General features: G+C 44.1%; 1 protein-coding gene and 1 non-coding gene across 2 annotated transcripts; both read right to left on the bottom strand.

Moving 5' to 3' along the window:
* Positions 1 to 37720: 37720 nt before the first annotated feature.
* LOC141074157 (uncharacterized) lies at positions 37721 to 65459 on the bottom strand. Its single transcript, XM_073561686.1, has 4 exons — positions 63980 to 65459; positions 62667 to 63307; positions 39714 to 39803; positions 37721 to 37849 (listed from the first exon to the last, which is right to left on the bottom strand). The coding sequence occupies exons 1-4, from the start codon at positions 65457 to 65459 to the stop codon at positions 37721 to 37723; spliced, it is 2340 nt and encodes a 779-aa protein (XP_073417787.1).
* Positions 65460 to 71864: 6405 nt separating this feature from the next.
* TRNAF-GAA (transfer RNA phenylalanine (anticodon GAA)) lies at positions 71865 to 71937 on the bottom strand. The gene has a single exon. It is a non-coding gene; the product is annotated as a tRNA-Phe (tRNA).
* Between the last annotated feature and the right edge of the window lie 152 nt (positions 71938 to 72089).

Genomic DNA, 72089 nt, shown 5'->3' with positions numbered 1-72089 from the left:
GGAAGAAGTCATCATCGCTGCGTCTGACAGGTGAGTATCGACTGCCGACCGCTGCTGCATCGCTGGTGATATCTGCCTGTTTGGCAGCTCACTAGTGACCATTTAGCAATGCACCAGCGATCCTGACCGGGTCGTATCGTGGTCGGGATCGCTGGTGCATCGCTAAATGTAATGGGGCCTTTACTCTACAGTACCCTCTAGTGTCCTAACTACATATCTATGCTGTCCCTACCTTACTTTAGCATTGCAATGGCACATCTTATATATACAGTCATGGCCAAAAGTATTGACACCCCTGCAATTCTGTCAGATAATACTCTGTTTCTTCCTGAAAATGATTGCAAACACAAATTCTTTGGTATTATTATCTTCATTTAACTTGTCTTAAATGAAAAAACACAAAAAGAATTGTCCTAAGCCAAATTGGATATAATTCCACACCAAACATAACAAAGAGGGTGGACAAAAGTATTGGCACTGTTTGAAAAATCATGTGATGCTTCTCTAATTTGTGTAATTAACAGCACCTGTAACTTACCTGTGGCACCTAACAGGTGTTGGCAATAACTAAATCACACTTGCAGCCAGTTGACATGGATTAAAGTTGACTCAACCTCTGTCCTGTGTCCTTGTGTGTACCACATTGAGCATGGAGAAAAGAAAGAAGACCAAAGAACTGTCTGAGGACTTGAGAAACCAAATTGTGAGGAAGCATGAGCAATTTTAAGGCTACAAGTCCATCTCCAAAGACCTGAATGTTCCTGTGTCTACCGTGCACAGTGTCATCAAGAAGTTTAAAGCCCATGGCACTGTGGCTAACCTCCCTAGATGTGGCCGGAAAAGAAAAATTGACAAGAGATTTCAACGCAAGATTGTGCGGATGTTGGATAAAGAACCTCCACTAACATCCAAACAAGTTCAAGCTGCCCTGCAGTCCGAGGGTACAACGGTGTCAACCCGTACAATCCGTCGGCGTCTGAATGAAAAGGGACTGTATGGTAGGAGACCCAGGAAGACTCCACTTCTTACCCCGAGACATAAAAAAGCCAGGCTGGAGTTTGCCAAAACTTACCTGAAAAAGCCTAAAACATTTTGGAAGAATGTTCTCTGGTCAGATGAAACAAAAGTAGAGCTTTTAGGGCAAAAGCATCAACATAGAGTTTACAGGAGAAAAAAGAGGCATTCAAAGAAATGTACACGGTCCCTACAGTCAAACATGGCGGAGGTTCCCTGATGTTTTGGGGTTGCTTTGCTGCCTCTGGCACTGGACTGCTTGACCGTGTGCATGGCATTATGAAGTCTGAAGACTACCAACAAATTTTGCAGCATAATGTAGGGCCCAGTGTGAGAAAGCTGGGTCTCCCTCAGAGGTCATGGGTCTTCCAGCAGGACAATGACCCAAAACACACTTCAAAAAGCACTAGAAAATGGTTTGAGAGAAAGCACTGGAGACATCTAAGCTGGCCAGCAATGAGTCCAGACCTGAATCCCATAGAACACCTGTGGAGAGATCTAAAAATGGCAGTTTGGAGAAGGCACCCTTCAAATATCAGGGACCTGGAGCAGTTTGCCAAAGAAGAATGGTCTAAAATTCCAGCAGAGCATTGTAAGAAACTCATTGATGGTTACCGGAAGCGGTTGGTCGCAGTTATTTTGGCTAAAGGTTGTGCAACCAAGTATTAGGCTGAGGGTGCCAATACTTTTGTCTGGCCCATTTTTTGGAGTTTTGTGTGAAATGATCAATGTTTTGCTTTTTGCGTCATTCTCTTTTGTGTTTTTTCATTTAAGACAAGTTAAATGAAGATAATAATACCAAAGAATTTGTGTTTGCAATCATTTTCAGGAAGAAACTGAATATTATCTGACAGAATTGCAGGGGTGTCAATACTTTTGGCCATGACTGTATATATATATATATATATATATATATATATATATATATATATTTATACATACACACACAGTAATTAAAGGGGAAGGCACAAAGCACATACAACACCTCCTTTACACAAGCATTGAAGCAAAACCTCCAACCGATTTGCCTACCACTACAGGAAGAAGACGACCCTGCTGTTCGTACCAGCAACTACGTGCAGAAACAGATTGCTAGAGGAGGGGGTTTTATCAATTACAGGCAAAAGAAAACCAAAAAAGAAAAATCCAAAAGAATTTTTTTCCAAAAAAACATGAAAAACTTTGCCAAAAAAAACTGGACATAGGTATGGTTCAGTACAATATATGAAGAATCAAAAGAAGAAAAAGTGTACACAAGAACCATAAATCATTAAAAATACAAAGTTTTATTAACAAAATTATCAAAGAAAAAACAAGGTACTTAAAAAATGAGAAACCAAAAAAATGGCAGTGGAAACACACCACATGTTATACAGAGGCAATGCATAGACTAGTATACTACACATGAATTTTCGTCAAAAGACAATACTTAAAGTGCTTGGTATAAAACCATTTCTAAACACTAGCGCAATACAAAACAGACTCTAGAATCACAATAGTGCTAAGATTACCTCTGGTGGGTGCCAGTGTCTGTCCCTATATACGTTTCAGCTATTGCCTTCTTCTGTGGGTGGCATCACACCCGTAAGAGCAAGGTTATATAGTCCAACCTAGCCAATAGCACACAATGTTGCAAACATTAACTAACAACACCTCTCTATGGTCAGAAATCTGCTGCATGGACCGGAACTTGATTATAGCTCCTAATGCAATAACATATCAAGGGGCACGGGGAATGACACATAGCACACAACCAATAAGATCTAAATACATCATCAATGCTTAAAAGATCTGCCTCCTTAAATTAAATAAGATGCTGGATATAATATGAAGTGGTAGGTTGTCCATAATATCACGAACCAATTAAGTACTCAGGAGGAGGCGTGCCCAAACTTCTCTCTCTTTGTACATACAAACAGGAACACCCCCCTATTTATATGTATATTTCTTCATTATACATATATTTTTTGTACGCACTGTCACTTTATCTATATCCCCTTAATCTGAATGTGGCATGTTTGCCTGTGTGTAAGTGGCAGTATGGAATCTATACTTGTGTTGCCAGTCCGCAATTTTCTAGCTATGTCCCTGATGCACAGCTGTGCGTACGAGCGCCGTCGGTGCAATTCTGGGGTATTAGGGGGTGCATCTTTGAACTAGGCACTCCAATCATGTGACCTGATTCTCGTCCATGCTGTAGGCGGGGCTGGGCTCGCGGTCGTACTGCTGACTCTGACGTACTCCTGGATGCCTCCGTCACCCATCAGGCGGCGCGGTGTGCGCCGCTAGAGTCTGCGGCATCAAAGGATATTGTTTTTCCATCATTGGGACTATTTAGCAAGCTGTTTGGGAACTATATTCTTCTAGGGGGGTGTTCCTGTTTCTATGTACAAAGAGAGATATGTTTGGGCACACCTCCTGAGTACTTAATTGATTGGTGATACTATGGCGAACCTACCACTTCATATTATATCCAGCGACTTATTTAAATTAAGGGGGCAGATCTTTTAAGCATTGATGATGTACTTAGATCTTATTGGTTGTGTGCTATGTGTCGTTCCCCACATCCCTTGATATGTTATTGCATTAGGAGCTATAATCAAGTTCCGGGTCATGCAGAAGATTTCTGACCATAAAGAGGTGTTGTTAGTTAATGTTTGTTTGCAAAGTTGTGTGTGATTGGCTAGGATAGACTATATGGACTATATAACCTTGCTCTTACTAGTGTGAAGCCACCCCCAGAACCCCAGAAGAAGGCAATAGCCGAAATGAAAGGGGCAGGCACTGGCACCCATCAGAAGTAATCTTTGCACTATTGTGATTCTATAGTCTGTTTTGTTTGGCGTTAGTGTTTAGAAATGGTTTTATACCAAGCACTTTAACTATTGTCTTTTGATTAGTGTTGAGCGATACCATCCGATATCCAGAAATATCGGATTGGATTGGATCGGCCCGATACACAAAAAGTATCGGGTATCGCCGATTCCGATACCGGAAGTCCCATTCAAGTCAATGGGACAGAAATATCGGATTTAAAAAACCCCTTTCTTTCCTTGTACATCAAGTTCGGGAGGGGGGGGGGAAGAGTGTGGGCAGTGCATGGGCGGACACTGTGCGTGTCTGTGTGTGGGCTCTGTGCGGGCCTCTCGGGGGTCTGTACGGGCCTAACGGGTGTCTGTGCCGGCTGCCGGCGGTCTGTAATGGCCTGCCGGGCGTCTGTACGGGCCTGCCGGGGTCTGTGCCGGCTGCCAGGGGGTCTGTGTGGGCCTGCCGGGGGTCTGTGCGGGCTGCCGGGGGTCTGTACGGGCCTGCCGGGGGTCTGTGTCGGCTGCCAGGGGGTCTGTGTGGGCCTGCCGGGGGTCTGTGCGGGCTGCCGGCAGTCTGTACGGGCCTGCCGGGGGTCTGTACGGGCCTGCCGGGGGTCTGTACGGGCCTGCCGGGGGTCTGTACGGGCCTGCCGGGGGTCTGTACGGGCCTGCCGGGGGTCTGTACGGGCCTGCCGGGGGTCTGTGTGTGTGTGTGTGTGCAGGCATCGTCCGATGGGACTACAAGTCCCATCTGGCGATGCCTGATACAATGACAGTGATTGACACATTAGTCAATGATGGGACAGTAGTAGTCCCATCATCCGGCTAATGTGTTGAATGTAACAAAAAAAAAAAAAAAAAAAAATACATACTAAATTCATATAACATACTACATACATACTACATTCATATAGCATACATACTACATATATACAACATACATACTACATATATTCTACATTCATACAACATGCATAAAGTACTACATACATACTACATATATACAACATTCATACAACATACATACTACATACAAACTACATTCATACAACAACATTCATACATACATACTACATATATACAACATACATGCTACGTTCATACAGCATACATACATACTACATATATACTACATTCATACATAAAACATGCTACAGATATACTACATACAATACATTCGTACATTCATACAATACATATATATAGACATACAGTACATACAACATAGAGTACATACTCTCCATTACTTGTCACATTGTTCCCCGAAGCCAGTGTCATCTGTGAAAAAAATATGAAAACAACAAACCACCAAATACTCCCTGTTCCGCAGAAATCCATGAGTGTCCCATGCCGATCTCCCGTGGAGAACAGCAGCATCAGCTGATGCGACCGTTCTCTAGGGGCTCCAGGAATCCAATGACGGGAGGTAGGTATCCTTCCGCACTGTATTCCTCCGCCACTGTAAAAAAATAGTCCCTAGTCTAGCTTTATGGCAAAAGCTGCATGGGAACTTTCTCACACAGCAATGCCAAAAGTGAGACTAGGGACTATTTTTTTACAGTGGCGGAGGAATACAGTGTGGAAGGATACCTACCTCCCGTCATTGGATTCCTGGAGCCCCTAGAGAATGGTCGCATCAGCTGATGATACTGTTCTCCACGGGAGATCGGCGTGGGACACTTGTGGATTTCTGTGGAACAGGGAGTATTTGGTGGTTTGATTTTTCATATTTTTTTCACAGATGACACTGGCTTCGGGGAACAATGTGACAAGTAATGGTGAGTATGTACTCTATGTTCTATGTACTGTATGTCTATATGTATGTATTGTATGTAGTATATCTGTATCATTTTTTACGTATGTATGTATGTATGTATGTATGAATGATGTATGAATGTAGTATATACAGTTGTGGCCAAAAGTATTGACACCCCTGCAATTCTGTCAGATAATACTCTGTTTCTTCCTGAAAATGATTGCAAACACAAATTCTTTGGTATTATTATCTTCATTTAATTTGTCTTAAATGAAAAAAAACAAAAAGAATTGTCCTAAAGCCAAGTTGGATATAATTCCACACCAAACAAAAAAAAAAAAAAAAAAAAGAGTGTGGACAAAAGTATTGGCACTGTTCGAAAAATCATGTGATGCTTCTCTCATTTGTGTAATTAACAGCAGCTGTAACTTACCTGTGGCACCTAACAGGTGTTGGCAATAACTAAATCACACTTGCAGCCAGTTGACGTGGATTAAAGTTGACTCAACCTCTGTCCTGTGTCCTTGTGTGTACCACATTGAGCATGGAGAAAAGAAAGAAGACCAAAGAACTGTCTGAGGACTTGAGAAACCAAATTGTGAGGAAGCATGAGCAATCTCAAGGCTACAAGTCCATCCCCAAAGACCTGAATGTTCCTGTGTCTACCGTGCGCAGTGTCATCAAGAAGTTTAAAGCCCATGGCACTGTGGCTAACCTCCCTACATGTGGACGGAAAAGAAAAATGGACAAGAGATTTCAACGCAAGATTGTGCGGATGTTGGATAAAGAACCTCCACTAACATCCAAACAAGTTCAAGCTGCCCTGCAGTCCGAGGGTACAACAGTGTCAACCCATACTATCCATCGGCGTCTGAATGAAAAGGGACTGTATGGTAGGAGACCCAGGAAGACCCCACTTCTTACCCCGAGACATAAAAAAGCCAGGCTGGAGTTTGCCAAAACTTACCTGAAAAAGCCTAAAACGTTTTGGAAGAATGTTCTCTGGTCAGATGAGACAAAAGTAGAGCTTTTTGGGCAAAGGCATCAACATAGAGTTTACAGGAGAAAAAAAGAGGCATTCAAAGAAAAGAACACGGTCCCTACAGTCAAACATGGAGGAGGTTCCCTGATGTTTTGGTGTTGCTTTGCTGCCTTTGGCACTGGACTGCTTGACCGTGTGCATGGCATTATGAAGTCAGAAGACTACCAACAAATTTTGCAACATAATGTAGGGCCCAGTGTGAGAAAGCTGGGTCTCTCTCAGAGGTCATGGGTCTTCCAGCAGGACAATGACCCAAAACACACTTCAAAAAGCACTAGAAAATGGTTTGAGAGAAAGCACTGGAGACTTCTAAGGTGGCCAGCAATGAGTCCAGACCTGAATCCCATAGAATATCTGTGGAGAGATCTAAAAATGGCAGTTTGGAGAAGGCACCCTTCTAATATCAGGGACCTGGAGCAGTTTGCCAAAGAAGAATGGTCTAAAATTCCAGCAGAGCATTGTAAGAAACTCACTGATGGTTACCGGAAGCGGTTGGTCGCAGTTATTTTGGCTAAAGGTTGTGCAACCAAGTATTAGGCTGAGGGTGCCAATACTTTTGTCTGGCCCATTTTTTGGAGTTTTGTGTGATTCTCTTTTGTGTTTTTTAATTTAAGACAAGTTAAATGAAGATAATAATACCAAAGAATTTGTGTTTGCAATCATTTTCAGGAAGAAACTGAGTATTATCTGACTAAATTGCAGGGGTGTCAATACTTTTGGCCACAACTGTATGTAGTATGTATGCTGTATGAATGTAGCATATATAGTATATATGTAGTATGTATGTAGTATGTATGCTGTATGAATGTAGTATGTATGTAGCATGTTTTATGTATGTAGTATGTATGTATGCTGTATGAATGTAGTATGCATGTATGAATGTTGTATACATGTAGTATGTATGTAGTATGTATGTTGTATGAATGTAGTATGTATGTTGTATGAATGTTCTATATATGTTGTGAGCGCTGTCATTTAAGTAGGGGATACTCGCTCAGCAGCCACAAAACAGATCCAGCATGGGTCTTCATAAGCCATAACATAGTCCATGAGGTTTATTATGCAGCATAAATCACATCAATATAAACAGCATTACAGCATAGCGTCCATTATACAGGCTGTTCAGCCTCATCCTTATCTCACCCACGTCATGGTTCCCACATGGCTGTTTCTCCAGGCTGCAGAAATCCACTCTCTCCTCTGGGACTCTCAGACACTGGCCGCCATTACACACACAGCCGCTCCACAGGCTGTGTGTGAGGAGATCCTTCTCCTCACGGGACCTTCCAAGCTAGACCAATCAGGTCCCAGCATTCAACTACATATGACCTACCCTAGCCACATTATATGGTCTATAGCCATGCCCACCGGGTTACGTGACTATGACCTCATCACAGGTCCTTCACACACTCACATAGCCTTTTAATACAGGCATTTTCAGACACACCCCTGGGTGGGTTTGTAGGTAACCAGAACCCGCCCATCTCTCTAGTTACCTGAAGACTTCTCCCTTATACTTAGAATCAACACCTCAGCAATGATATTGCTGATCACACATACACAAGTCTCCATCTCAAAGCCACCCACTTTGAGATGCATAACTATCTTTCAGGATTCTGCCACTCATCCATTCTCTTGGGACATCCACACAGCGCCCCCTTGTGGACACATTGGTCACTGCATCACATACCCCGCCCCTCTGTTCAAACTTGTGGGGTTGAACACACAATCTTACACCAGGATCTCGAGACCGGGCACTCATTACACCTTGCCCCATTGGTCGAGAGAACCATCTCCCTCTGTCAACCAGCCTCATTTCTATGTTAGGCCTCCCCCGCCCCCAGCTGTCAAAATATCGGTCATTGTCTTTGACCCTCCAGTTGCAGTCTGTCTGCGTCATCAGACACTGTTTAGTCACCACCCTCCTAGAGTGCGCTTCCTCACGTGACCGCTCTCCCACTGACCGGCTCTCCCGGTTGGTACGGTCATCAGTCTTAATCGGTCCTACTGTCTGTCCTGCGTCTGACCCATTCAGTGTCTCACAGGAACTGCGGTCTCTCAGCCACACACGGCCCGCCGAACTGCCATTTGCTGACATTCTTCAGCCATCTGCCATGTCACTACTTGGAGGAACCCTTCGGGTCCTTACATCTTGGGTTGGAGGCGGCCGCCACCTGGTATTCTGTACTTCTTTATTAATTCGCTGATGGTCCAGCCTCAACTGCTCAATTTCTTGCAGGTACCCCACTCGATACTCCACGAGCATCCGAAAATCTCTCAGGCTCTCTATGGAGCCAACCACGATGATGGGAATTCTACCCACTTCACTGGATACCGGGTCTTCATTATCAGGAGGGATCCTCACCCTCACCACACCAGAGATATTCACGAGGTCTTGCATCACCTTCCCGGATCTTCCAATGACTCTCCCAATCAGAGCTTTGGGTACCGTAACCACATCTTTCCGCAAACCTCGCCAATCCATAGCCTCCCTGGCTAACTCCAGGTGTCGAGCAGCTTTCACATTACTCTGCCTGACCAACTGTTTGACGTGGAGACACTGAAAATGCATCTCTTTCAGGACAGCTACTCCGTTTGATGCATCTTCTCTGGCAGATATTAATCACTAACTGCCAAGTCTAAGCTGCCCATTGCACCTCACACGCCTTGACCGCCTCATGTACACCTTCCTCCGCACAGGCATCTTGCATGTCTTCTGGAACGTCAATCACAGTCTTAAAGGACGTGGTCTTGCTCTATTCCAGGCCAGGAGGCTCTGGCCTTACCATGGACACTTCCCTCACTACAGTTGACCCGACCGGGTGACTGTCTTCTTCAGTTCTTAACTCATCAACTTCACCTGGTTGGATCACTTCATGACCCTTGGCCACTATGGCTACTGGCAGTTCTGTCTTATTATCACTCACGTTTACCCGCGGTAAGTCTTCGTCCAACTTCTCTCGCAGAAGACTTTTTACTACTCCTCTGAGTTCCTCCATCTCTTCCTTGAGGTTCTTGTTCACACTTTGCCAGGTGGACAGGTGTCCTCTGAGCTCCAAGATCTCTTTCTTGAGCTCCTCGACCCTGTGCTCAGCCGTTTGTCTCAGAACTCTTTCTCGTTTGACACACTCATCCACCTCCTCTCTGAGGGCCTTATTCAGTCCTTGCCACGTTACCATGTGGCCTTTGAGCTCAGAGACTTTTTTCTCTAGCCCTGCTATTTTGTGTTCCCTTTCTTTCTCAGAGCCACAGTCACCCCCAGAGATTAAGTCATCCCTCCAGTTACTGACTAACCGTGTGACTACTTCCGCCGTCTTATCCACAAGGTCAGCGTCAGTTTTGTCACGAGTTTCAGTCAGCACAGCACTAGATTCTGTCCTAGTGGTGGCTACTGGCATCAACACGTCACAGTCACACCACATCGTACGGTGAACCCCCAAGACACTCTCAATCTGTGTGTCAGCTCCACTCTTTTTGCTTACCACACCATTCTCATTCACACTGTGGTACCCTTCAGGTGACGTCAGGTCAGTAATTTCATCTGACGCAATACTTTCTCTGGTCGCCCTCACGTCTGGCCTGTACACGTTAGGAGGCATCAGCGTCTTCGTATTGGCTAGTCCAACAGTAGGAACGTCTCCACCCTCGTGGCATATATCATCAAACCTGACAAAGTCCCGGCCCCACTCCAAGGCATACACTAAGTCTGATGGTATACTGCCCCCTTGGCACTCACTGCCTTCGAGCGCCTCAAACATTATTCTGTCTACCGCAAAGTTCACTGTGACCCCATGTGCACAGCGAACCTGGACCATTTTCTCGGTCAGACAGAAAGTGAGAGGAGTTCCTACCAGCGTCACCTGACTCTTTGAGTCCAACCGTCCCGAGATCCCTTCCCGGTGTAGCATCATGGAACACACTTGCGGCCAGTCATCACTCGGAAAGAATATCCCACATTCTGGAAATGACATACATGAACACTGCAGTTTCCCAGACATACCCACTGAGCCAACCAGTGCTGCCATTTCTTCAAACTCGGCCCCTTCCTGGACCACCACCCCAATTTGGGTTACCTCCTCCTTCTGGGACTCCACCCCCTTTTGGGCTACCACCCCGATTTGGGTCACCGCCCCCTTTTGGGACTCCACCCCTTTTCGGGATCTCCCCATGTCGGTTATACCGGTCTTCTCAGACCACAGTTCACACCACACAGTTTATGTCTCTCACGATACCAGACAAGTCCTTGCTGGCACCACCACAGCTCCTGCTGTCACCGATCACCGGCACCACCGGCTGCTGTTCACACACACAGCGGCTGGAGTCACTGCAGCTCCTGCTGTGCCATCTTCGTGGACCCGCCGATCCACCGTAAGCCGCTTGTCACCTTCGTGACCCCACTGAGCCACATCAAGCCGCTTGTCACCTTCGTGACTCCCACTGAGCCACCGCAGGCTGAGTTGAGAAAAAAGAAGAAAAAACACACCACAAAAAAACTTGCGTGTCCTGACTGTGTGCTATTCCAGACGCTCCTGTCTCCACCTGAGACCGTCCAACACACAGGGCGCATCGGGTGCGATTCAGGGAGCGACCCTCCTCCCAGGGTCTCCCCACACACCGGCCTCACCAGGTCCAGGGGTTCGGTGGGTGCTCTTCAGGACATCTGTCTCCGCCTGAGACTGCCCAACACTCGCGCATCACCAGGTCGAAGGTCACACCACGTGCTCCTGGGATCCGACTCTTCTCCCAGGACTGACCCTCCAGGACCTTTCCTCACTGAACCCTCCAGGTGCACTGTCTTCCTCACTGACCCAGGTCAGTACCACACGAACACCTGTCCGATACCTGTGTCGGCCACACGGGTCACCGTTTTACTCATTGACCCAGGTCAGTACCACACGAACACCAGTCCATTTCTCCTGTGTTGCCCACACAGGTCCTCGGGTACCTCTTCTCCGCAGACGCACACTAGCAATTACCAGTCTCTTTCTCTTGGGGAAGCAGCCGCACTGGGCTCACCGATCCGGACAGTGCCTTACTCACTAGGCCGCCCCACAGTTTCCAGAACCACAGGCGGACAGTGGCTTCCCCACTTGCAGGTCGTCACAGGCTCTGCTCACAAGTGGCCAGTCAGCAGCACATCACATGGCTTCCACAACTGTCAGCCCTCCTGGCTCAGCGTTGCTCTTTGCCACCGAATTTTGCAGTCCTTATCCGTTGATCCCAGCAACAAGGCTACACCACTGCCCATAGCTTCTCCACCAATTGTGAGGTAGTGCTGTCATTTAAGTAGGGGATACTCGCTCAGCAGCCACAAAACAGATCCAGCACGGGTCTTCATAAGCCATAACATAGTCCATGAGGTTTATTATGCAGCATAAACCACATCAATATAAACAGCATTACAGCATAGCATCCATTATACAGGCTATTCAGCCTCATCCTTATCTCACCCACGTCATGGTTCCCACATGGCTGCTTCTCCAGGCTGCAGAAATCCACTCACTCCTCAGGGACTCTCAGACATTGGCTGCTATTACACACACAGCCGCTCCACAGGCTGTGTGTGAGGAGATCCTTCTCCTCACGGGACCTTCCAAACTGGACCAATCAGGTCCCAGCATTCAACTACATGTGACCTACCCTTGCCACATTATATGGTCTATAGCCATGCCCACCTGGTCACGTGAGTATGACCTCATCACAGGTCCTTCACACACTCACATAGCCTTTTAATACAGGCATTTTCAGACACATCCCTGGGTGGGTTTGTAGGTAACCAGAACCCGCCCATCTCTCTAGTTACCTGAAGACTTCTCCCTTATACTTAGAACCAACACCTCAGCAATGATATTGCTGATCACACATGCACAAGTCTCCATCTCAAAGCCACCCACTTTGAGATGCATAACTATGCTTCAAGATTATGCCACTCATCCGTTCTCTTGGACTTCCACACAGCGCCCCCTTGTGGACACAGTGGTCATTACACCACAATGTAGTATGTATGTATGCTGTAGTATGTATGTAGTAAGTATGTATGTTGTATGAATGTTGTATATATGTAGTATTTATGTATGCTGTATGAATGTAGTATATATGTAGTATGCATGTATGTAGTATGTATGTATGTTGTATGTATATAGTAAGTATGTAGTATGTATGTTGTATGAATGTTGTATATATGTTGCATGTATGTATGCTGTATGAATGTAGTATATATGTATGTATGAATGAATGTTGTATATATGTAGTATGTATGGAGTATGAATGTATGCTGTATGTTTGTAGTATATGTAGTATGTATGTAGCATGTATGTATGTTGTATGAATGTTGTATATATGTAGTTTGTATGTATGCTGTATGACTGTAGTATATACACTCACTGGCCACTTTATTAGGTACACCTGTCCAACTGTGTGTTAAGACTTAATTTCTAATCAGCCAATCACATGGCGGCAACTCAGTGCATTTAGGCATGTAGACATGGTCAAGACAATCTCCTGCAGTTCAAACCGAGCATCAGTATGGGGAAGAAAGGTGATTTGAGTGCCTTTGAACGTGGCATGATTGTTGGTGCCAGAAGGGCTGGTCTGAGTATTTCAGAAACTGCTGATCTACTGGGATTTTCACGCACAACCATCTCTAGGGTTTACAGAGAATGGTCCGAAAAAGAAAAAAATCCAGTGAACGGCAGTTCTGTGGCCGGAAATGCCATGTTGATGCCAGAGGTCAGAGGAGAATGGGCAGACTGGTTCGAGCTGAAAGAAAGGCAACAGTGACTCAAATTGCCACCCGTTACAACCAAGGTAGGCAGAAGAGCATCTCTGAACGCACAGTGCGTCGAACTTTGAGGCAGATGGGCTACAGCAGCAGAAGACCACACTGGGTACCACTCCTCTCAGCTAAGAACAGGAAACTGAGGCTACAATTTGCACAAGCTCATCGAAATTGGACAGTAGAAGATTGGAAAAACGTTGCCTGGTCTGATGAGTCTCGATTTCTGCTGCGACATTCGGATGGAAGGGTCAGAATTTGGCGTAAACAACATGAAAGCATGGATCCATCCAGCCTTGTATCAACGGTTCAGGCTGGTGGTGGTGGTGTCATGGTGTGGGGAATTTTTTCTTGGCACTCTTTGGGCCCCTTGGTACCAATTGAGCATCGTTGCAACGCCACAGCCTACCTGAGTATTGTTGCTGACCATGTCCATCCCTTTATGACCACAATGTACCCAACATCTGATGGCTACTTTCAGCTGGATAATGCGCCATGTCATAAAGCTCGAATCATCTCAGATTGGTTTCTTGAACATGACAATGAGTTCACTGTACTCAAATGGCCTCCTCAGTCACCAGATCTCAATCCAATAGAGCATCTTTGGGATGTGGTGGAACGGGAGATTCGCATCAGGGATGTGCAGCCGACAAATCTGCGCCAACTGTGTGATGCCATCATGTCAATATGGTCCAAAATCTCTGAGGAATGCTTCCAGCACCTTGTTGAATCTCTGCCACGAAGAATTGAGGCAGTTCTGAAGGCAAAAGGGGGTCCAACCCCTTACTAGCATGGTGTACCTAATAAAGTGGCCAGTGAGTGTATGTAGTATATATATTGTATGTATGTATGTATGTATGTATGTATGCGGAATGGATGTAGTATATATGTAGTTTGTATGTGGTATGTATATATGCCGTATGAATGTAGTATATATGAAGTATGTATGTAGTATGTATGTATGCTGTATGAATGTAGTATATATGTAGTATGTATGTAGTATGTATGTATGTTGTATGAATGTAGTATATATGAAGTATGTATGTATGTTGTATGTTGTATGTATGTTGTATGTATGTTTTTTTTTTTTTTTTTTTACATTCAACATATTAGCCGGATGATGGGACTACTACTGTCCCATCATTGGCTAATGTGTCAATCGCTGTCATTGACACACACACAGACTCCCGGCAGGCCCGTACAGATCGCCGGCAGCCGGCACAGACCCCCCGGCAGCCGGCACAGACCCCCGGCAGGCCCGTAAAGACCGCCGGCAGCTGGCACAGACCCCCGGCAGGCCCGTACAGACCACCAGCAGCCGGCACAGACCCCCCGGAAGCCGACACAGACCCCCGGCAGGCCCGTACAGACCGCCGGCAGCCAGAACGGACCCCCGGCAGCCGGCACAGACCCCCGGCAGGCCCGTACAGACCGCCGGCAGCCCGCACAGACCCCCGGCAGGCCCGCACAGACCGCGCATCATGATGCGCACAGACCGCGCATCATGATGACATCATTTCAGCAGCCAATCACAGCCACAACAGTGGCTCATTGCATTATGGGAACTTCCGATTCCGGTATCCGATATTGAAAAAATATTGGTACTCGGTATCGGAATTCCGATACAGCGAATATCGGCCGATACCCGATATTTGCAGTATCGGAATGCTCAACACTACTTTTGACGCAAATTCACGTGTACTATAATAGTCTATGCATTGCCTCTGTATAACATGTGGTGGGTTTCCACTGCCATTTTTTTGGTTTCCCACTTTTTAAATACCTTGTTTTTGCTTTGATAATTTTGTTAGTAAAATGTTGTATTTTTAATGATTTATGGTTCTTGCATACATTTTTGCTTCTTTTGAGAAACAGATTTCTGCAGCGCACACCTTCTCCAAAGACGTTCAACCCAACAATGCGGACGCGTCCAAGTTAGCCCAACTTACAGTGCCAGTGTTACCCACAGCATTCGCAGAAACCCAAGACCAATGACATGATGTGTCCCCTCAAGAGCAGTCATCACCGCAAGATGACCACAAGGCGCACTCCAGCCTGCCCCCACAGTTCAAGCAGCTGTCACCAGAATCTCCAGAGGTTAAGCCACAGCTCCACCCTGCAGCGACATCATTTTACCCTGGAACAATTCAGGCCTCCATGCTACACAGCTTATCTAACAAGGAGTGAAGGATTAGACATGTCCAAGTTTGCCAGGTTCATGGTGAGCAGAGAGCTAATCAGCACCAGCCTCTCTAAATTCGATGACCACGTAGAGAACTACAGAGCCCGGAAAGCAACCTTTAAGGGCGCCACTGCTGACCTCAACCTATCCGCAGAGCAGAAGCTCGACCTCATGGTCAAATGGTTGGGTCCATATTCCACAAACCATATTAAGAGTCTTAAGACCATCTATGTGGGACAAGCTGAAGCAGGTCTCGATGCCACCTGGCAAAGACTAGAAGGAACCTTTTGCCGCACAAAAGCAATATAGAAAGCCCTATTCAAGAGATTTCAGATGTCCCAAAGAAGTCCACAAGCTTCAAGACCTAAGTGATTTGCTCATGGAGCTGGAGCTCGCCAAAAGAGACCCTCATCTGTCTTGCCTGTGTTACCTGAATACAACACATGGAGTAAACCCAATTGTGGTGAAGCTACCATAGAGTCTGCAGGAGAAGTGAGCAGTGTCAGTCACAAAAAGGAAGTGCATGATGCCACCTTCTCCCCATTTATTCACTTCTGCAGGTTAAATGACAAGCAGTCCCAGATGAGGAATGACCCAAGCCTCGACTTCCTAGAGATCAACCCTGCAACTTCAACTACAACATCATCAAAGTATGAAGGCGTCATACAGAATCGTAGAGACTTTAAGAACACTGTGAGTGTTAGGAAGACTAACCACACATCACCTGCAGGACCCACAGGTAAACACAGTTACACCACCTCATCGGGAGGCAAGTCCTTCAATCGGGAATGTACCATTCATAAGAAACCTCACCCACTGATCGAGTGCTGAGGGTTTAGATCCAAAACCATACAGCAGCGCAAGGAAGTCCTCACCGAGCTTGCGGTATGTTTCAGATGCTGCGCTTCACTGGTCAAGGACTGTAAAACTGTCATCAAGTGTGAGGAGTGTCATAGTGAAAAACTCGCCTCAGCTATGCATCCAACCCCACTCGCTGGAGATTCATCGGCTGCAATCGCTACCGCCTTTCCCACTCCAAGTCATGGTGGGGAACCCCAGAATCAGACTAACACTGCCACAGCCATCTCATGCTCATGCTCTGATGTTTGTGGTGATGGCCAAAGTGAGAAATGTTATGCCCGAATATGTCTAATCAAGGTCTATCCAGAGGGACTTCCAGAAAAGGCAGTGAAGATGAATGCCATGTAAGATAGCGCTCTCTGAGTGTGTTGGGGGGTACTCGCTTGACAACAGGATTAAAGCACACAGAAATGTTTTCTTACAAAAAAAAATCTATTTGTTTTATTAACTCTGTATAAACCGCATAAGGTAAAGTGCATTTCATTACATCCATGAACATATCATGACCACCAGTCTGCTCATATAGCACATACAGTAAGTCTCTCTGCCATATATTACAACCTCCTTGTCTGGAGTTACCTTCCAGGAGTTCCGCTCCACACGCTGACTCCTTGTCAGTCCTGGCTTCCAGAGAAGCTGCCTTACTAGGATCACTGTCCCGTGACTTGCTCCACAACATCCCACCCAACAGTCTAGACCCTTAGAAGAACAGTAGCTTCCCCAACACAGTAGCCATCCCAGGCACTGCAGGTACACGGTCTCACCACGTGCTATTCACGTATAGACAACTTGGGAAGATCAGTCTTCCAAACAACTAGTGACAATGATAAGGTAGCCCTATCAGTGAAGGTCAAGGAATTTGTCAATATAATGGACCGTGAGCTCTCTAAAGACGAAACCAACCACTGGTTTCTCCATTACCCTTCTGAGCTACCATGGTAAGACTCCCAAATAATTGAGAACAAGCTCTGTCTAGATTTAATTATTTTCAGCGTACCATGAACAACAAAACTGTTCAGATCACCACCCCATTGTGTTTACTGAGGATGTGTCCAAGAATAAAAGTGCATAAGTGAAGGTCAAAGATGACAAACTCAAGATTGGCCTCTACCAAGGAACTGAGAACAATCCTGCTAACCTGAGTCTTTCTGAGCCAAAGCCACCTGTGCCAGCAAGCCCTGAGGAGAGGCCCAAGGTTGGGGCATGGTATGGTGCCAAAGATGAGAAGGAGGATCAACAAAAACTAAGATGGTACAAGCTCCATTCAAAGCCAGGGAAAAGAGAGGAGCACGGGGAGCTCCAAGTGTCCATCCAGTTCACCAGGAACAGTCTAACAGCCAGCATGTTTGACCTGTCTATCAAAGACAAACCCAAAACTCCATTCGGGAAACTGAAGGACAAGCTGAAGTTCAAGAAGCTCTCACAGAAGGAGTTGTCCTCTGCCATTGTGCCGAGCAGCAGCATTATTTAAGGGACATCTACGGAAAAGCTCCTTAACCAGGTCCAATACTTCTTTGGGCTCAGACAATACCATTTCCTCCACAGGCGGCACCATTCCTACCAATGCTGGAATCTCCATAGTTCTTCCCGATGTTGTTAAGAAGCCTGCCAGCAGAAACTGCAGCTTTTCCACCAAGCCCACGGTTAAGGACCGTGAAGTTTCACCCAGGTAGATGCACAAGAGGGCATTCAGCAACGAGGTTGGCCAACTCAAGCTCTTCCCAGAACCAAAGGCCGTACTGAACCTAAAGCCAAGGGGCAACCTTATCTTCAAGTCCTCTGTTTGCATCAACAGAAACTATGTCTACACAGAAGTTCCTGTTCCAAAGCCAATCCCTCTGGAGAAATCTTCCCCCATGTCCAAGTCTTTTCACAATATTGTAAGGAAAGCTGAGGACATAACGGACATGATAAGAGGATCGAGCCAACCTTCCAAGAAACTGGAGACTAAGCCACCGGGTCCTGCTGTAGAGGGGAAAGATGCACCCTTAAAACAAACTCCACAACCATCTGTGTTGTGAATTTGCTTTCTGGCCTACCTCTGGTTACTGCTGAGGGTAGTGGAGCTGGTCAAGTTGACAGAGGGGTAGCGTAGGAGGCTTGCCACCTGATAATGAGGATGACGATTGCAGATCTGGAGTTTCAGATTGGGATTTAACTATTGCAAAAAAAAGGGGGGGAGACAAAAGCGCAATAGGGTCTTATCCACGTTACAAAGGACAGCATATCTTGAAATATGCTCACCTGGTTAGGATGAGATAAGAGCGTGTAGGTAGCGGCTGCTGCAGATCCACAGGTCTTCAGTGACCAGAAGAAATGATAAATCCAAAGGGAGTTCGTAGTTATATTCCGCGCTGCCGCTTTAGACAAATTCCAGGAGAATGCTGTATGATTGCAGTGGTTTTATTCTACGCATTTCAGGGGTCTCATGCCCCCTTCATCAGGAATGATGGGGGCATGAGACCCCTGAAATGCGTAGAATAAAACCACTGCAATCATACAGCATTCTCCTGGAATTTGTCTAAAGCGGCAGCGCGGAATATAACTATGAACTCCCTTTGGATTTATCAGATTGGGATTTAAGACAGCTGCCTCCCTCTATCCCTGCTGGTGATTTTCTTCCTGCCTCCTGAGGTCTTAGTTTCCAGCTCAGTCCCTGCATGTTCAATTGCTAGTCAGTTTACATTTGATCTAGTTTTGTCTATCTCAGTTTTGTGTGATCAGCCAGCTCCGACTGGGGCTGTGCTGAATCACCATCCATATGTTACTGCTTGTGCCAGTTTGTTTTTGTCCCTTATTAGATTGGCCTCTTTTTGCTCTGCTTTCAGAATATACCAGAGTGCTGATATAGTGGGCGAAGTCGTGCAACTTCAGTAATTTTTGCATCAGACGTGTTGGACTTTTTGCCGGGTTTTTTGCGTGATAGCAGACAGTGTCTTTCCTTTCCTGTCCTGTCTAGTCAGTGTGGGCCCCATCATTTGCTCTGTCTATTTTCCTGCCTGTGTTTGTGTTTTCATCTTGTTTCACGGACAATATATGTTTGGGGGCTATCTATTCCTTTGGGGTCTGCTCTGGGGTAGTTTAGATTTCCCCTTTCTTGCTTTAGGCTTAGTTAGCTCTCTAGCTGTGCCGAGGTGTCTAGGATCATCGTAGGCATGCTCCACGGCTACTGCTAGTTGTGTGGATAGGATCAGAGGTCTGCAATCCGCTTAGTTACCAAGCTCTCTGGTTTCTGTGGCTTAGCTTGGGCTTGCTCTCCTCCTCGGTGACCCAATCATAACACATCTGCATCGTTTTACCTCATGTCTTTGGGTTATGGTTCAAATAAACCACCGCTGATTCATTTCTCTGTGTCCACATTTGAATCCATCCACCCAGGAGTGACCCCTGGTCCTGTCTGCCCCGCTGCAAGGACACAAAGGTAGGATTTCTCACACCATTACCATACTACACACCATCAATTGCCTTAAGTGGGGACAGAATAATTTCCATTATTAACTGTGCCTTTTACAGAATAAATACAGTGGTGCATGACAACAGAGGCAGCCACTCTCTATGGCTCTCTCTCTTTGCCTATTTCCATTACATCGATGACATCTTAATAATCTGGACTGAGCCTGAACAAGAACTTCTAAATTTCCATGACAAATTCAACAAATTTCATCCAACCATAAACTTGACATTGGACCACTCAAAAACAAAAATCAACTTCCTAGACACCACCATAAAAATCCAAAATGGTTCATTCCAAACATCAGCATATCGGAAACCAATTGACCGTCCCACATACCTCAAATGAGACAGCTTCCATCCTAAACACATTAAAAAGTCCATTGTCTACAGCCAGGCTCTCAGATATAACCGTATCTGTTCCAGTCCTAAGGACAGGGATGAACACCTAACCCAGCTTAAAATGTCATTTTTAAATCAAGGTTACCATCCCACCTCCATTGATGATCAGATCGATAGGGCCACAAGGACCCCTAGAAGTCAAGTACTTCAATACAGAAAAAAAGAGGAAAATCATTGTGTACCTCTGGTAGTGACCTACAACCCACAGCTTGAAATACTGAGCAAAATGGCTAAGAAACTTTACCATATCCTACACAATGATGACCGGTGAAAAATACTATTCAAAGACCCCCCTTGCTATGTTACAATCTCCCAATCTAAGAATCATCACTATCCGAAGTTCAATGCCCTCAGATTCACCAAGAGGAACATATCCTTGCAAAGGGAGAAGATGCAAAACCTACATTCATATAGAGACCAAAGGCAAATTCCATATCCCCAACACACAGTTGGACTATAAGATCCCTGGGACATTCACATATTCTTCTTCCAATGTGGTATATTTAATTCTATGCAATATATGTCCTGTGGGTGGCCTCTATGGTGGAGAAACAGGACAGAGACTAAGAGCAAGGATGAGGTCTCATTGTCATACAATTGCAGACATAAAAAAAACATTTACCTGTGGCCAAACATTTCTGTGGTCCAGGACACAACATAGACAATATGAAAGTTGTCATTTTAAAAGGCAATTTTAAATCACAGAAACATCGCAGGGTGTGGGAATACAAATTCATTACAATGTTTGATTCTATTCACACAGGACTCAATTTTTCAGGAGGATTTATGACTAGAGTTGAGCGATACCGTCCGATACTTCAAAGTATCGTATCGGATGGTATCGGCCGATCTTTAAAAAAAGTATCGGTATCGCCGATTCCGATACCGGAAGTCCCATTCAAGTCTATGGGACTTCCGGTATCGGAATAAGAAAAACCCTTTCCTGCCCTTGTACAGCCTCTCTGGGGTCTGTACGGGCCTTTCGGGGGGCTGTGCCGGCCTGCCAGGGGGTCTGTGCAGGCTCCGGTGGTCTGTGCCGGCCTGCCGGTGGTCTGTGCAGGCTCCGGGGGGCTGTGCCGGCCTGCCGGGGGGCTGTGCCGGCCTGCCGGGGGGCTGTGCAGGCTCCGGGGGGCTGTGCCGGCCTGCCGGGGGGCTGTGCCGGCCTGCCGGGGGGCTGTGCAGGCTCCGGGGGGCTGTGCCGGCCTGCCGGGGGGCTGTGCCGGCCTGCCGGGGGGCTGTGCAGGCTCAGGGGGTCTGTGCAGGCATCGTCCGATGGGACTACAAGTCCCATCGGGCGATGCCTGCTACCATGACAGTGATTGACACATTAGCCAATGATGGGACAGTAGTAGTCCCATCATCCGGCTAATTTGTTAAATGTAAAAAAAAAAAAAAAAAAAAAAAAATTACATGCTACATACATACAACATGCATACTACATACATGCTACATTCATACTACATAAATACTACATGCAACATACATACTACATATATACTACATGCATGCTACATACATACTGCATGCTACATACATACCACATATATACTACATACATACTACATGCATGCTACATGCTACATACATAACACATATATACTACATGCATGCTACATACATACTACATGCTACATACATACCACATATATACTACATACATACAATACATTCATACAATACATACATAGACATACAGTACATATAACATAGAGTAACATACTTACCAATACTTGTCACATTGTTCCCCGAAGCCATTGTCGTCTACGGAATAAATATTAACATAACAAACCACAAAAATACTCACCCACGATCCGAAGCAGTCCACGAGTGTGTCCCACGACGATCTTGGGTAGAGAACTGCAGCATCAGATGATGCTGCCGTTCTCTACGGGCTGCAGGAATCCAATGACGGAAGGTAGGTATCCTTCCGCACTGTATTCCTCCGCCACTTAAAAAAAAAAAAAAGTCCCTAGTCTCACTTTATGCCATTGCTGTGTGGGAAATTCCCACACAGCAATGGCATAAAGTGAGACTAGGGACTTTTTTTTTTTAAGTGGCGGAGGAATACAGTGCGGAAGGATACCTACCTTCCGTCATTGGATTCCTGCAGCCCGTAGAGAACGGCAGCATCATCTGATGCTGCAGTTCTCTACCCAAGATCGTCGTGGGACACACTCGTGGACTGCTTCGGATCGTGGGTGAGTATTTTTGTGGTTTGTTATGTTAATATTTATCCCGGAAAAGACAATGGCTTCGGGGAACAATGTGACAAGTATTGGTAAGTATGTTACTCTATGTTATATGTACTGTATGTCTATGTATGTATTGTATGTATGTAGTATATATGTGGTATGTATGTAGCATGTAGTATGTATGTAGCATGCATGTAGCATGCATGTAGTATGTAGCATGCATGTAGTATGTATGTAGCATGCATGTAGCATGCATGTAGTATGTAGCATGCATGTAGTATGTATGTAGCATGCATGTAGTATGTATGTAGCATGCATGTAGTATGTATGTAGCATGCATGTAGTATGTATGTAGCATGCATGTAGTATGTATGTAGCATGCATGTAGTATGTATGTAGTATATATGTAGTATGTATGTAGCATGTAGTATGTATGTAGCATGCATGTAGTATGTATGTAGCATGTAGTATGTAGTATGTATGTAGTATGTATGTAGCATGCAGTATGTATGTAGCATGCATGTAGTATATATGTAGTATGTATGTTGCATGTAGTATTTATGTAGTATGCATGTTGTATGTATGTAGCATGTAATTTTTTTTTTTTTTTTTTTTTTTTTTTTACATTTAACACATTAGCCGGATGATGGGACTACTACTGTCCCATCATTGGCTAATGTGTCAATCACTGTCATGGTAGCAGGCATCGCCCGATGGGACTTGTAGTCCCATCGGACGATGCTTGCACAGACCCCCGGACATCAGCACAGCCCCCCGGCAGGCCGGCACAGCCCCCCGGCAGGCCGGTACAGACCCCCACAGGGTGCACAGACCACCGGCAGGCCGGCACAGCCCCCCGGCAGGCCGGTACAGACCCCGGGCAGTCCACACAGCCCCCCGGCAGGCCGGCACAGCCCCCCGGCAGGCCGGCAGAGACCCCCGGAAGGCCCGAAATGACGGCGCATCATGATGCGCACACACCGCGCATCATGATGACGTCAGGCCGTCAATCAACTGAACTTCCGATTCCGATGCCGAATTCCGATATTGAAAAAATATCGGAAGTCGGTATCGGAATTCCGATACAGCAAGTATCGGCCGATACCCGATACTTGCGGTATCGGAATGCTCAACACTATTTATGACCCATTACCATATCTGAGCTATTTCCTCCAAATAGCCTTTTGATCTCACAGAACTTTCATGCCACTTATCTAATCTTACCTAATTAAGGATTCTCTCTTCAAGCTCAGTGCTTGTTTATTGAAATGTCCATGTATCACACCAAGCCTGTGCTTTCTACTGTATATAAATAAGGTTTCTTCAAATATTTTGTTATATCAGCCTGATGAAGCGACATAAGTTGTCTCGAAAGCTTGCTTTGTAACATCATTCACTATAATTTGTTAGCCATTAAAAAGTATCACACCCACAAGATTCCTATTTTGTTTCTCTCACTGAGAGCACTTTATATATTTTTTTTCTTCTGGCCAACACGGTACCAAACCACGTTTCTCTTGTAGATTACACAGACATTATGATTGTATGAGTCAATCTGTGACTGACTAATAATCTTGCAGCCTTCAATGTAAATAGTTAAAATAGATATCCACTACATTGTATTAATATAAAAATGGGTCCATAAGAATGGTAACACAAAAAAATATACTTACCTACCGTACTGGTGCTGCTCCTGATGGTACATATTAAGAATAATACTAGAGATGAGAGAGCACCAAAATGCTCAGATGCTCGTTACTCAAACCGAGCAATTCCTAATGCTCAGGTTCTTGTTTTGAGTAATGAATATAAAGAGAGTCCATTGGAAATCTGAACATTTTTCTGGCATACCCTACAAGGAGGTCTGGAGGGGAAGTGAAAATGTTGAAATGGATGGAAGAAGTGCTGAATGGAAGAAAAGCAGCATGGGGAATATCTCTGCAAGCATCTCTGACTCCCAGATGGCTAATGAGAACAATGGTGTCACACCTTTCCTCCACTTTAACCCCTTTCTGACATCTGACATACTATCCCGTCCACAGTACCTAGACTCGTATGACCGGGGATGGGATAGTACCTCATAGCGATCAGCAGCGCACCTGGCACTATGTGTCAGAGGTGGTCAAGGACCGCCCCTGGCACATTACCCCTGGCACACTGCGATCAAACATGATCGCAGTGTACCGGGGGATTAGGGAAGAATCACACAGGGAAGGGGCTCCCTGCATGCTTCCCTGAGACACTCGGAGCAGCGCGATGTGCCTCCATGATCTGAATTCCAGCCAATTTTGCGTTGAAAGTGTCAAATGGAGCTCCTTCCTTTCTGAGCTCTGCCATGCACCGAAACAGTGGTTCCCCCCCACATATCAGGTATCAGCGTACTCAGGACAAATTGCACAATAACTTTTGCAGTCCAATTTATCCTATTACCCTTGGTAAAATAAAAAAAAATTGACCTGAAGTAATTTTTTTGTGAAAAAAAGTTAAATGTTCATTTTTAATAAACTTCTTGAATGTGGCTTTGAGCACCTTGAGGGGTGCAGTTTTCAGAATGGTGTCACTTTTGGGTGTTTTCTATCATGTAGACCCCTCAAAGTGACTTCAAATGTGACGTGGTCCCTAAAAGAAAATAGTGTTGTAAAAATGAGAAATCGCTGGTCAACTTTTAACCCTTATAACTTCCTTAAAAAAAAACTTTTGGTTCCAAAATTGTGCTGATGTAAAGTAAACATGTGGGAAATGTTACTCATTAAGTATTTTGCATGCCATATATCTGTGATTTAAGGGCATAAAAATTCAAAGTTGGAAAATTGCAAAATTTTCACCAAATTTCTGGTTTTTTTACAAATTAAAAGTTATATGAATTAAATTTTACCACTAACATGAAGTACAATATGTCGCAAGAAAACAATGTCAGGATCACAAGGATCCATGGAAGCGTTCCAGAGTTATTACCTCATAAAGGGACAGTGGTCAGAATTGTAAAAATTGGCCCTGTCATGAATGTGCAAACCACCCTTGGGGGTAAAGGGGTTAAGGACTAACAATAAAACATTCCAAAATGGAGAAAAGTTATTGTTTACAGAAAAAACATTAAGAAACATTTTTTCCTTTATTATGGTTTGTATATAAGGCAAAATTTAAAAAGGATTTAAAAAATAATTATTTAACTATACCAAAATTGAATTTTTGATAGAAAATTGGAAAGTTCAGTGTAATTTATGAAGGAAGGAAAAAGTGCCAAAAATTAAAGACTCAGGTACACCCTGTATTACACACAAAGGAAGTCCTCATACACAGGGGATGGGAGGAAAAACAGCAGACAAGAACATGCAGCAGAAGGACAAACTAATCAAGGATACTAGATGTGGTAAAGAGGACAAAAGACAGGGTACTCAGAAGGAAGCAAAGAAAAAGGAAGCAAAACTTTTTTCCTGCATGCTGACCAACGCAAGAAGCCTGACCAATAAGATTGAAGATCTGGAGTTGGTAATGTATGAGGAAAAATACGACATAGTAGGAATAACTGAGGCATGGTTAGACGACAGTTATAATTGGGCAGCTAACTTGCAAGGATATGATTTGTGTAGGAGGGATCGTAAAAAAAAGGAAAGGGGGTGGAGTCTGTCTATATATAAAGTCCACTTTAAAGCCCACACTAAGAGAAGATATACAAGAGGGAAATGAAGAGGTGGAGTCTCTATGGGTGGAGATACAAGGAGGGAAAAGTAATAAAATCCTCATAGGGTTTTGTTATAAGCCACCAAATATAACAGAAACCACTGAAAATGTATTATTGAAACAAATAGACAAAGCAGCAAATCACAATGAGGTGATTATTATGGGGGACTTCATCTACCCCGACATAGACTGGGAAACTGAAACCTGCGTATCTCAGAAAGGAAACCAATTTCTGTCAGTAACCAAGGATAATTATCTGTCACAACTTGTGCAGGGCCCAACTAGAGGGACAGCCCTTCTGGACTTAATTTTAAGCAACAGGCCAGATAGAATAACAGAAGTACGAGTCGATGGGCACCTAGGGAACAGTGACCACAATATTATACAATTCCACTTGTCCTTCAGTAAGGTGTCCTGGAAGGGGGTTACAAAAGCGCTGAATTTCAGGAAAGCAAAGTTTGATCAGCTTAGAGAGGACCTTCGCTGAATTGATTGGGACAATGTCCTCAAAAATAGGAGCACAGAAAATAAATGGGAAATATTTAAATAAATTTTCCACACCCACTGCAAGCTAGACATACCGTACAGAAATAAAAGGGCTAGGAACAGGAGAACACCAATGTGGCTAAATAAGGATGTAAAAAGGGCAATAAATAACAAGAACAAGGCATTTAAGAAGCTAAAACAGGAAGGCAATGAAGAAGCATTAAAAAGTTATAGAGAAAAAAATAAAATGTGTAAAAAACAAATATTTAGCAAAAGTGGAAACTGAGAGACTCATTGCTAAGGAAAGAAAAACAAGCCCCAAACTATTCTTTAATTATATAAACAGTAAAATGATTAAAATTGATGGTGTTGGCCCTTTAAAGAACAATGAGGGTGAAATCATAGAGATGTGGGAAAAGCAAATGTTTTAAATACTTTTTTCTCAACAGTGTTCACACAGGAAAAGGATTTTCCCAGGGGAAATGCAGAGTGATAATGTAAACTCCCCAATAAGTATTACCTGTCTAACCCAGGAAGAAGTGCAGAACCGCCTTAGCAAAATTAAAATTGACAAATCACCAGGCCCTGATGGCATTCATCCTCGGGTATTAAGGGAGTTAAGTAATGTGATAGACAGGCCTCTATTCCTTATATTTAAAGACTCTATAGAAACAGGGTCTGTTCCTTTTGATTGGCGGCAAGCAATTGTGGTACTAATATTCAAAAAGAGGTGTAAAAGGGAACCTGGAAACTATAGGCCGGTAAGCTTAACATCTGTTGTGGGTAAAATTTTTGAAGGGTTTCTAAGGGATACCATTATGGAATATCTCAATGTTAATAAATGTTTAACTCCATATCAACATGGATTTATGAAGTATCGCTCCTGTCAAACTAACCTGATCAGCTTCTATGAGGATGTAAGCTCTCAAATGGACCAAAGAGAATCATTGGATGTCATTTATCTCAACTTCTCTAAAGCATTTGACACTGTCCCACATAAAAGATTGGTAAGTAAGATGAGAAAGCTTGGGCTAGGGGAAAATGTGTGTAGATGGGTAGGTAGCTGGCTTAGTGATAAAAAAACAAAGAGTGGTTATTAATGGGGCATACTCAGATTGGGCCAGGATTACTAGTGGGGTACAACAGGGTTCTGTATTGGGCCCCTTACTATTTAATATATTTGTTAATGATCTAGTGGATGGCTTACACAGTAAAATATCAGTATTTGCAGATGATATAAAACTATGTAAGGTAGTTAACACAAAGGAGGACAGCTTGCAACTACAGACAGATTTGAGTAAATTAGAGAATTGGGCTGAAAAATGGCAAATGAGGTTTAACACAGATAAGTGTAAGGTTATGCACATGGGAAGGAGAAACAGATGCTAGAATTACTTACTAAATGGGAAACTGCTGGGGAAATCAGACATGGAAAAAGACTTAAGCATCTTAGTCAATAAGAAGCTAAATTGGAGTGCCCAGTGTCAGGCAGCTGCCACCAAAGCAAATAGGGTCATGGGATGCATTAGAAGAGGTCTGGGGACACAAGATGAAAACATAATTCTCCCTCTGTACAAATCACTCGTCAGACCACACTTGGAGTATTGTGTGCAATTTTGGACGCTGGTGCTCAAGAAAGACATTACTGAACTTGAAAGGGTTCAAAGGCAGGCTACTAAAATGATAAATGGAGTTGGTTCACTACAATACCCAGAAAGGTTATCAAAATTAGGTCTATTTACTCTAGAAAAGAGAAGACTTAGGGGAGACCTAATATATATGTACAAGTATATCAGAGGGCAATACAGAGATCTCTCCAGTGAACTGTTTGTACCAAGGACTGTGACAAGAACAAGGGGCATTCTCTTCGTTTGGAGGAAAGACAATTTCTGCACCAGCATAGAAGAGGGTTCTTCACGGTAAGAGCAGTGAGGCTCTGGAATTCTCTTCCTGAGGAAGTGGTGATGGCCAACTCACTGAATTAATTTAAGAAAGGAATGGATGCTTTTCATGTGAGTAACAGTATAGAAGGTTATGAATAACATAATATTATAGGTAGATGGTTGACCCAGCTTAGGGGAAGGAATTTTTTTCCCGATGGAGAAAATTGGCTTCTACTCTGTGGGTTTTTTGCCTTCCCAAGGATCAACAATGCAGAACAGCTGCACTAAAAATAGGCTGAACTAGATGGACATAAGGTCTTCCTTCAGCCTTCAAAACTATGTTACTATGTTACATTCTGTTCAAATAGTCATGTATCGGTACTCCTACACTCAAAAAGGCTAAGCACTAAAGGGCCTTTCATACATAGCGAGATCGCTAGCGATATTGCTAAAGCGTCACTGATTATGTGATGCAACAGCGATTTTGCTAGCGATCTCGCTTTGTGTGACACGTACCTGCGACCGCCCCCCCGCTGGATACCGCTGATCGTGCTCGAATGACCTGGGCCATATTTTCCTCATTGGCGTCCCGCTAGCGCCGACTAGTGATGCATGGACGCAGGCGTAAGTCGTCATCATCGCTGCAGTGTGACAGATAACAGTGACCGCCGACAGATCGCTTATCTCTGCTGCATCATGGTGAGATCTGCCTGTTTGACAGCTCATTAGCAACCTTTTAGCGATGCACCAGCGATCCTGACCAGGTCATATCGTTGTCGGGATCACTGGTGCATTGCTAAATGTAACGGGACCCTAAGTGCCAGGCCTGCCAAAAATTACAAGCTTGGTCATACATACACTCTGGAAGGCACCAACTGTACTGCCTCATTCAAATATTGTGAACAAAGTATAGTCTTAGTACTTCTACACTCATAAAGGCTTTGCACACAGTTGAAAGCATGCCAAAAGTTATGGGCAAGACCATCCATTCAATATTAAGAAAGTGTAGTTGTGGTACTTCTACACATGAAAATTCTGCGCATAGTGCAAAATCTGCCAATAATTATAAGCAGGGTCATTTATACACTCTTCAAGGCACCAACTGTAGAACCTCATTCAAATATTGTGAGCAAAGTGTAGTTGTGGTACTTCTACACTCATAAAAGCTCTGCAAATCTTGCCAAAAATTAGAAGAAGGGTCATACATACACCCTTGAAGGCACCAACTGCAGTGTCTCATTCAAATATTGTGAACAAAGTGTAGTTATGGTACTCCTACACTCATAAAAGTTCTGTACACAGTGCAAAACCTGCCAAAAATTAGAAGCAGGGTCATCCTTATACCCTGGAAGACACCAACATTCAAATATTGTGACCAAACTGTAGTTGTGGCCCTTCTATACTCATAAAAGCTATGCACACAGGGCAAAGTTTGCCAACAATTACAAGCCAGGTCACCCATAGACCCTTCAAGGCACTCACTGTACTGCTTCATTCAGATCTTGTGAGCAAAGTGTAATTGGGGTTCTTTTACACTCATTAAAGCTCTGCACACAGTGCAAAGCAAGGAAAAATTGATAAGGAAGGTAATACAGTCATCCATAGACCCTTGAAGAGAACAACTTGCAGGCCTAATTAAAATATTTTAAAAGTTTGTAGGCAACAACTTGTGGGCCTCATTCAAATATTTAACATCAAAAACACTTTATGTGCCTCTGTCATCTGGTGGTTTGGAAAAGCCAGGGCTATTCAAGGCTTTCTCATTTTTACCATAGTGAGCCTGTCAGCATTTTCTGTTGACAGCAGAAAGTGCCTGTCTGTTATGACCCCCTGGTGGCACTAAAAACCCGCTCAGACAAGACGCTAACAGCAGGGCAGCACAACAGCTCCAAGGCATAAAGGGACAAATCTTGACAGGGGTCCAGCTTTGAGACCCAATAGTTGAAGGCCAAAGAGGAATTAGGGAGTGCTCTGGTTTGGTCGGCCAGGTATTGCTTGACCATCTTTAAAAACTTTCTGCTCCTTGTCAAAAATACCCAGTCATGAGGCCCTGGGAACTGGGATGGTCTCATGAAATTGGCCCAGACCTTAGAGAGTGCACTCCTGCCTCTGCTATGTATCTCCTTGGCCTCTACTCCTTGGATGGACAAGAAGGAAACTTGACCCCCTGCCGCTTACTTTGTCTGATGGGATTTTTTCAACACATTTTCAACAATGGCCTTCTGGTATAGAACTGTTTCACAAGACCTCTGTGCCTTGGTAAGAAGAGATGCAATGTTCTGCTTGTAATGTCGGTGTAGCAGGATGAACAACCAGTACTCTTTTTGGCCAAGATGAAAGTAACACAGGGTTTACGGGAAAGGCAGCAGTACATAAAGTAGACCAAACATGCTAAAGGTCATTATAGCCACACTGTTTCCACTATGATGACTACTCTCCATCTCCTCCATCTCTTCCTCTTCATTCTCCTCTTCCCATCCACATAAGAGAGACGGGACAAAGATTGTGTGGGTACTAGCCTCTGTTGTGCTATCAACCAGCTCCTGCTTCTCCTCCTCCTCATCCTCCATCTCCTCATTGTTACCCAATCCACTCTGAATAGAAGAGATGAGACTGGACTTTGTAGTATCTCCCTGTCTCATGTCTTCCTCCATCCCCACCTGGTCTGCAAGCAAAGCTTCATGTTTAATTGTTATCAGTGAATGTTTAATTAGGCACCGAAGAAGGATGGCTGTGGAGTTATTGCCACTCACCATCTATGTGGAGTCTGTTGTGAATGCTCTTAATCCGACTTTTGAGGCAAGGCTCCCTCTGGTGGATACTGCTGGTAGTGGAGCTGGTCAACATGATGTTAACCCAACAGCTGCAGAAGATAATTGGAGGAGTGGGACTACATAAGCGAGCAGACTTCTCTCAGTGGCTGCAGGCGATACACTATTCTTTGCTTATAGAGGATTTCTGTCTCCTGCCTGATCCTGCATTTTTCAGCTAAGTGTCAATTGCTAAACCCTTTGCATCTGATTTTGCCTTGCTGTCAGGGGTCAGCTTGCTCCCCCTGGGGCTGCTGGCTCCTGCCCTGTATTTTTGCATCTTGTGTTTGTTTGCTCAGTCCCCTTCTGTATTAGCCTGTTGCTAGCCACCAGTTCACACCTGAGTGCTGATATAGTGGGGGCGAGGTTTGTGCAAACCTCAGTATTTTTGTACATCAGTCGTGTTGGAATTGTTAGGGTTTTTGCGTGATTGCAGACAGTGCCTTTTCTGTCCTGTCCTATCTAGTCAGTGTGGGCCCCATCATTTGCTCAGTCTATTTTCTGTCTGTGTTTGTGCTTCATCTTGTCTCACCGACAATATATGTTTGGGGGCTGTCTATTCCTTTGGGGATCTGCTTCGGGGCAGTTTAGATTTCACCTTTCTGTCTTTAGGCTTAGTTAGTCCTCCGGCTGTGACGAAGCATCTAGGGCAATGTAGGAACGCTCCATGGCTACTGCTAGTTGTGTTGTTAAGATCAGGGGTCTGCAATCCGCTCAGCGACCAACCTCACTGGTGTTCTGATGGCATAGCCAATTGCGCTCTCCTCCTCGGTGACCCATTCATAACAGGAGTCCTTAAAATCTTGAAGAACTGTACAAATGTCAAACTTCCATGCCCACACTTCAGTTGTTATTAAGCGTAGGTTGACCAGAATACCGATTGGCATGTGGGAGCTGGTATTCCATAATTGGCCTCTGCTGCTCACAAAGCCTTGACATCAGGTGCAACGTGGCTTTCCAGATTGTGTTCAAGTTGCACACCAGTCTGCGACCTGGCACTTGCATGCTCTGCTGCGGTACTGCGAAAGCAGTGGCAGCTGTAGCTGACCTGCATAAATGGGCACTCATGCATCATATTTTGACCAGAAGTTCTGGCAAATCTGGGTAGGTTTTCAGAAACCGCAGAACTACCAAGTTAGGCCCTTGGGCCAAATGTAGGAATGGTAGAGGTTATGTCCTACTCCTTGACAGCCCAAGTATTTAAATTTATTTTAGATTCATATATGGTATGTTATTTTTAAGTAAAACCCTCTGGGGCTGCAGTCTAGCCCAGACAAAGTTAACACTAACGGCTGGCCCAGATTATGGAGGAAGAGAAACTGAGGTTAGTGCCATGTAAGGAAATATAAAGTTCAGTTAGAGAAAGTGTGGTGAAGTGATAGCAGTGATCACAGGAAATAGGCTGCTATGGACAGCGTGAGCTTGTTACTCGGGGCAGTGGATTGTCAAGGAACCCTTTCTTGTAAATCTGTCTGTCGGCCTGGGATCCTCGAGATGGACATGGGGGCTTTTGGGTGCACCATACTGACGGAGCTACTGGAAAAGATTCAAACTCTCAGAGGCATGAGGTGATGGAATCCGGATGCAGTGCTTGTGGTGGAGAACAATTCCTAACGCTAGAGGAGTTAGCTAGAGAAGTTAACAGGAGTTATGCTCTACCCATACAGAGAACTAGGGCTGAAGTTAAGTCCAGTACCTGTGGGAAAGACAGTAACCAGTTGGGACCTATCCTATATGCCTGATTGTAATGACCGAAAGCTGCCAAGTAAATGTTTGTCTGTTTTCAGAGTCCCCTTGATTGTTTGCTGCAAAGGTTCTGGAAGATGGGATCCTGGAGGCAGTGGAGGCTTATGGATCACAAGTAAGTGTAATGCACTCCACAAACAGCAGCACATCAGGACTAGGACATGTTTTGTCTGTAGGTTGCCAGAGTGTGCAAAAGAAGCAGTTTGCCCATGACTACCTCGCTCAGGGACCTAACACAAGCATGGTGGCAAGCTTTCCAGCCGCAAACAGGTTATGGCCATTATCACACACCACCATGCCTGGTTATAGTTTCAGCGGTGAGAGCAAAAGAACTGTCAGGTCTTTAATGCCTTTCAATAACTCCATGGTGTGCCGTTTGTCTCCTAGATAAATTAGCTTTAGCAGAGCCTGTTTTGCTTTGCTAAGACAGTGCTGCACATCCTCCAGCATACAGCCAATGTGGATGATGTGCTCTTAGATAGCACATCGGAGATTAGGAGGAGCAGGAGGGGATGCAGAAACTGATGTATGAGGTGGAGGAAACCCTGATAGAAGTAGGGCCAGCAATCCTCAGTGTTGGGAGTACATTTACCTTTCCAGGGTGTGACTTTGCCCCAGCCTCTACAATGTTCAGCCATTTTTGTACACCTCATAGTGATCAGCATCTCCTTGGGTTTACATTATCCCTTGTACTGTTTTTTGCAATTATTGGGTTGGAATTGCATCATTTTTCCATTGTATTTATATATTATTGGTGTTTCTGGCTCATATGCTCTATACTACCTATGTGTGGGCTTACTAATTCTCCTATTGAGAATCCTGTTTACTTGGACCTAGGGATATAGGCATCATTCTCAGTGAGGGTGATAGTTGGTAGCAGGTGGCCTGCTCTATTATGAGCATTGTATTATTTGTGTATGTGTCAAATTTGTGACTATTTTTAATGTTTTTAAGAATTTTTGCTGTTTGCTGTGTTTAATAAAATTTGTATTATATATGCTATGTCCTATTCAGGGTGATCCCCTGCTCATGGCCTATTACTTTCTCTCCTTTTTGTCAAACATATGTACTATTTACAGTAGGTCTAGGTTGGATCCCCTTAATTATCCTTTCGGTGGTGCCCCCATTTCTTTGTTTCTCATTGGAGGAAAGAAGGTTTTTCCACCAACATAGAATATATGAGGCACTGCCAGACTCCCAGAGGGGAGAGAAATGTTGCCCCGGACTGAGGACTAAAAAAGGGCCCCAAGGACTAAAAAGGCCCTTAGGACTGAAGGAGGACTAAAGATGTCAACATGGGCCCCAGGAATCTTGAAGGGCCCTTGCTGAAGGGGTCTTAGGGTACCGTTACACCTAGCGACTCACCAGCGATCCCGACCAGCGATATGACGCGGTCAGGATCGCTGGTGCATCGCTGGGTGGTCGCTAGTGAGCTGCCACTCAGGCAGATCTCACCAGCGACTTCGCAGGGGACGGGGATCGCTACTTACCTGTCAGACGCGGCGATCCTGCGTCCTCCCGCCCGGCTCCACGCGTCGCTCGTCGTCACAGCAGGAAGCGCCACAGGAAGTGGACGACGAGGAATGGTCCAGCAGCTTCTCGCGCGATCAGCGATAGCCAGCGGGGGAGCCGGTCGGAGGTAAGTATCACATGCAGCAATATCGCTAGCAATATCGCTGTAACGTCACTAAATCGGTGACTTTACAGCGATATTGCTAGCGATATCGCTGTGTGTAACGGGGGCTTTAGGCGCCCAGATTCCAGCGTGTGGACTACTGCAGATCTTTGGTTGCTGCAGCTGCTGTGGGTGCGGCTCTGGAGAGTGCAGGGAGAGATCAGGAAATCCAGAGTTGTACTCTTTTCATTCTATTCCATCCCTGTTCATTAAAAGTTATTTCCCTGTTGGACAACAGTTGCCTTATTGGACTCTATTTCGCCTAGACTACTGTGGCTGGAAAGAGAACAAGGTAAACTGCGGGAAAAGCTGTGTTGGTCTCGTCTATTTATGTTCAAGGGGCCGGGGTGTTCGCTGTCCGATTGCTCAGTGGACTCTGTTTGTGAACTGTGCCTTTAAATAACACTGCCATAGCTACTCTCCCCGGTTGCCCTTGTTACACTATATAGTTGGCAGGATGGACGTGAACAGTCTTGCAACCCGGGGACTGATGGATGTTAGATTTAAGAGAATTAAAGATGGCGGCTGACTGTGATTTTGAAGTGTCCGCCATAGAAGAAATAGAGATGGTGGCTGACCACAAATGTGAGCCTGAAATTTATGGTGTGCTGCCCGAACTGGAAGAAATGGAGCTGTCGGCTGAGAGCGATCCTGAGATTTGTGACAGTGAATGTGGGACTTGTGTTTTGTTGCCCGCCGTTATAGCATTACAGACCCCCATGTCAGTGGCCAAGTCAGCAACGGGCGGAGGATGATGACCTGATGACACCTCGGCGGGAACCCCGAGGAGTGCGGAAGACCCTGGAGGCGGCCTTGCGGGGTATCATGATGGCCACACTCACTGAAACTGGCGGCCGCGCAAGTGGACTACTGATGGCAGTGGCGGTAAGGGACCCCTGCCCGGCCATCCCACTGCTTTGCCTCAGCCTACTCACCTCCCATGGCTCCATCGTCATCCCCGGAGGTGCCTCAGCTACCGATTCCACCATCTTCCCTGGCCGCGCCAGCACCCACGCTTCCCCAGGCTGCACCCGTTCCAGCTGACAGCCACGGACTGCGTGCAGAGGAGCCCCATGTGATTACGAAGGTTGAGTGAATCCATGAGGTGATTTGAGAGAAAAGGCGGCGGAGCGCCGCATCCTTGCGGAACTGCAGGACCCTGGCGGGGGTACTGCGGCAGGCCAGATGACCCACGGCCTCGTCCGGTATCTCAATCGGAACCAGGGGTACGGATTCCTGAAAGAGTTGGAGACCAGGGACAAGGTATACATTGACACTGGGTGCCTCATGTTTTGTGGTCCCCTCCGAGAGGGGGGAATATGTGGATTTCATTAACCCCCTTAGTGACAGGTCAATTTTTTAAATTCTGACCAATATGACTTTATGTGGTGATAACTCTGGAACACTTCAACAAATCCCATTGATTTTGCGACTGTTTTTTGTGGCACATTATAATTTATGAAAATGGTTAACTTAGGTCGATATGTTTTGTGTTTATTTATAAAAATATCAGATATTTGACAAAAATGTTATAAAATTGCAATTTTCAAACTTTGAATGATTATCCCTTTAATCCAGATAGTCATACCACACAAAAACATTAAGAAATAACATTTCCCACATGTCTGCTTTACATCAGCACTATTTTTAAAATGCTAATTTATTTTGTTAGCCTTTTAGGAGGTTTAAAAATGTAGCAGTAATTGGGGCACGAGCGGGAGAGGACGCGTGGAGACTGAGCTCCTGACCCCAGACCAGTTTATAGAGAAAAGATAACTGAAAATAGCATTCAGCTACTCCAGAGGTATCTCATCAGACCCCCCAAGAAGACCCGACAAGGTTTTCGGGCCCCAGGAGATTCTCTTTACCGGCCCCATACTCCAGACAGACAAGCGGGGCCTAAACTGAAGGGAGACGCAACACAGGCCGCAACCTGGAGCGCACCTGACGGAACCCCCACAAGAACAAGCCGGTGGAGTGAAGAAATCATAGCGGGCGGTGAGCGAGGAGTCTGAGGCAGGCAGAAGCCTCGGCGGTGACTGAGGAGGCACAATGGGCCTGCCATACCGCGAGATGACGCAGTGAACACAGCGCATCCCGATCCCCTTACTTACCCACCGGGGACGAACGCGGTGACTGCCGGAGGCCTGCGTCGGTCAGGTAACTGAGCCTGAGCGAGGGAGCTAATTGCAGGCGAGCGGCCGGCCGGTAGTGAAGGTCAGTGTTCCAGGTGCTGCTGAGCCCGGCGCCTCAGCCACAAGCGCGAGATGCTGAAAGTGCATCGGAGGAAGATACAGGGTACAGCTCTCCCTCCCCTACCTTTGGGAGAACTAAAGCGGAGGAGCACACCAGGAAGGTAGGAAACGGGATCCCTAAGATACTTAAGACCCCACAGGACCTTTCTTAATAAACAGTCTGTGGGTGGCTAGAGGCTTCTTGCTGCTCCAGCCCTCTTTGAGCAACTTCCCACAATAAATCTCTGTGCACGGAGCATATATTCATTAAGTCTGTTTTGGCGCCAATTCCCTCACTGAACAAAAAGAAGAAGATGCCATCTTCTCCCCACTAGCCTCACAGTAAAGGGGAAGAATTGAGACATATAAGTTGAGTGATCAGCTACTTCTCTCCCCAACGTCTCCCCCACCCTCTAAATATTAGGGAGAGTTCTCTCAAGGAGAAGACATAACTCATTTACCTAAGACTGTGAGAAATTTTTCTTTTCTCTTTTTGGTGTTCTCCTCCCTATACATTCTCTGGAGTAGACAGTTTATTTCCTTGCATAGCCTCAGTCGTGTGGCTCTTACGCCACCTAATGACGGTTCAACGTCACTGCGCTTGTTTTTCTGTTTTTTCTTTTAACTTCTTTCAACACATTCATCATATTACTTTCATGAAGCTTACAAAATTTTATTAAAGAGCAACCAACAAGCTTAATTTGCTAATGATGCAGTAATCTCTCTAATGACCCAGTGGTGATTTCACACCGTCACGCTCATAATCTTCGATATGGTTAAAACAGGCAAGGAGCGTGTCAAAGTGCTTCCAAATAGTAGCAAAGAGCGCAAACAGGGGGAACTTGATAAATACCTAAAGAAAAAACATTGAACCAGCAGCCCCCGCTGAAAAAAATGTCAAATCGAACAATGGACCAGACGCATTCAGACTCTTCAGATGTAACTGAGGACAGTTCGGATGAAGAAACTCAGACACTAGATAGTGCTCTCACATCCAGGTCGTTTCTGAAGAAATCACTGGCCCAGGCAATGAAACCCCTTCTTCAGGAGTAACAGGAATCAGGTCAGATTTGAAACACATTGGAGATAGGGTGGAATCACTAGAGTCTGCCCATACTGAATTGACTGAATACTCAGAGACCCTGCGAAACCATGTCTCCTACCACCAAAAGCAACTGAATACTACCCTACTGGCGATTGAAGACCCGGAAAATAGGAGCAGGAGAAAAATGTAAGTATAAAAGGAATTCCTGAAACTTTTGCTACTGAAGCCCTTGAAAAAGTCACAAGGGAAATCTTCTCGTCTTTAGTGGGTCAGGAGAGAGCGGACAAAATAGTCATAGAAAGAGTACACAGAGCATTAAAGCCTAAACCCAGACCCTCCAAGGGATATCATCTGCGGCCTCCTCAGCTTTGTAGACACGAATGCCATCCTTACCAAAGCAAGAGAAATGGCCCCTCTCACATACAGTATGATAATTACTCTTTCCAAATATTTCAAGACATAGCCCCTTCAACCTTGGCCAAGAGAAGGCTGATGAATCCTTTACTTGACACTCTGAAATCACACAAACTTCCCTACAGATGGCTGTTTCCGTTCGGGGTCGCAATCATCAAAGATGGAAGACAAGTCGCTATACATTCACCTGAAGACCTGCACAAAGCGTGGGATATTCTGAAAATTCCACCTGTGGAGGTACCATCCTGGATGCCTCTAGAGACTACTCATAACTACCCACAACTCCAACAGTCCGAAGATTGGTCGGTCCAGAAAAGGACGGGCTTTCCCAAGTTCAAGAAGCAAACACAGAGACGCCCTTCCACCTGATTCTTCAAGGCTCTACTTTTTTTAGGAACTGCCGACCTGTGTTAGGGGTTGAGGGAAATGAAGAAGGAAAGACACTCCAAAACCTGGTTGCAGGGGTGTCACCCTTCTCCCCACCGACTCATAGGTTTCGGCTCTGATATTGATGTTCTTTCTTGGTTTGCCTTTTGCTCTTCTGCTACAGCGCAGCCAATGATATTTTGTGTTTAACTTACTTTTCTCCCACATCTCTTAAGTTTTATAGGAGATCACCACTGGACACTCCACCGTTTCCCCTATGGACTTTCTTGTCTGCTCTCGGTTCGAGGCTGGGACCCCACCCTGCTGCAGATAAGATATAATTTTTAATGTGTTATGATGTTATTGAAACTGTTCTTTGAATTTTTTACATTCGTGCAACTTGTGTCATCCAGGTCAGACTACATACACACATTCCCTCCATGACAAGTCAACATACGCTTGATAGCTTGACAATAGCCTCTTTCAATGTGAAGGGCATAAACTCCCCGGCCAAATGGAGCCAAATCATGCTTCTCCTGAAAAAAAGTAAAACCCAAATTGCTTTCCTACAAGAAACCCACTTTAAAACAGGCCGCTCTCCTGATACTTCTCGTTCTCCATTCCCGACCTGGTCCAATAGCTGCAGCTCTTCTGCTTCTAAGGGAGTTAGCATAGCTCTAGTTAAGAATCTTCCCTTCCAGTGGAAGGATACACTCTCAGACCCAGAGGGCAGTTACATTATGATCAAAGGCCATCTAGCCAACACTATGGTGACCCTTTGCAATCTCTACGCTCCCAATAGGCAGCAGGATCTGTGGCTATCAAAAACCTTGGGCATGTTGGAATTATTTAAAGAGGGTCTGTAGGTGGTAGGGGGAGATTTAAATGTTACCTTAAATTCATCTTTAGACTCGTCCTCCGGTTCTAAAAAGGTCTTCCAAAGGGCAATCAAGAAGATCCAGGTTTCGCTGAACTCCCTGAACTTAATTGACCCATGGAGAACGAATAATCCTGAGACCAAAGATTGCACCTTCTTTTCTCCCCCTCACAATTCATACTAGAGACTAGACTATTTTTTTTGTACAAGATCATGCTCTTCCTCTAGTACAAAAAACTCACATAGGTACTATTACACTATCAGACCATGCGCCCATATATCTAGAAATCACCATCACTTCTCTTCCCAAGCCTATGGGAGCGTGGAGATTAAATGAAACCCTTTTAGACAGCGATAAAAATCTAGAGAAAATCAAAAATACATTAAATCTCTTCTTTAAGGAAAATACGCAACCAGACTCCTCCCTCCCCATGATCTGGGAAACCCATAAGACAGTGATCAGAGGGGAACTTATAGCTTTGGGCTCCTACATAAAGAGAAATAGGGACAAAGAGATCTCGTCTATTATCCACCAAATTAATACTCTAAAAACTGTTCACAAAAAATCTCTAGCCATTCAAGCGCAAGAATCTCTAAAATCACTACAAAACAAATTGAAAGACTTACTGAATGTATGCACCGCCAAGATTTATTTGAGGAGCAAACAAACATTCTACATGCACGGTAATAGGGGAAGTAAACTTACCTCCTCGCTATTGAAAAAACAAACAGACCGGGCTTTTTTTTTGGAAAATCAAAAATGCTCAATCCCAAACGGTTTCAAATTCTACTGATATTGCACATGCATTCATGAGATTCTATGAAGACCTCTATAACTTGCCCGGGTCCCCCTCTTTGCCTGACCCAGTAGCAGCAGAGAACAAAATCCTTTCTTTTCTTTCCACTATCGAATTACCTAAACTGAATCCCACAGACAAAGACATGTTACTGGCACCAGTCACAACACAAGAGACTTTGGAGACCCTAAAATCTATACCCCAAGGTAAATCACCAGGCCCGGATGGTTTTCCGATTATATACTACAAAAAATTTGCTGAAATCTTGACTCCACACTTATCTAATCTATTTAATGATCTCTTAAAAGGCTTCTCCCTACCCAAACAAGCACTAGAAGCTTATATAACCATTATACCTAAGGAGGGGAAGGATCCTGAGCTATGCGGTAGCTACCGTCCCATATCCTTGTTAAACACGGACATTAAGCTCTGGGCAAAAATCATAGCCACCAGAGTAAGCAATCTTTTACCCAAACTGGTACACTGTGATCAGGCTGGATTTGTAAAGGGAACGGAGGGGAAGGACAACACAGCTAGGATTCTTCATGCCATAAATCATGCTTTTAAAACAAAATCCCCCTTACCCTGTTTTCCACTGATGCCAAAAAAGCCTTTGACCGAGTTAATTGGCACTTTATGGAAAAAACACTGGAAAATTTTGAATTCCCCAGTAACTTTATTAAAGCTATATTCTCTCTATATTCCGCCCCATCCGCAAAGATAAAGCTTAATGGAATGTTTTCTCAATCCTTCAATATCCAAAATGGCACATGACAGGGCTGCCCCTATCACCCACCCTCTTCATTCTGTTAATAGAGATGCTAATACAAGCAATACGTCAAAATCCTGACATTAAAGGTTTAAAAGTTAAGCATACGGAACAAAAATGTGCTGCCTTCACTGATGACTTACTTATTCTGATAACCAATCCTAAAGGCAGCGGCACATAGTGTAATAGGTCTTTTCCAAAGATTCAGTGAAGTCTCGGACTTCAAAATTAATTGGGATAAGTCATAAGCACTAATTATATCCGCTCCAGATGAAGACATCTCTCTTCTGAAGGGGACAGCTCTGTTCAAATGGTCTGCAAAACATATCAAGTACCTGGGAATTTTTCTCACTGGGGATCCCCTAGATCTTTATAGACAAAACTATGTTAAATTAATTAAGACAGTCGAGGAGCTTTTAAAGACGTATGACCATCCATATCTTTCATGGTTGGGAAGGATTAATGTAATTAAAACCTATATCGCACCTAAAATTCTGTATACAATGTCCATGTTGCCAATTCCTCTTCCCAGAACCTTTTTCACTTCCATTAGAAAAACAATCTCACAATACATTTGGAAATTCAAAAAATCAAGACTCTCTCATATACTCCTTACTCTCCCGAGATTTTCAGGAGGCTTAAATGTCACAGACTTTGCCTCTTATCATAAGGCGAAACATATGAGTAGATGGTTAAAGCTCGCTTCATCTCATCAATCCTCACGCCATAATAATTTAGAGCTTCTCCTCCTTGATATTGACATGCACCAATACATATGGAACGATTTAGCACCTCCTCCTCATTTGAATCTAGACCCAATCACTCTGACTACCATCAAAATCAAAAATAGCTCATTTAAATCTCAATTCACAAGCGAGGGACCTTCCGCAGCAACTCCCACTAGCGTCATCCCGTATCTTCTCGATGCCAACTATACTGACAAATTTAATCTTTGGCACCGTTTGCCTCATCGAGCAATCTCCCAATTAGACTTAGGCAACATTTCCCCCTCAGATATATGGCCTACTGACTCCCACATCCAACCTATGAACTTCTTACAAAAAACCCATGCTCTGAAAATCCTAAAACACTTTAATGCTCAATTTACTAGGACTAGAGGCTGGTCCTGGTCTGAATTATTGTTGAAACTCAGGTTGCCTATTCCCAAATTGCTAGCCAGAATATACAAAAATATTGTTTCCCCCCTACCGCATCGAAACCAGTATACCTCCTCTCCTGGGAAAAAGAAATAGGCATCTCGCTAACTGATCTAGAAGTGCACAAAATTTTTGCCAATTCAATAGGCTTCTCTAGATGCACGTTACTACAAGAAAATGCGTACAAAATCTTCACGAGATGGTATAGAACGCCTGAGTTTCTCCATCATCTTGGACTAACTAATTCAAAACTGTGTGGGAGGTGCGGTTTGGGAGTGGGCAATATGTCGCATATTTACTGGACCTGTCCTCTACTTGTAGAATTTTGGTCAGGGGTCAACAAAACATTGAAAGACCTTAAACTAATTACCAGAACCCTTTCCCCCAAAAACGTACTGCTTTCCTGTCCCACGTCCAATTGTAAACTTAAGAAACATGAGCCATTGGCCTTACTATTGAGCGCTGCTAAGCACCTAATCTCAATCCATTGGAGGGACCCTTCTCCTCCATCCTTAGCTGAATGGATCGACAAAGTAAAGCTTGTATACAGATTGGAGGAGCTCTCCAGTTGGGAGTCTCACTCACACCCATTTTTCTTGAACGCATGGTCTTCATGGAGACAAAAATATACTCTTTAGAGCCCATTGTGTTTCCCTGTCCTCTTTTGGCCTTTCAGCTGATCTTCTTATTTACATACATCTGCCCTGGATTTTACTTACAGCTAGATGTCCCTCACCCCTTAGGCTACTATATTCCTCATCCAGACCCACTCTACATTTATAACCTTAATTGACTTAAAACTCTGTCTACCTGCCACAAATGACACGATACCTTTGCTTAGTACTATCTTTTCAAATCTGTACCACTGTACTGTACTGTTCTCGTTGTTGCTTGTGTTATATTATCAGGTTTGACTCTGCGACGTCCTGATTGCCTCTTGATTGTATTTGCGTCTACAAAATATGCAATAACTATACTGTCGCCTTACTCTGTTTGAATAAAAAATATATATAAATAAAAAAAAAAATGTAGCAGTAATTTTTCATTTTTTCAAGGAAATTTACAAAATGTATTTTTTTGATTGACCTATCCAGGTTTGAAGTGACTTTGGGGTGCTACATAATGGAAAACAACAAGCGTGACACCATTTTAAAAACAACACCTCCTGACATATTGAAAACTTCTGTCAGATAGTTTATTAACCCTTCAGGTGCTTTTCCGGAATTAATGCAAAGTGGTATAGCAGGAATGAAAAAGTGTTTGTTTCCAATGTAAATGTCACTGACTTCTAAACTGACCGCTATATCCGGGAGACTCAAAGACTGCTATTTGGCCATGAACTGCTATGGTAAACATCAGGACCACAGGATCATGATCTCGGTGTGTCAATTAGGTTAAAGTGGAAGCCTCAACAATCTAATAACCATTTATTTGATGTAGTCACTTTTGACAGCAGTAACTAAGGGGTTAAACAGATATGGACGGTGCAAGCACTGATCGTTTGTGGTACAACAAGTTGTCAGCTATAGTGTACAACCGACAGCTGCTGGATTGTCACCTGTGTGGGGATGATATTCTCTTATATCTCAGGTCAGTAAAAAGACGAATTGGCTGTCATTAAGGGTTTAAAGAGCAAGGACTGTGAGGGCAGTGGCCATAATAATGGCCTTTGACTGGGAGATCAGTCCCCCACCAGAGACCCCAGATGTTTATTGGCTGGCTGCTGTGGATGCAGTTGCCCTGACAGCAAAGGAGAGAGCGGTGCCTCAGGACCACCACTGGAGGGAGTGCAGAGCTGGCGGAAGAGTGGGACTCCTCCTCCAGGGAGTCCTCATCTCAAGTGTATGTGGTGGCACAGGGTCCCAAAGCAGCCCACTATGCCACTTAACGACCGTGTACAGACTGAGCGGTCCCTTTAAATTTGATATTGGTGCCGGCTGAACCCAGAGCAAGGGACTGTTCCGTGTCCCTAGATGGTGCCCATGGACAATGGTGTCAAGCGGGGCCACCTGGTAATGGCCATGATTGTTTGTTCTCCCCTCCTTCCAGTTTTGTTTGCACCTGTTGGTGCCTCCCTTACTGCATCACGGGACCAGAACCCCATGGGGGGACTGTGGACTTCAGATGTGGCTGCTGGAATGTGCAACTCTGAACTGTATTCCTGCTTTGACCCTTGGACTAGCCCCATGTTTAAAATGCAGCCCACCACCATTAAGGGCCTGTGGTCCAGGGAGGGAGGGGAAGACTGTCCCCAGAAGGACAAGGGTCACGTGGACCCACACACAGAGAAATACTGTCGAGTCTGAATGAGGCCCACTTTAAAGACTTTAGCTGCTCGTGTTAAAGGGCCAACCAACTCTTGTGGACTATGAATTGTTTCTATTTTTTCTATGAACCTATCTGCAGAGAGACTGGGACTGTATATATATATATATATATATATGTGTATATATACAGTGCTTTGCGAAAGTATTCGGCCCCCTTTTCAACCTTTTCCCACATATCATGCTTCAAACATAAAGATACCAAATGTAAATTTTTGGTGAAAAATCAACAACAAGTGGAACACAATTATGAAGTTGAACGAAATGTATTGGTTATTTTACATTTTTGTGGAAATTCAAAAACTGAAAAGTGGGGCATGCAATATTATTCGGCACCTTTAACTTAATACTTTGTTGCGCCACCTTTTGCTGTGATTACAGCGGCAAGTCGCTTGGGGTATGTCTCTATCAGTTTTGTACATCGAGAGACTGAAATTCTTGCCCAATCTTCCTTGGCAAACAGCTCGAGCTCAGTGAGGTTGGATGGAGATCGTTTGTGAACAGCAGTTTTCAGCTCTTTCCACAGATTCTCGATTGGATTCAGGTCTGGACTTTGACTTGGCCATTCTATCACCTGGATACGTTTATTTGTGAACCATTCCATTGTAGATTTTGCTTTATATTTGCGATCATTGTCTTGTTGGAAGACAAATCTCTGTCCCAGTCTCAGGTCTTTTGCAGACTCCAACAGGTTTTCTTCAAGAATGGTCCTTTTTTTGGCTCCATCCATCTTCCCATCAATTTTAACCATCTTCCCTGTCTCTGCTGAAGAAAAGCAGGCCCAAACCATTATGCTGCCACCACCATGTTTGACAGTGGGGATGATCTGTTCAGGGTGATGAGCTGTGTTGCCTTTACGCCAAACATATCGTTTGGCATTGTTGCCAAAAAGTTTGATTTTGGTTTCATCTGACCAGAGCACCTTCTTCCACATGTTTGGTGTGTCTCCCAATTGGCTTGTTGCAAATTTTAAATTACACTTTTTATGGATATCTTTGAGAAATGGCTTTCTTCTTGCCATTCTTCCATAAAGGCCAGATTTGTGCAGTGTACAACTGACTGTTATCCTATGGACAGACTGTCCCACCTTAGCTGTAGATCTCTGCAGCTCATCCAGAGTGATCATGGGCCTCTTGGCTGCATCTATGATCAGTCTTCTCCTTGTTTGAGATGAAAGTTTCAAGGGACGGCCGGGTCTTAGTAGATTTGCAGTGGTTAGATACTCCTTCCATTTCAATATGATCGCTTGCACAATGCTCCTTGGGATGTTTAAAGTTTTGGAAATCATTTTGTATCCAAATCCAGCTTTAAACTTCTCCACAACAGTATCACGGACCTGCCTGTTGTTTTCCTTAGTCTTCATGATGCTCTCTGTGCTTCAAACAGAACCCTGAGACTATCACAGAGCAGGTGCATTTATTAGGAGACTTGATTACAGGTGGATTATATTTATCATCATTAGTCATTTAGGACAACATTGGATCATTCAGAGATCCACAATTAACTTCTGGAGTGAGTTTGCTGCACTGAAAGTAAAGGGGCCGGATAATATTGCACGCCCCACTTTTTAGTTTTTGAATTTCCACAAAAATTTAAAATAACCAATAAATTTCATTCAACTTCACAATTGTGTTCCACTTGTTCTTGAATCTTCACCAAAAATTTACATTTGGTATCTTTATGTTTGAAGCCTGATATGTGGGAAAAGGTTGAAAAGTTCCAGGGGGTCGAATAATTTCACAAGGCACTGTACGCTTTCCAAAGTTTGCTATAGCAGGGGATGGCCATGTTTAAGGAAGGGAGAGTATAAGGAGGTGGCAGGAACCCTCACTTACTCCTTCCCCACACGGGGGCCTATGCGTTCCCTTCTACATTGTGCTGTATTTGTCATGCAGTGTAAAATGTCATGTGTTTGCAATGTATGTTCTGCCATATGTTGCACCTGTTTATTATGAATTGTGGATGTTCCCCTTTAAATGGCTGTCTATAGTTAGGGACAATGAATAGTTAATGTTAGGGAATGGGCCAGCCACAGAAAGGTGGGAGGAAGCTGCTGTCCCCAGTCAGAAGCTCGGGTGTGCTAGCCCAGAGCAGACGTGCTGAATAGATGGGGCACTGCCAGACTCCTGGAGGGGAGAGATCTGTTGTCCAGGACTGAGGACTAAAAAAGGGCGCCAAGGACTAAAAGGGCCCTAAGGACAGAAGCAGGACTAAACACTGCAACACGGGCCCCTGGAATCTTGAAGGGCCCTTGCTGAAGGGGTCTTAGGCACCCAGATTCCAGCGGGTGGACTACTTCAGATCTTTGGTTGCTGCAGCTGCTGTGGGTGTGCCTGTGGAGAGTGCAGGTAGAGATCAGGAAATCCAGAGCTGTACTCTTTTTATTCTATTCCATCCCTGTTCATTAAAAGTTATTTCCCTGTTAGACAACAGTTGCCTTATTGGACTTTATTTCGCCTAGACTACTGTGGCTGGAAAGAGAACAAGGTAAACTGTGGGAAAAGCTGTGTCTGTCTCGTCTATTTATGTGCAAGAGGCCGGGGGTGCTCGCTGACCAATTGCTCAGTGGACTCTCTTTGTGAACTGTGCCTTTAAATAACTTGGCCATAGCTTCCCTCCCCGGATGCCATTGTTACAGCTACACAGAGAGAAAAAGTGGCGGCTGGGGACCAAGTACCAAGGAACAGCTGCCACCATGAGTGGGCGGAAATCCTCCTTGTCGACAAGTCTAAATGGTAAAATTTTCACTTTTAAGCAGCGTGGAAATATTCTCATTTAGCATTTCGGCCTGTGGGTGGGTGACAGGGAACTTTCTTTTTCATTCCAAGGCCTGAGGTAGGTGTAGGGAAGGTGACCTGACGGACAGACTTGTCAGCAAGTAGGAAGGAGGGTTTGCACATTTTAGGCAGATAGCAGTTATGACAGTGGGGAAACAGCTAAGAAAGTGCAGAGGACGTGCAGTACCTGGGGTTGACCACAAGATGGCAGGGAGGAGTGTGAGATCAGGACTTGACAGCAGCTTAGGGCTTTAAAAACCATTGGTCATGGGGGCGGAGTTACAGTTAACCGTGAAAGTTATAAATTTGACAGGAGGGTTCCAGAAAGTTCCAGTCCCCGGGAGGTGCTCAAGAGACCAGAAGTCTGTGACAGTTTGTGTGCTGTGAGGAGAGCCAAACCAGGGGACTGAGGAGAGAGAAAGTCAGGGGGGTGGTCCTGACATAAAGTACCACAGTACAGATGATGCCCTGGGGAAAGGCATACCGTATTGAAGACGATAACTGACCAGTAAAAGTGCTGATGGTGTATGGGCCTAAGGCGGCCACAGTGACTGTGCTGACAGGATCGTTGCTAAGTGAAAAAAGGGACGGTACATGTGTCTACGTCCCTGGTGAAAAAGTACGGTGTGTGTAGCGAGGCCTGGTATTATGGTGTACTGCTGAGGCCGTCAGTCGGATGGTGAGGAATAAACTTGGACCTGTTGTACCCGAAACTTGCCTCCATCTTTTGTCTGTGATGTCTTTGTGCAGTATACAGAGGGACCACCCCCCCAGCCCAGCCCACGACTCTACATAGGAACAACTGAAAGCTGTGCTGGGAGAAGGATTTAGAAGGGCCTGATGATGTTAAGTCAGAATGTGCAAGGGTGGGTACAGGGCAGGAGGCATCTGCACACGTATTTTGGACAGAGGATTGGGAAGCATCTAACACAAGGGATGAGGAAGTGGTGTCACCTAATGGCACCAATCGTGGACCCAGGCGTTCAGCCCACTGATTTGGGTGCTTAGATGGCATGTACGTAATCATTCGGCTGGTAGTTATACTCTTAGTGGTCAGGTCCCTGCTGATCTTAGAATGGCACAGGTTGAAAAAGACCATTTTGTTTGTCTCAGAACTTTCTTTAAAAAAAGTCCTAGACTTGGGAACACCTAACTCTTTTACGGAGAAATTCAGGAGTGTTGGTGTGCTGCCTGTGGATCGGTAACGTAATATTTCTTCACATATATGCTAACACTGAAATAATTGTGGTATGGTCCTGATGAAAAGTTTTGAAAACCTTGAAACAAATTGACATAATAAACCGCATTCATGTATCACCTTCATGTGTGATCATACCATTGAACCTTTAGCAGCGCAGACTCTGAACCACCGTATTCCTCATTTATTGCATTGCATCTCTTTGGTGGTCCTGCTGCAGCCTTTACCTGCTTCTATAGGAGTTATGACTGTCAAAACCCCAACATGTGAGTGTACCTGTAATTTTATACCACTTGGAAATCAGGTAAGACCCTATTTGCGCTTTTTTGTCTCATCAGATTTCCTATTTAGTGCTGAAAAAAATACTTAAAATAGCATGCCAAGAAAGGCATTATAAAACACGTTAAAAAGGAGAAATAAAAAAATCCTCCGTATTAGGTCTCATTCAGACATCCATTTTCATGATGCTATCCTTGTTTTTCAAACCCATGAAAATGAATGGGGTCATTCACATGTCTATATTTTTTCACAATAAAAGAATGAATAACGTTCACTCCATTGAAAAATCAGGTGCTGCCTGAACCTGGACTCAGTCCAGAAATCATGACAAGAGAGAGAAACAGCCGCACTCAAAATAAGTCTTGTTTGGTCTTGAAGATAGTGCTAGAGTTTATTCAAAATTCCCCACAGGGTAATACAATGTATATATCTGTACAGCACCCCACCATCTATGTGTGCTAAATTCTGTATTTATACTTTGCATGCTAATTTTGTTTCTGTATCTTTTGCAGTGAGGTTTGATAAAGACCGGAACAGGGTCGAAACGATACCTCGTACTTCATTAACCTCGTACCTTATTATCACGCTATTGTATTGCCCTGTGGTGAATTTTGAATAAACTCTAGCACTATTTGCAGGACCAAACAAGACTTATTTTGAGTGGGGCTGCTTCTCACTTTTGCTATAATTTTTCACAGACCGAGGCGATGAAAGTCTATGGGTCTGTGAAAAAATTTGACAGCACTCAGATGGGGACAAAGTGCAATTCGATAACACAGATTGTTACATATGGTAACAATAGAGAATTCTTTTTCACTTATGAGAAAAAACAATGAAAGAACAACATCACTGATGAAAATTGGTCAGATTTCTCCTTTCAGAGGTTAAGTGATAATAGAAATTAAGAACAGCAAACCTATTGAACACAGCCGCAACATCTGAAGTAGGACTTGAATCTATGCCTCGAGAGGAGAGTTATCCCAAATGTAGTGCCAGTAACCACTAGGATATTCTCTTTATTCGGTAAGCTTGCTATTGACTCTTTCGAACACTTCTGATTTCTTCGGAGAACAACCTCTTTCTTAACCAATTAGCATAAAGATGATAATTCCTTGTGATTAGCTCCTTATCATGCAGAGTATGAATGGAGAGGGGTTAGAGCTTGATCCTGCTCTATTACTGGCAGATGATGGCTGTGTCACTCAGCCATTATCTGCCTCTAAAAGCCATGAGTTAAGCTCCGCCTATGGCTGTTAACCTGTTAGATGCTGCTATCATTTTCTAGGACATTTACAGCATACATCCCAGGGAACACTTCTTAAACCTTTGTGCCCGTCATGACAGCACTTCTGTGAACGTCAGCTTTTCTTTGCTGTTCATAAGAGACCTTGCTATGATCATTTGTCTACAATACAAATGATTGGAGGATCGCAGATTTAAAATAGTATACCCATATTCATGAACCTATCCCAATGTGTAGTAGGTGTAATATTAATATTAGCAAATACCATCTTTTAGAAATGTAGTATAGTGTTCTGATTTTCTGTCACTTAACCCGTGAACAGAGCATTGCAGTAGCTTAAGTATCCATGTGTACGACCACTAGCAGCTACAGTAACTAACCGTGACTATATAAGTGAACTTAACCATGAATGCCTAAACTACTGCAGTGCCCTGTACCTGGGGAAAGCGACAAAGCAAATTAGAAAAATTATACAATATTTCAAATTGGAGGTATTTCATAAAGTAATAATAATCCCTATTTTTATATAGCACCAACATATTCCACAGTGCTTTACAGTTTTCCCCGATGGAGCTCACAATCTAAATCCCTTATCAGCATGTCTTTGGAATGTGGAAGGAAACCCACACAAACGCCTTGCAGATGTTGTCCTTGGTGGGATTTAAACCCATCACTCTAGCACTGCGAGGCTGCAGTGCTAACCACTAAGCCAAAGTGCTGACCTATTATTACACCTTCTCCATATTGGGTTAGGATCTTGGAGATGGGAATATCCCTTTAAGTCCTCTGATGGTACTAGTGTAAAAGGAAACTATGACACCCCTAAAGAGCCCTAATGTGATGTGACATTAGTGAGGAAAGACTGCCATCTGCTGGCCAGGTGAAACAAGGAGGAACCAATAGGTGCCAGGGGGTGTGAGTTCTTGTGATAGACCTGGTCAGGTGACTCACATGACAAAGTTCCTGCATATAAAAGTCCTGAACACCAAACCACAGGATGATTCGGCACCAAGAAAGACAGCAGAACTGATGCAGACTTGAGATGGCACTGAGGCAAGCGTGATGTCTGCCTAGGAAAGCGTACACAATAGGGTGTGAGTCATCACCAAGTAAGGTGCACGCATAATGCCAGTTGAGACCCAAAGGTCAGACTTCACCGGACAAGACCAGAACCTGCGCCCTACGTCATTCAAGTACCAGAGACCACACAACACCCGTCAAGAGTTTGTACCCAGTCCTTTCTGCCCCCAGGCCCAGAGAACATCCGCCGATGGTCAAGCACTGAAGATCTGGGTGGATATGACGAACAAAAGAGTACGCTTGCTGGACACGGCAATGAGCAGGGCTGTCACTTCCAGCTACAACATACTGTACCGAGGCTGGCCTGGGTTAGGCTAGTTTCACACTTGCTTTTTTTTGCAGCGCGTTTTTCCCGCAAAAAAACGCATTGAAAAAACGCATACAAAAGCATACAACTGCTGCGTTTTTTTCAAGCATTTTTATGAGCATGCATGAAAAAAACACAGCGTTTTTATGCGTTTGTATGCGTTTTTAGTGCGTTTTTACCGCGTTTGCGTTTTTTTCCAACATTAGGTGGCCCCTCACACTAACCCAAACCATGACTTTACTAACCCTAACCCTGACCCTAACCCTAACCCAAACCCTAAACCCTAACTAACCCTAACCCTAAGCCTAACCCTAACCCTAACCCTGACCCTAACCCTAACCCTAACCCTGACCCTAACCCTAACCCTAACCCTGACCCTAACCCTTAACCAAACCATACTTAACCCTAACCCAAACCCTAAACCCTAACTAACCCTAACCCTAACCCTAACCCTGACCCTAACCCTTAACCAAACCATACTTAACCCTAACCCTGACCCTAACCCTGACCCTAACCCTTAACCAAACCATACTTAACCCTAACCCTGACCCTAACCCTTAACCAAACCATACTTAACCCTAACCCAAACCCTAACTAACCTTAACCCTAACCCTAACCTTAACCCTAACCCTAACCCTGACCCTAACCCTTAACCAAACCATACTTAACCCTAACCCTGACCCTAACCCTGACCCTAACCCTTAACCAAACCATACTTAACCCTAACCCTGACCCTAACCCCAACCCTAACCCTGACCCTGACCCTAACCCTAACCCTAAACCCCCTTAACTAACCCTAACTCTAACCCAAACCCCTAAATTCCATGGTTAACAAAAAAAAACGCATGTGCAAAAAAACGCATACATGAGCATGCCAGTGCGCACATATGCGCATCCATAGGCTATAATGGCCATTTTTAGCGCAAAACGTGCGCATATGTGCGCATGCGCTTTTTTGCAGGGCCAAAAAATGCAACATGCTGCGTCTGGAAAATACAAACGCACACCCCAAAAAAACGCAGCGCATGAAAATCGCATACATGCGCTTACCAGCGCGCAGGTATGCGCACCCATGTTAAATATAGGGGAAAAAACGCATGCGCACATATGCATTTTTTTCCAGCGCTAAAAAACGCAAATGTGAAACCAGCCTTAGGATGGCAGGGTGGTGAGGTCCGGTTGGTGTGCTGGAGGCTCAATGTGCTTTACTAAACATCATCATAAAGACTTGCGGCCTAGCGGGACCCCCGCTAGAGCCAGAGTTGCAGGAAGAACCTACATGATAACTCCTGTTAGCGGGCGTACCATCTGTAGAGAGAGAGCAATAGCATTGTATAGTGAAGAACTTTCATTGTTATTACAGTTGTATCTTTATATGGTTAATTGTTGATTCCCATGATTTGCATTATTTAATATCACCAATTGTAAATAACTACTGTAAATTACCGCTGTGTTTGAACAGAATTACACCGTTCACTGACGGCTCTTGCCTCGTGCCGCTTATGCGTTGCATCCTGTTACCTGCACCTCATTAGCAAATACAGTATGAAGTGTAAAAAATGTATTAAAAAAGCATGAAGATTGAAAAATGTTATAAAATACACACATAGTATTGCTTTGTTCTTAACTGTACAGTCTATCAAAACATAAAATTTTTTAACTAGACCATTAAATGTTATAAAGATAAAAAAAATCAAAATGCCAGAGTTTTGATTTTGTGGCCACCACAACTGCTCAAAATATGCAATAGGAAGCGATCAAAATACCTTGAACATATCTCAATATAGAATCAATAACAACATCTGAGAAATAAGACCCTTCATTGACAACCTTGAAAAGGTGCTAGAAGGTTAATTATGAGATTATGTGTCATGACAGACACATCCAGTGGACCACCAACATATACCAACAATGGGATGGAATGGGGTGAGGAAGGCCCTAACCGTAGGGAACGAGGGATGGGGCACCTCCTGAAAACCTACCTGTGCCTCTTGCTCAACTCCCCTAATGCCCTAAGCGGGTCCTTCCCGTCACATGCCTAGTGTCAGGCGTCGGGTTTCTGGTGCTTCACAGCAAAAATCCTGAGCCTTGCCTTCGGCGGTCTCCCATTCCTCTCTGGCCACAGAGGAGCCAGTGCGACGCCATGTGCCAGTCTAGCGCTTTCCTCCATTGTTCTGGGTGGTTAGTGGTGTCTGCACTTTAGTATTAGTGCACTTTAGTATTTTTTAGTATTTTAGTACACTAGTGCACTTTAGTATTTTTAATTTGTTTCTTCCTGGCACCACTGTTGCGGTGCCAAGCCCTAGTGTGACTAGAGGGACTCTAACCCAGTGTCTCAGGGGTAAAGTCCTGTGTCTCTATACCAGTGCTCACACTGTCAAGCTCTGTGAGCATAAACAGGCTGCGGCATTTGTGTTTGGTGGTCGGGCAGCTTTGTGAGGTAACAGAGTCCGTCTCTGTACACATTAGGTGGAGTTAACCCCATGTGTTCCTTTATTGTACCGCCATATAATGTCCGCCATTACCGAGCAGCAGTTACCATCTCTGCACGGTGGACCCAGAGCTGCGAACGCACCTAATTACCTTCCTTATTATTTGGTGTTTTCCACCAGCCCGTAACATTATACTAGAGCCAGGGTCTGGCTAGTAATGGTGGATGAACAGGGACTCCTCCGGAACATCCAGCAGCTGGAGGGCAGGTTGGCGGCTCTTGAGTGCTCAACCTCAACTGTGGATCTTTCCACGGTCACTGTTCAGGCAGCCACAGAGGCTGTCTCCCATGTGTCCACTGCCACCCCTTCCTCGACGTTATCCCACCTCCCGACGCCCAAGAAATTCTCGGGCGAAAGTGCTTCTTGTAGGGGATTCATCAGCCAATGTACCATACAGCTATAGCTGCTGGCACGATTCCCCTCCGAGCGGGCTAAAGTGGGATTTGTTATTTCTCTTCTGTCGGGCAGAGCTCTGGAGTGGGCCACACCGCTGTGTGAGCGTGGTGATCATGTGGTGCGGAGTGCCTCACATTTCTTGGGCACTCTGAAGCAGGTCTTCTTGGGACCCCAAGTCACCCATGATACCACGCTCCAGCTCCTGGCATTATCGCAGGGCTTGTCTCTGGTCAGCCATTATGCCATCCAGTTCCGGACACTGGCTTCAGAACTGGAGTGGTCAGATAAGACCCTTGTTTTGGTGATTTGGAGAGGTCTGGCTCGTCATGTAGAAGACGCTCTGGCCACAAGGGAGATTCCCACCACACTGGAGGAGCTTATCACCATCTCCACCCACATAGACCTTCGTTTTTTGGAGCGAAGGTTGGAGCAGTCCCAGGCAGAGGTTTAGGTTGGCACCCAGTTTTGTTAAACCTCTGGAACCTCCCAATCGGGCGTCCGAGCTCCCAGGGGCCATGGGAGATTCTCGCGTGGGATTCAGGTCCTGGTCTGCGCGAGTACCCATGGTCAGTCACAGTTGCCAGCAGTCTGGTCACCCAGCCAACAGGTGCCCACAGCAGCCAGGAAAACGCTTGCGTCTAGTGGCCTTAGGTGGCAGCTCACTAGAATCTGCGGCGTTTTCCTCCAAGTTGTCCTTTAAGGGGATACTTGAGTTTGGTTTTTCCACTTTAGCGGTGGAGGTTTGCGTGGATTCCAGAGCAGAGGGCAATTTTATGTCATCTGCCTTCGCTCAATGGCACGCAAAACCTCTGGTTATGATATCTAAGCCATTCACCGCCAGAGTAGTGAACGACGTGACTCTGCCCTCACAGATTACACACCAAACTGCTCCATTGATACTCTCGGTGTCTCCATCTCATCAGGAGACAATATCCCTCCTCGTCATGCCCAAGGGTATCGACCAGGTCCTTCTGGGGGTCCCCTGGTTGCGGTATCACTCTCCCCATATAGAGTGGTCCTCGGGGAGAATTCTTGGTTGGAATAAGTCATGTGAAGGTAGAAGTCTGAGGGAGTGCATCCAGGTTGCCTTCACCGAGGTCCCCGCAGATCTTTCTTTGCTCCCCAAACACTATCGACAGTATACGGACGTGTTCTCCAAAAATGCGGCGGAGACCCATCCACCGAATCGCCCCTATGACTGTCCTATTGACCTCTTATTAGGTGCTGAGCCTCCCTGGGGTCGAGTCTACCCCTTATCTCTCCCGGAGACAGAGGCCATGTGTCAATACATCAGGGAGAATCTGGCAAAAGGATTCATTAGGAAGTCAGTGTCACCAGCGGGGGTGGAATTCTTCTTCGTCCAGAAGAAGAATGGAGAACTACGTCCCTGCATCAATTACAGGGGTCTTAACGCCATAACTGTTAAGAATAAATATCCTTTGCCTCTGATATCAGAACTGTTTGATAGGTTACGAGGAGCGAGAGTGTTTATTAAACTTAATCTGCGAGGGGCATACAACCTGATTCACATCCGTGAGGGGGAAGAATGGAAGACAGCTTTTTACACCAGGGACGGGCACGATGAATACCTGGTGATGCCATTCAGGCTCTGTAATGCTCCAGCCGTCTTCCAAGACTTTGTGAATGACATCTTCCGGGGTGTGCTCACCACCTCAGTTGTAGTCTATCTGGATGATATCCTCATCTACTCTCCAGATATTGACTCCCACCGGAGAGATGTTTGCAAAGTTTTCGACCTCCTATGGGTGAACTCCCTCTATGCCAAGTTGGAGAAATGTGTGTTTGAGCAGGAGTCCTTGTCTTTCCTGAGCTATATCATCTCTGCCCAGGGATTGGCCATGGATTCTGCCAAACTACAGGCGGTGATGGATTGGCAGGAGCCTCATTCTCTCAAAGCGGTGCAGCGCTTTATGGAGTTCATAAATTATTATCACCAATTTATTCCCCACTTCTTGACTTTGGTAGCCCCATTGGTGGCCCTCACCAAGAAGGGTGCAAATCCCAATTTGTGGTCAGAACCTGTCTCCAAGGCCTTCTACTCCATTAAGACCCATTTCGCTAGCGCTCCCATTCTACATCGCCCCGATGTAGATAAACCCTTCATTCTGGAGGTGGATGCCTCTTCCGTCTGTGCTGGAGCAGTCTTTTCCAGAACAACTCACAAGGTCGGAAGCACCCATGCTTCTTCTTCTCCAAGACCTTCACACCGGCGGAGAGGAATTATTCCATCGGGGACAGGGAGTTGCTAGCGATGAAGTTGGCCTTCTCAGAGTGGAGATGCCTCCTGGAGGGGGCTCGCCACCCTTTCCAGGTGTTCACTGACCACAAGAACCTGGTGCATTTGCAGACGGCCCAGCAGCTAAATTCTCACGAGGCCAGACGGTCCTTGTTCTTCTCCCGGTTTCATTTCACCCTCCATTTCCTATCCAGTGAGAAGAACGTCAGGGCCGATGCTCTCTCCCGCTCCATGGTGTCATCGGAGGAGGAGCCTCGCCTGATCGTCCCGTCCGAGAGCCTGAGGACCGTGGCTCTGGTCGCACTTGAGTCAGTACCTCCAGGCAAGACATTTATCCCTGCCCGTCTGCGACTGGAGGTCCTCTCTTGGGCTCATTCTTCCAGGGTGGGTGGACATTTCAGGACAAAATGGACATCTGAGCTTCTGGCGAGGACATACTGGTGGCTGCATATCGCCCATGACATCAGGAACTATATTCAGGCGTGCATCTCTTGCGCTCAAAATAGGTCTTCTCGGCAGCGGCCCGCTGGGCTACTTTACCCTCTGCCGGTAGCAGACAGGCCCTGGGAGATGGTCGGTATGGACTTTGTGGTGGGACTGCCCAAGTCCAATGGCAGCACAGTCATTTGGGTTGTCACCAACCACTTCTCCAAGATGGTGCACCGGGTACCTCTCTCCCACTTACCTTCTGCATGGGGCCTGGCAGCGTTGTTTATTAAGCATGTTTTCCACCTGCATGGCATGCCGGATAAGATTGTCAGCGACTGACGTCCTCAGTTTGCGTCTCGGTTCCAGAAAGAGCTCTGTAGCCTGCTCAGCATTGAGCTAAATCTCTCCTCGGCCTATGATCCCGAGACAAACGGGTTGGTAGAGAGAGCCAACCAGATCCTGGTCACATATCTATGACATTTTGTCTCGGCCAGGGAGGATGACTGGGCATGCTTGCTGCCGTGGGCGGAGTTCGCTTTGAACAACGCTGTGGCCGTCTCCACCGTTCAGACCCCACTCCTCCTCAATTACGGCCAGCATCCGCGCGTCCCTGTGCCCATGCCTGTATCATCCACCGACTCTAGGGTGGCAGACTGGGCGGTGGAGGCACGTGACATTTGGGATCGCACTCAGGATGCTATCCGGGCCTCTAAGGAGAGAATGAGGGTCTCCGCTGACGCACACCGGCGCCCTGCTCTGACCTTTGCCCCTGGCAACTTAGTGTGGCTATCCGCCCGTAACATCAGGCTGCGGGATGAGTCATCTAAGTTCTCACCTCGCTACATTGGCCCCTTCAAGGTCCTTGAGCAGGTCAATCCTTTGGTCTACCGTCTGGCCCTTCCACCACACTTTGCTATCACTGACACCTTCCACGTGTCCCTCCTTAAGGCTGTTCACATGTCCCAGTACTCCAAGTCATCTGCCGGGACATCAGACCTGTCTTTGGATGAGTTTGAGGTCAATGCCATCGTGGGATGCAGAGTTGTGCGTGGTAAAAAGTTTTATTTGGTGGACTCATGGTCCAGAGGCTCAGACCTGTGAGCCAGTGGAGAACATCCACACTCCACTCCTCATTGTGGCATTTGAGCATAGTGAGGCTCAGAGAGGAGGGGGCCCTAAGGGGGGGGTAATGTTAGGCATTGGGTTTCCGGTGCTGCCCAGCAGAAATCCCAAGCCTTGCCTTTGGCAGTCTCCCATTCCTCTCCAGCCACAGAGGAGCCTGCTGAGCAGACTAGTTGATCTCAGTGCTCTGCTCAGACAAGCTTTGGGGGTTTAATTCCTGCTGCCACCTCTGGTTCAGCTATAGCAACGCATGTTGATCTGCAGCGAACAACTCCAGGAACTAAGTCCTTCTCCAGCTCGAATTGGACCACCTGGAAGGTCCCAGAAGGACGCTGCTATAAAAGGTTTGCATGGCCTCTCGGCAATGCACTAGTATAGACTCTTATTGTATATTGTGCAAGTGATGATGGATGCATGTATCTGGTGACTGACTCATTATGACTCCCCTCCTTTGGAAACATATGGTATAGGGCTATAGAGTTAAGGTACTGTCACACTTAGCGATGTACCAGCGATCCCGACCAGCGATATGACGCAGTCAGGATCGTTGGTACATCGCTAAGTGGTCGCTAGTGAGCTGCCACACAGGCAGATGTCACCAGTGACATCGCAGGGGACGGGGATCGCTACTTACCTGTCACACCAGGCGATCCTGCGTCCTCCCGCCCGTGTCCACGCGTCGCTCGTCCTCACAGCAGGAAGCGCTGCAGGAAGCTGACGACGAGAAACGGTCCAGGACGTTCTCGCGCGATCAGCGATAACCAGCGGGGGAGCGGGTCGTAGGTAAGTATCAGACACAGCGATATCGCTAGCAATATCGCTATAACGTCACTAGTTATAGCGATATTGCTAGCGATATCTCTTAGTGTGACATGCCCTTTAGAGTCAGCACCTACTAGTGGCTTGGTATGTGCCACAGTGCTTCCACATCTCAGCACCTCACTCAGTGCCATATGGTGCCATCCAGAGCTGGGCACCTTCAGTACCGCATTAAGCGGCTGCATCCGCCAGTGTGACGCCATGCGCCAGTCTAGCGCTTTCCTCCATTGTTCTGGGTGGTTAGTGGCATCCGCCAGAGCAGTGCAGTTTGCACATAGTGCACTTTAGTTTTTTAATTTGTTTGTTCCTGGCACCACTGTTGTGGTGCCGAGCACAAGTGTGACTAGAGGGACTTTAACCCAGTGTCTCAGGGGTAGAGTCCTGTGTCTATATATCAGTGCTCACATTGCCGAGCTCTGTGAGCATATACAGGCTGCGGCATTTGCATTTGGCGGTCGGGCGGCTCTGTGAGGTAACAGAGTCCTCCTCTGTACACACTAGGTGGAGTTAACCCAGTGTGTTCCTCTATTGTACCGCCATATAACGTCCGCCATTACCGAGCAGCAGTTACCATCTCTGCACGGTGGACCCCGGGCTGCGAATGCACCTAATTACCTTCCTTATTATTTGGTGTATTCCGCCAGCCCGTAACACCTAGTCCCTGATTGTCACCTCACTATTCCCTCCCTAGAGGACTGGTCGGCAAAGATGCTAGCCTCACCACTGCAGATGGTGAACAAGACAGAGAGAGGGAAAACAACAAGACAGACAGAAGAAGGGGAAATACTACTTAACACTGTCCCTGCTGTAAAGCACCACACAGCAGAGGATAAGGCACTCGGGCAACAAACTCCACAAAAACAGCAGATTCACCACTGAAACTAGAGAGCTCTTTACTCCAGGCTGGTCATCATAGATTATTCTATCACTGACAGTCAGCTGATGGGTCATGTGACTTTTTAAAGGATAGTGGAAGTGGTCACCAGCCACCTCAGCTGACTAGCAATAAAGAAGCTGCCAGCAAGGGAACTGACATTAACCCTTGCTGGCCCGAATGGAAAAAAGCTACATTTAAATTATAGCTGAACCTGAGCTGCCACGAATCCAAAAATGAATTGTGACATTATGTTTATTTTTTACGGAACAGCGGAAACTGTGATATATTTTTAGTACTTTTTCACTCAGGTGCGGGAAGCTGCCTGTTATATTTTCTAGTGGGTAATTGTCAGAGCATTACACCTGAACACAGGCAATGTGGCAGCAATAAGCATTAAGAGTGGAGGTGTACATAGAAATCATGGGGCACCACAGGAGAGGTTCTAATTGGGCCCCTCACAAAAAAAATGTACATTATGGTCACAGATTTGCAGCCCTTACAAAGTAATTATGCCCCTATTGTAGACCCTTGATGCTCCTGCACACTAAGATACTCCTGACATGGCTTCCATAGAGTATGATTCCAACAAAGGTACCCCAATCACAGTAAGATACCCCAGAGTTAAATCCTTCACAGCACACATCCCGCACACAGTATAATGACCCTACAGTACCCACACAAAGTCAAGACACTAAAAATGTCCTTAAGATCAATTTTTGGCACTTCAAACACAATAATACACTTAGGGGTAAAAAAGAATTCACTAATTATCCCCAAAAGAAGCGAACCAACACACCATATATATAAAAAATATTATTTTATTGAATATCAAAAATATTCCAATTTTAATAAAAATTACAGACTACATAATACCTTACTCATAACATACCCCAACGGGGAAAAAATGCACAGACCATGAACACGGATAAATAATCCTTCTGTTAATAATCATAATATTCCTGTACAATTCATGGAATAAGGCAACAAGACCAATATTATAATAATCCTAAATAGGAATCAATCTAACCTTGCCGTTATAAGACGCCACTAAGTTTTATAGTATACAATCATAAGTCTCACTCTAAATATAAAAATTCAGGGTAATAAGAAATCCTATGAGGTTATAGAGATACGACATAATACCAGCACCATATAAAGCCTTCATATCGACAAAATCGGGGAGGATTAATCTAACCCCGCTGTGAAAAGCACCGATACAACATGGGCTAAAATAAACTTAGGACACATAAAATGACAAGGTAGAAGAGCTATCAAACTGATAATTACCTTAGACCGGATTATGCAGGTGTAAATAATCCTGTGCACAGATCCCCGCGCCCCGACGCGCGTTTCGCCCTCTAGCTTCTTCCGGGAGCGTACCAAATCTAGATTAGGGGCTTCTCTTTATATCCACAGACGGCCAATCAATAAGCTGAATCCCTCATCATGTGACCCCATACTTCCGGGAGTGCGCAGTGTAGTGTCCGACGTGATAAAATAATCTAAGTGCACAGAAGACATTACGGCGCATGCACCAGTCCGACTCACTCCGGCACGATAAACCTACTTCCTGAACATGCGCTGAATGACCCACACGTGCATCCATGTGGATCATTGTGGCAGCGCTGCAAGAAGTACACGGAGTGCCGACCATGCATGCGCACTATCTTCTAAAAGTGACTACCCAAAAAAGGGGGGACATAAATTATTATAACAATATACATTACCACATACCAATAATAAAAATTCCATTTTTATATATTCAAATAATAGTGCTTATAATAAATAATTACTTTAAAGTAATAAGTGCATGTGCCAAAAGTAACAAATAACTCTATTATTATTAGTGAAATACCTATTAATACATACTAATTAATTCCAATCAAAAATATTATTAAAAAAATTTATAAAAATAAGTGATAAATTTAATAGTGCCTATAAATATATGGCCGATAACAAAACAACATATATTTTAAAAATACAAGTCCATAGATTACAATCCATACATAATATAATACATATAATTCAACTAATTCAAATATGCATCTATCATTCTATAATACATATAACCTCGATAGCTTTATTATCAATATTAAGACACTTATTCTTTATTATTAAATTCTTGATCTTTAATTCATTCTTGATAAGAACTTCTGAAGACACAGCTACTCCAAACAACCACATCAGAGAGCAGCAAAAGAATGGCTCGATATCCATACACTGGAACAATGAGAATGAATAATTTTAATAATAAAATAAAATAAAATAAAAAGAACCCCACCCCTAAAAAGGAAAACCTCTCAGTAGACACGCTAACCAAATGGAAGTACCCCAAGCTTATTGAAAAAGAACACTCAATGAACATGTTAAATTTAAAGAAATGCCCCGAAACCAAAGGATTCATTAAGTCCATCCGGGCTCAAACTGCCCAGACGGTAGATCCATCTACTTTCAATTTGCAATAGAGTTTTAGTAAGATCACCCCCTCTGACCCCCAAAACTACTTGATCTATGGCCTGTATCTTCAGGCCTTTTGCATTGCATTCATGTGACATTTTAAAATGTCTTTGAAGGGGTTTAAGAGAGGTAAAGTCCTCATTGTTTCTAGCTTTTTCAATGTCTCTAACATGTTCCCTAGTTCTTACCTTGAGCTCCCTTGTGGTCATTCCTATGTAGATTTTTCCACAAGGGCATTTGGCATGATAGATGACTCCAGGAGAATTACAACTCAGGTGTTTTCTTATATCGAAAGTGCGTGATCCATCATGATTAGAAAAAGAGACCGATTTCACATGATTCCGACATCCCTTACACAAGCCGCAGGGAAAGAAGCCAGGCGTCCCAGACTTGGATTTTTCTTTTCTCGGTTCGAAGTGGCTGTGGACTAAAGTGTCTCTCAAATTTGCCGATCTCTTGGCTACAAAGGAAGGTTGAGCCGGAAGAATCTTGCGTAACACAGGGTCCACCATTAAAACACCCCAATGATTTCGCACAATACCTCTTAGATCGTCCCATTTGTTGCTAAAAGTGCTGATAAACCGAATTTGATTGCTCTGTTCTCCTTTATTTCTAGAAGAGGTTCCATATAAAAGATTATTTCTTGTAGTTTTAGTTGCTCTCAAATAGCCTCTCTTTATCATCTTTTTACTATATCCCCTATCCAGGAATCTTCTTGTTAGGTCCACAGCTTGTCGTTCAAAACTCTCCTCCTTTGAACAAATTCTTCTCGCACGTAAAAATTGACCTATTGGAATGCCCCGAATAGTGGAACCTGGATGTGCTGAATCTGCAACCAAAAAAGAATTAGTTGAGGTGCTTTTACGAAAAATATCCGTATTCAAAAAGCCCTTAGAATCCACTGTCACTTTAATATCCAAAAAATCGATTTCTCTACCAAAACGAAAAGTCAGCTTAATGTTTTTATTGTTGTTATTTAGATGTTCCATGAGTTGATGCAGTTCTTGTACGGGGCCATCCCATATGAATAGAATATCATCGATGTATCTCATCCAGTTGTGAACATGGTTCAACTCCTGGATGAGATCACCTTGAAACATCTCCCGTTCCCATGCCCCTAAAAATAAGTTCGCATAAGAGGGGGCACAACAGGCCCCCATTGCTGTTCCTTGCAATTGCAAATACATCCTCTTGTTAAAAATAAACACATTGTGCGTGAGGATGTATTCTAACAAGGTCATAATCAACTCAACCAATGATGTTTCCAGCGGACTGGAATCCAGAAAAAACCTGACCGCAGCCAAGCCATCCTGATGCCGTATTGAAGTGTACAGGGACTCCACGTCAGCAGTTACAATGACCATGTCCTCATCTAATGACAATTGGTCCAACCTTTGTAAAGCCGACGTGGTGTCCTTAATATACGATGGTAGATCACATACCAAGGGTTTCAAAAAATGATCCACAATTAATCCAATAAGCTCACATGGTCCATCATTACCTGCCACTATCGGGCGGCCAGGGGGATCCACAATACTTTTATGTATCTTCGGTATTAGGTAAAATGTTGGTAACTTAGGATGACTATTCCGAATCCGATCCAATAACTTCTTGGCAATTATACCCTGTGCCAAAGCCTTATCCAAGATATCTATTAAAAGGTTCTGGAAAGAGGATAGGGGGTTGAAAGTTAATCTCTGGTAACAACTGGTGTCATTCAAAAGTTTATTGGCCTGTCTCTCATATAGATTTATTGGCCAAATAACCAGATTTCCCCCTTTATCCGCCGGCTTAAAAACTACATCATCCCAAGATTTCAAATCTGTTAAAGCCGCTTGTTCTCGTTTAGATAAATTGGACACACCTCCCTGTTTCTGAGCCAATTTTGCAATATCAGAAGAGACAAGTTTTGTAAACACTTCTACCGCCGGACAAAGCCCCAAGGATGGAAATGTTTTGCATTGTGTAAACAAATGATTGGGAATCATATTCACCTCAATAGCTGCAGTATTCTCTTCTTGTAATGAGACTAATGTCTCAATCGCCTCCTTTTCTGCCTCCGTATATCCCGATTCCTGATTAGATTTATTTGCATGTAATCTTTTTAAAATCAATTTTCTAGAGAAGAGATGGACATCCTTCACCGATTCGAACGGGTCTAAACGATTAGAGGGAGAAAACGATAAACCACGTTCCAATTGCTGATCAGTAGTTAAGAGATGATCAGAGAGATTAATTACCTGATAACGATCCCTTGAATCACGTCCTCTCTGCGCCTTTTGAAACATGTCCGGAAATCTCTTCTTCTCTCCAATCCTTGTGTGTGAATCACGGTGAATTTCCACATCACTAGTGGCGACATTACTACCAGCTTCGGATACATTAGACACGCTAGAAACATTCGATTGTGTTCTCATTCTTTTTCTTCGATTATTTTTTAATCCATTAAACTGCCATCTATATATTTTATTTGCATCATAATCATCTACATCCCGTTGGTACTTCTTGAGTTTCTCTTGGCAAACCTTCTCCTCCCATTTGGAGATATCCATATCAAGGTCTTTCGACCACTTAGTAAACTGGTCATTAGACATATCCTTCATTAATAATCTAGATAAATTGTCCAATTCATTATCAATCTCCAGTAACGACATTGTGTTATTATCGATCAAAATTTGTATGAATTCCAAAGAGCATTTAGATGCTGCTGTTGTCCATCTTGTAATAAAATCATTATTTCCAAGATCATACGTCGGATATAGTTGGACCCGCAGGCCCCTAGGAATAATCTTTTTTTCAAAATAGTTTTCTAATGACGATCGATTCCACCATAATTTAGTCTTCCGTTGTAAAGCATGTCTATATTTATGCATGAGATCTTTAATCTCATGAGAGGTATCCTGCGAAACCACCGGGGCGTTACGAGAAAATATATCTGTAGCCTTAGAACGCCAGGCATTCTCCCTGGCTTTTAAATCCATAATGTCGGACAATCTGTTTAGAAACAACAGCAATACAAGATCAAGACACTAAAAATGTCCTTAAGATCAATTTTTGGCACTTCAAACACAATAATACACTTAGGGGTAAAAAAGAATTCACTAATTATCCCCAAAAGAAGCGAACCAACACACCATATATATAAAAAATATTATTTTATTGAATATCAAAAATATTCCAATTTTAATAAAAATTACAGACTACATAATACCTTACTCATAACATACCCCAACGGGGAAAAAATGCACAGACCATGAACACGGATAAATAATCCTTCTGTTAATAATCATAATATTCCTGTACAATTCATGGAATAAGGCAACAAGACCAATATTATTTCTTATTACCCTGAATTTTTATATTTAGAGTGAGACTTATGATTGTATACTATAAAACTTAGTGGCGTCTTATAACGGCAAGGTTAGATTGATTCCTATTTAGGATTATTATAATATTGGTCTTGTTGCCTTATTCCATGAATTGTACAGGAATATTATGATTATTAACAGAAGGATTATTTATCCGTGTTCATGGTCTGTGCATTTTTTCCCCGTTGGGGTATGTTATGAGTAAGGTATTATGTAGTCTGTAATTTTTATTAAAATTGGAATATTTTTGATATTCAATAAAATAATATTTTTTATATATATGGTGTGTTGGTTCGCTTCTTTTGGGGATAATTAGTGAATTCTTTTTTACCCCTAAGTGTATTATTGTGTTTGAAGTGCCAAAAATTGATCTTAAGGACATGTTTAGTGTCTTGATCTTGTATTGCTGTTGTTTCTAAACAGATTGTCCGACATTATGGATTTAAAAGCCAGGGAGAATGCCTGGCGTTCTAAGGCTACAGATATATTTTCTCGTAACGCCCCGGTGGTTTCGCAGGATACCTCTCATGAGATTAAAGATCTCATGCATAAATATAGACATGCTTTACAACGGAAGACTAAATTATGGTGGAATCGATCGTCATTAGAAAACTATTTTGAAAAAAAGATTATTCCTAGGGGCCTGCGGGTCCAACTATATCCGACGTATGATCTTGGAAATAATGATTTTATTACAAGATGGACAACAGCAGCATCTAAATGCTCTTTGGAATTCATACAAATTTTGATCGATAATAACACAATGTCGTTACTGGAGATTGATAATGAATTGGACAATTTATCTAGATTATTAATGAAGGATATGTCTAATGACCAGTTTACTAAGTGGTCGAAAGACCTTGATATGGATATCTCCAAATGGGAGGAGAAGGTTTGCCAAGAGAAACTCAAGAAGTACCAACGGGATGTAGATGATTATGATGCAAATAAAATATATAGATGGCAGTTTAATGGATTAAAAAATAATCGAAGAAAAAGAATGAGAACACAATCGAATGTTTCTAGCGTGTCTAATGTATCCGAAGCTGGTAGTAATGTCGCCACTAGTGATGTGGAAATTCACCGTGATTCACACACAAGGATTGGAGAGAAGAAGAGATTTCCGGACATGTTTCAAAAGGCGCAGAGAGGACGTGATTCAAGGGATCGTTATCAGGTAATTAATCTCTCTGATCATCTCTTAACTACTGATCAGCAATCGGTATTGGAACGTGGTTTATCGTTTTCTCCCTCTAATCGTTTAGACCCGTTCGAATCGGTGAAGGATGTCCATCTCTTCTCTAGAAAATTGATTTTAAAAAGATTACATGCAAATAAATCTAATCAGGAATCGGGATATACGGAGGCAGAAAAGGAGGCGATTGAGACATTAGTCTCATTACAAGAAGAGAATACTGCAGCTATTGAGGTGAATATGATTCCCAATCATTTGTTTACACAATGCAAAACATTTCCATCCTTGGGGCTTTGTCCGGCGGTAGAAGTGTTTACAAAACTTGTCTCTTCTGATATTGCAAAATTGGCTCAGAAACAGGGAGGTGTGTCCAATTTATCTAAACGAGAACAAGCGGCTTTAACAGATTTGAAATCTTGGGATGATGTAGTTTTTAAGCCGGCGGATAAAGGGGGAAATCTGGTTATTTGGCCAATAAATCTATATGAGAGACAGGCCAATAAACTTTTGAATGACACCAGTTGTTACCAGAGATTAACTTTCAACCCCCTATCCTCTTTCCAGAACCTTTTAATAGATATCTTGGATAAGGCTTTGGCACAGGGTATAATTGCCAAGAAGTTATTGGATCGGATTCGGAATAGTCATCCTAAGTTACCAACATTTTACCTAATACCGAAGATATATAAAAGTATTGTGGATCCCCCTGGCCGCCCGATAGTGGCAGGTAATGATGGACCATGTGAGCTTATTGGATTAATTGTGGATCATTTTTTGAAACCCTTGGTATGTGATCTACCATCGTATATTAAGGACACCACGTTGGCTTTACAAAGGTTGGACCAATTGTCATTAGATGAGGACATGGTCATTGTAACTGCTGACGTGGAGTCCCTGTACACTTCAATACGGCATCAGGATGGCTTGGCTGCGGTCAGGTTTTTTCTGGATTCCAGTCCGCTGGAAACATCATTGGTTGAGTTGATTATGACCTTGTTAGAATACATCCTCACGCACAATGTGTTTATTTTTAACAAGAGGATGTATTTGCAATTGCAAGGAGCAGCAATGGGGGCCTGTTGTGCCCCCTCTTATGCGAACTTATTTTTAGGGGCATGGGAACGGGAGATGTTTCAAGGTGATCTCATCCAGGAGTTGAACCATGTTCACAACTGGATGAGATACATCGATGATATTCTATTCATATGGGATGGCCCCGTACAAGAACTGCATCAACTCATGGAACATCTAAATAACAACAATAAAAACATTAAGCTGACTTTTCGTTTTGGTAGAGAAATCGATTTTTTGGATATTAAAGTGACAGTGGATTCTAAGGGCTTTTTGAATACGGATATTTTTCGTAAAAGCACCTCAACTAATTCTTTTTTGGTTGCAGATTCAGCACATCCAGGTTCCACTATTCGGGGCATTCCAATAGGTCAATTTTTACGTGCGAGAAGAATTTGTTCAAAGGAGGAGAGTTTTGAACGACAAGCTGTGGACCTAACAAGAAGATTCCTGGATAGGGGATATAGTAAAAAGATGATAAAGAGAGGCTATTTGAGAGCAACTAAAACTACAAGAAATAATCTTTTATATGGAACCTCTTCTAGAAATAAAGGAGAACAGAGCAATCAAATTCGGTTTATCAGCACTTTTAGCAACAAATGGGACGATCTAAGAGGTATTGTGCGAAATCATTGGGGTGTTTTAATGGTGGACCCTGTGTTACGCAAGATTCTTCCGGCTCAACCTTCCTTTGTAGCCAAGAGATCGGCAAATTTGAGAGACACTTTAGTCCACAGCCACTTCGAACTGAGAAAAGAAAAATCCAAGTCTGGGACGCCTGGCTTCTTTCCCTGCGGCTTGTGTAAGGGATGTCGGAATCATGTGAAATCGGTCTCTTTTTCTAATCATGATGGATCACGCACTTTCGATATAAGAAAACACCTGAGTTGTAATTCTCCTGGAGTCATCTATCATGCCAAATGCCCTTGTGGAAAAATCTACATAGGAATGACCACAAGGGAGCTCAAGGTAAGAACTAGGGAACATGTTAGAGACATTGAAAAAGCTAGAAACAATGAGGACTTTACCTCTCTTAAACCCCTTCAAAGACATTTTAAAATGTCACATGAATGCAATGCAAAAGGCCTGAAGATACAGGCCATAGATCAAGTAGTTTTGGGGGTCAGAGGGGGTGATCTTACTAAAACTCTATTGCAAATTGAAAGTAGATGGATCTACCGTCTGGGCAGTTTGAGCCCGGATGGACTTAATGAATCCTTTGGTTTCGGGGCATTTCTTTAAATTTAACATGTTCATTGAGTGTTCTTTTTCAATAAGCTTGGGGTACTTCCATTTGGTTAGCGTGTCTACTGAGAGGTTTTCCTTTTTAGGGGTGGGGTTCTTTTTATTTTATTTTATTTTATTATTAAAATTGTTCATTCTCATTGTTCCAGTGTATGGATATCGAGCCATTCTTTTGCTGCTCTCTGATGTGGTTGTTTGGAGTAGCTGTGTCTTCAGAAGTTCTTATCAAGAATGAATTAAAGATCAAGAATTTAATAATAAAGAATAAGTGTCTTAATATTGATAATAAAGCTATCGAGGTTATATGTATTATAGAATGATAGATGCATATTTGAATTAGTTGAATTATATGTATTATATTATGTATGGATTGTAATCTATGGACTTGTATTTTTAAAATATATGTTGTTTTGTTATCGGCCATATATTTATAGGCACTATTAAATTTATCACTTATTTTTATAAATTTTTTTAATAATATTTTTGATTGGAATTAATTAGTATGTATTAATAGGTATTTCACTAATAATAATAGAGTTATTTGTTACTTTTGGCACATGCACTTATTACTTTAAAGTAATTATTTATTATAAGCACTATTATTTGAATATATAAAAATGGAATTTTTATTATTGGTATGTGGTAATGTATATTGTTATAATAATTTATGTCCCCCCTTTTTTGGGTAGTCACTTTTAGAAGATAGTGCGCATGCATGGTCGGCACTCCGTGTACTTCTTGCAGCGCTGCCACAATGATCCACATGGATGCACGTGTGGGTCATTCAGCGCATGTTCAGGAAGTAGGTTTATCGTGCCGGAGTGAGTCGGACTGGTGCATGCGCCGTAATGTCTTCTGTGCACTTAGATTATTTTATCACGTCGGACACTACACTGCGCACTCCCGGAAGTATGGGGTCACATGATGAGGGATTCAGCTTATTGATTGGCCGTCTGTGGATATAAAGAGAAGCCCCTAATCTAGATTTGGTACGCTCCCGGAAGAAGCTAGAGGGCGAAACACGCGTCGGGGCGCGGGGATCTGTGCACAGGATTATTTACACCTGCATAATCCGGTCTAAGGTAATTATCAGTTTGATAGCTCTTCTACCTTGTCATTTTATGTGTCCTAAGTTTATTTTAGCCCATGTTGTATCGGTGCTTTTCACAGCGGGGTTAGATTAATCCTCCCCGATTTTGTCGATATGAAGGCTTTATATGGTGCTGGTATTATGTCGTATCTCTATAACCTCATAGGATTTCTTATTACCCTGAATTTTTATATTTAGAGTGAGACTTATGATTGTATACTATAAAACTTAGTGGCGTCTTATAACGGCAAGGTTAGATTGATTCCTATTTAGGATTATTATAATATTGGTCTTGTTGCCTTATTCCATGAATTGTACAGGAATATTATGATTATTAACAGAAGGATTATTTATCCGTGTTCATGGTCTGTGCATTTTTTCCCCGTTGGGGTATGTTATGAGTAAGGTATTATGTAGTCTGTAATTTTTATTAAAATTGGAATATTTTTGATATTCAATAAAATAATATTTTTTATATATATGGTGTGTTAGTACCCACACAAAGTATACTACCCCCAAAGTGACCACAACACAGTATAATAGCACCCACATATTCCACATATTCCCACAAACACAGTATGATGGCCCCAATACATCATGCATTGCAATATAATTTCCCCCACAGAGCCCTCAATACAGAATTATGGCCTTGTATACTGTATATTAGCCATCCATAGTGGCCCCCACAGCCCTTCACACAGTATGATGACCCCACACAACCCTCTACACTGTATAATGGCCCCCACACAACCCTCCACACTGTATAATGGCCCCCACGCAACCCTCCACACTGTATAATGGCCCCCACACAACCCTCCACACTGTATAATGGCCCTCACACAACCGTCCACACTGTATAATGGCCCTCACACAACCCTCCACACTGTATAATGGCCCTCACACAACCCTCCACACTGTATAATGGCCCTCACACAACCCTCCACACTGTATAATGGCCCTCACACAACCCTCCACACTGTATAATGGCCCTTACACAACCGTCCACACTGTATAATGGCCCTCACACAACCCTCCACACTGTATAATGGCCCTTACACAACCCTCCACACCGTATAATGGCCCTCACACAACCCTCCACACTGTATAATGGCCCTTACACAACCCTCCACACCGTATAATGGCCCACACACAACCCTCCACACTGTATAATGGCCCACACACGTATATATTGTACATTATATTATATAAGTAACAATTAGTAATGAAATGTTGCAGTTGTCATAATGGCCACTAGATGTCAGTATCTGATGCACAAGTTACAGATTTGTAAACCACAGTTGCTAGTTTTAAGATTGTAATATTCTGTGCCTTTATGATCTATGAATTGTGGTGCATTGGAAGAACATCAATGCAAAAAGAAAATGTAGAAATATTTTTAAGAAAACAACACTCTTTTTGCCGAAACCCGGGATCGAACCAGGGACCTTTAGATCTTCAGTCTAACGCTCTCCCAACTGAGCTATTTCGGCTGATAGCAAGTTGTACTTTTGGACACTGTAAACTGAGGTCTAGGAATGTTCCAATAAATGAAAATTATATATATTATTATTATTATTTATATATATATATTAGCAGTTCTAAAGGCTAATCATTTTTCTAGCGGTAATATGGGAAGTTACAG

The sequence above is a fragment of the Dendrobates tinctorius genome, unplaced genomic scaffold (genome assembly GCF_039654945.1).
Source record: "Dendrobates tinctorius isolate UK_male_01 unplaced genomic scaffold, ASM3965494v1 ptg000326l, whole genome shotgun sequence".
NCBI lineage: Eukaryota > Metazoa > Chordata > Amphibia > Anura > Dendrobatidae > Dendrobates > Dendrobates tinctorius.
This window is presented reverse-complemented; position numbering and strand designations above follow the sequence as displayed.

Excerpts from the sequence above, each read along its gene's own strand:
- LOC141074157 (XM_073561686.1), bottom strand. The coding sequence starts at position 65,459 with ATGGATTTAAAAGCCAGGGAGAATGCCTGGCGTTCTAAGGCTACAGAT. Across the intron at positions 63,308-63,979 it reads TGGCCGCCCGATAGTGGCAG|ATTCAGCACATCCAGGTTCC; the intron begins GTAATGATGGAC and ends TTTTGGTTGCAG. Across the intron at positions 39,804-62,666 it reads TGACCACAAGGGAGCTCAAG|TTCAGGGAGTTCAGCGAAAC; the intron begins GTAAGAACTAGG and ends GGGTCAATTAAG.